Source organism: Dipteris shenzhenensis, chromosome 22 (genome assembly GCF_047967505.1).
Source record: "Dipteris shenzhenensis isolate YYH24624 ecotype China chromosome 22, Dip_SZ_1.0, whole genome shotgun sequence".
Taxonomy (NCBI): domain Eukaryota; kingdom Viridiplantae; phylum Streptophyta; class Polypodiopsida; order Gleicheniales; family Dipteridaceae; genus Dipteris; species Dipteris shenzhenensis.
In genome coordinates this window covers 37,298,886-37,370,974 of record NC_141617.1, presented here as the reverse complement: position 1 = coordinate 37,370,974, position 72,089 = coordinate 37,298,886, and the positions used below count along the sequence as shown (strand labels likewise).

At 41.3% G+C, this 72,089-nt stretch overlaps 2 protein-coding genes across 3 annotated transcripts; both read left to right on the top strand.

Moving 5' to 3' along the window:
* Positions 1 to 16,795: 16,795 nt before the first annotated feature.
* Positions 16,796 to 45,908, top strand: LOC147888069 (serine/threonine-protein phosphatase BSL3-like). The gene is made up of 21 exons (XM_087393150.1): positions 16,796 to 17,460; positions 17,623 to 17,683; positions 17,809 to 17,887; positions 17,973 to 18,052; positions 18,143 to 18,237; positions 18,426 to 18,525; positions 18,671 to 18,740; positions 20,847 to 20,948; positions 21,100 to 21,181; positions 21,320 to 21,499; positions 40,258 to 40,537; positions 40,634 to 40,874; positions 40,993 to 41,163; positions 41,392 to 41,630; positions 43,318 to 43,402; positions 43,534 to 43,632; positions 43,990 to 44,189; positions 44,365 to 44,440; positions 44,539 to 44,674; positions 44,794 to 44,933; positions 45,045 to 45,908. The coding sequence occupies exons 1-21, from the start codon at positions 17,007 to 17,009 to the stop codon at positions 45,126 to 45,128; spliced, it is 3,054 nt and encodes a 1,017-aa protein (XP_087249276.1). The 5' UTR covers positions 16,796 to 17,006; the 3' UTR covers positions 45,129 to 45,908.
* Positions 45,909 to 51,762: 5,854 nt separating this feature from the next.
* Positions 51,763 to 56,102, top strand: LOC147888068 (pentatricopeptide repeat-containing protein At3g09040, mitochondrial-like). 2 transcript variants are annotated; one of them, XM_087393687.1, is made up of 4 exons: positions 51,763 to 51,839; positions 51,928 to 52,094; positions 52,351 to 52,772; positions 53,051 to 56,102. In XM_087393687.1, the coding sequence occupies exon 4, from the start codon at positions 53,344 to 53,346 to the stop codon at positions 55,612 to 55,614; it is 2,271 nt and encodes a 756-aa protein (XP_087249813.1). In that variant the 5' UTR covers positions 51,763 to 51,839; positions 51,928 to 52,094; positions 52,351 to 52,772; positions 53,051 to 53,343; the 3' UTR covers positions 55,615 to 56,102. The 2 variants fall into 2 exon arrangements, with proteins under 2 accessions (XP_087249813.1, XP_087249814.1); XM_087393688.1 differs by lacking the exons at positions 51,763 to 51,839; positions 51,928 to 52,094; positions 52,351 to 52,772 and having other exon boundaries at positions 52,972 to 53,105; positions 53,240 to 56,102.
* The last annotated feature ends 15,987 nt before the right edge of the window (positions 56,103 to 72,089 follow it).

Sequence of the window (72,089 nt, the reverse complement as noted above, 5' to 3'; positions counted from 1 at the left end):
TTTCACCATAACCTAGCAAGATGCATTTCCTAGATTTAGGATCTAGCTTCTTTCGAAGCTCTTTTGGCACATGCGCATATTCCTCACACACAAATGAGAGTAAGAGGGCTTTTTGCTACTCCATGCCTCTTCAGGAGGAATACCAGCATCCAAGCTCTTATTAGGTGAACTATTGATCACATGCACTACAATCTTCATTACCTCAGCCCAAAAACCACCAGAAAGGCTTGCAATGGAAAGCATACATTGCAACCTTTCTTGAATGGTGCAGTTTATCTTTTTTGCAACTGGATTTTACTCTAGAGTACGAGGGGACGTGAGCTCCCTCTTTATCCCACATGTATCACATAAATTCTGAAAGTCATGAGAGAGATGCTCTCTACCATTGTTAGTCCATAGGCATTTAATCATTCTACCTGATTGATTTTCAACCAAAGCCAACCATTTCTAAAATACATGAAACACATCACTCTTACGAGCTATAGCATAAGGCCACACTTTCCTAGTTGCATCATCAACGAATGTCACATAGTATTCAACCCCACCTAATGATCGTGTAGACATGGGACCACATACGTATGAATGCACCAAATCAAGCTTTTCAAGCTCTTTCTTTCCCCTTCTTTTATGGGCTGATTTAGTGTATGTACTTCCCATAGATACAATGCTCACAAAATTCAAAGTCAGAAAAACTCAAATGCGGTACATATCCCAAGCGACTTAAGAGTTTCATTCCATTCTAGCTCATGTGCCCCAACTGGCAATGCCACAACGAAATACTTGGCTGCTCGGTTATTACAACTACATGATCAGCCACCCCTGATACATGTAAGGGATACAATGTCCCACACTTGGCACCTCTTGCAAAAACCATAGAGCCCTTTTGAATTTTCAAACTCTAAAAGCCAAAGGTGTCTGAAAGCCAGCATCATTTGGCTGACCTGCTGAAATGAGACTCTTGGTCAGCATAGGCACATGTCTCATATTTTTTAAAACAAAAGTGGACCCATTTGCAAAAGAAATCTTTATGTCACCTGCTCTAACTATGTCACATGCATAGACGCACACAACCTGTCTTTCCATTGTCATAAGTGGAGAACCATTCCCTATGGGGAGTAACATGGAATGAAGCAATCCTGGGAATATGCATCATCTGAAGTGGTAAGCAACTATGCAGGTAGACTAGACATGAAGAGAATGTCATTGTCACTATCATCAGTGACTGCATTGATCTCCTCAATCTTTACTTTTCCTTTGTCCTCCCTCGAACTCTCTTCTATCTTACTTGCACCGCAATCTGCATTCTTTTCCTTATCCTTCTGCTCTCTTTTAAGCTTGTAGCAATCCTTTTCCATGTGGCCCTTCTTGCCACAATGGTAAGAATGGAGGTTGGAGGGGTGGCTGTCCCTGAGTTTGTGCTAGCTACTGAGTTTGTGGTAGGGGGTTTGGCTCTTGGGAATCTTAAGTTTGTACTATTCTCCCCTAGGACGATGGGTCTTTTCGACCTTTGCTACTGTTGCCTATGTTCAAGTGCTTTGGTTTCCTTTTTTCGTTCCTCTTCTACCTGGAGCCTTTCAAGTTATGCTTGCTGCGCCTGAGGAGTGCTTGCTATTCTTTCTCTGCCACCTCTCTTTGATGTCGGGCTTCCTCTTCTTCTTAGATCTTGCAAGTTGTCTCCTCTTCTTGAAGTCTTTTGGTTGCCACTTCTTGTTGGGCCTTTTGAGTTTGTTCCTCTTTTCTCCTCTTTGTGGGTGTAAACTTGGTGGAGGAGGCCGAGAGTAAACCGATGTCCCTATCTGCATCACCATAACCTTTTAGGATGGGGTCACTGAAGAGGTGATGGATGATGGGATCAAGAACATCAGATTCCTTGTCTTCTCATCATGAGAGTAGATGCCAATTATTTCCTGATAGAAAAAATCTGCCTAGTTTGTAGGCTCAAGCTTGTGGAGACATATCAGGAAGTTAGGGAGGATGACCGAGTGTGATACTCAGTTAGCTGAACGTGTGCTAGCAACGTGACTACTTGGGCTACCTTGGCCAGTTCCTAATTCTTGATCAAATTAATGGGTACCCCTCCGTGGTGGATCTTGGAGTTGTAAGGGACCGCTATTGTTGCGAGCCGCTTTTCCATCACTCATAGTTTCTAAAACGGTTGGGAGATCGAGGACAGGTTGACCACCCACTGGATTGTCTCTACCATAAACTGGCAGAAGTGGTACTCTCCATCTGCATGCATCCAGCTTGTTGTGCTCGTTGCCCTATTGTAATTGGCAACAAATTCAATAGCCTGTCGAAGGTTGCGATGGCAAGGGAATTTGCCACTACTCTCTGCAATCCAATTGATTTGATATAGGGCACCACCTTGGGGTCTTGAAGTGCTTAGTATGTCACCACATTGTGATAGTACAGTATGTAATCCTTGATACTGCACCTGAACTACAAGTGCAGCACCATGCCTTGAAGATGTTCAAGACACTCTTGGCCAAGAGGGGAGAACTTCGTGACCTGTATTGCATGCTTGGAGAAGTTAAGGACCTCTGTTGTGTCCTAGATTCTATGGTTGTGGAGGGTGCATCTAGTGGATTGCTGTGATGAGGACTCTAGCTCATGGAACTATTCCTGCTCCATTTGATTGGGTAATGGTATGGAGATGGTACGGGATGTGGAAGGGGTACCAAAATGATGAAGGGCAAAGGAAAATTCCCTAGTGAGCTCCTACATTGAGAAGAGGTTGTGCGCTGAGACAGAGTGTGAAGAGTTAGTGGACATGTGATAGCGAAAGCTTTGGGAGGTTGTGGAAATTTAAATGAGTTGCGAGGCCCGTTTGGAGCCCCAGATGATCCCAAATGGCTCTAGGCCGAATGGAGACCATAGGTTAGTTGTTCTATTTTGCGCCCCGGTTTTGCGCCCCGGTTCTATCATGTGGTCAATGGCCTATTTCAGGACTAACCTCTAGTCAGCCGTTTTGGGTGGACTGGGTTGGTCACCAAATTGGGTCTAACTGACTACGACTGGTGGCTATATATTAGCAAGCTCGTGAAGCCCATCATCATCACTGGCTACAGCAACCCTGATTCCTTAGCATCCAGCCTCTGTCCTCTACTATTTCCAGCATGCGAGCGAAGCTTCTCACACAGGAGTGCACGGCTGGGAGGCAGCACCATCTATTGTATCAGTTTTACAGTAATCAAATTTTTGATTCTCCATACTATCTACTTTTCTCTCTTGTATACGAGATCCTATTATCTGTTGAGCACAGACGTATTGTTTTCTTACATTAACATCTTTGAGAGGCCTCATGGGCCTATGGGACAAAGTACAATATAGAATAACTCATACAAGCCACCATGGGCTGAAGCAAAGGGCTCACTAAGGCCCTTGTTGAGCGCTACGTTGAGCTAATGATCTCAAAAACTCAAATGTAAAAAAAAAACACTCACTTAGGCTCTCAAGAGACTCTAGTAGGTAGTATAAAAGCTCCAAGGATAAATTTGAGAGTCATGGTATCCCTTGATAGGATGCAAAGATGTCACGTATTTGTAGTAGCTGTCAAGCTACCGAGATGCCTCTCATCATGGAGGGGGGTGTGTTCTTTAGGATCTCTACATATGGTGAGTGACATCAAGGGTGACACCCACGTCTCCTCTGAGTAGAGTAGTGAATGGCTTGACCTCTATTGTGCATGTTCTGACCACCATCCTCCGTGGTGCTTACTATGCTACTCTGCATCATCTCTGCCCGCTGATTCATACTACCCTCATTTATCTAGTTGTCCTCTATTCTGATGTAAAATGGAGTTGACTCAAAAGCACAAAAATAAGTGCTGTGCCTATGTGCCCAATCTGTTCCCTATGGTATTGTCCCCTCATGCTATCTGATCTGGTGTAACAGAGTCTTCATGTGTCACTGCACCTCCATCAAAAAGAGGCCAGCACACACTTGGTCATGAAAGTGGATCAGACAGGAGAGCCGACTGAATCCATGTCCCTCCCAAAAGAAGCGGTGGTAGCATCCTTGGATCTCATAATAAGCAGGGTAAACACATAAGAAGTGCTCCTCTATCTCCATTGCTACTAGTGTACATAGTCTGTAAGTCCGCTGTGTGGGGGTTAAAGGCAACTGTGCCTTTAACCCCGACTATGTACAATACTCAAACACATATATGTTTGGATGACATAGAAGATTAGGGTACTTTTCACCCACCAAAACTTGTGTGGTTCTCTTTTGGCTCTCTCTCTCTCTCTCACCCTCTTCAGTTCTGCTTCTGTTGTTGAGATCTCTCAACTAGTATCAGAGCTTGGGTGGTCCATATGATGCTTGTGGATGGTCTAGCTGAGCCTGTATGTGTGCTTGGAGCCTAGAGTCTACTGATGCAGCTCTATGGGAGGATGGAGCAAGCTATGGGTGCTTGTTTGAGCTACCTAGGTGATATTGGAACCTTATAGAAGCTTGCAAGTGGTGCCTGGAATTCTTTAAGTGATTTTTCCAAGCCTGCAAGTGGTTTTGGAGCAAAAAAATGATTTTTGATGATTTCCCTTTCCTTTCGACAACTGAGAGTCTAGAATGACATACAGAGGCAACCATTGCTTGCTTTTGGTGTCCATTACACTTTGGGAGTTAGAAAACCCCTTTATTCTTGAATATGGGATCATTTTTACTCATTGTCTCTGCTTCAATTTTTTTTTGCTAGTGTGTTGGAACTCAAGTTTGAAGTAACCATTTGAAAATCCCTCAGTTGTAGTGGACTCAGGCAGTCTTAAAACATTTGTATTGCTCATCATTCGCACTCTAATGGTGTTTACAAATAGATTTGTTTGCAAAAATGTTTTTTGGTCCACGAGTTGGACTCGCCAATTGGGACCACGATTTCCAAAACCATATTTGGTGTGATTCTTTCTTGTAGGCACTAGCATTTGGGATTTTGCTTTATTTGCATCAAGCATCCTCTTCCATGTCTGAAAAGGAGTTTTTCACCATTAAAAAGTTTGATGGGACAAACTTTTCCTTGTGGAAAGAACAAATAAGAGATGTGCTTATTCAAAAGAAGTAGATTAAATCCTTGGAAGGGATTGCAGAGCTATGTCTGCAGCTATGTCTTTTTCAACATGCAATGGAATTTCGTACATCAAGCGCATACAAGTCTGTGGAAGGATATCGAGATCTCATGCAGCAAGATAGGGATTTTAATATGAAAGAGATGGCATTCATGCAATCCATCATTGCCCTCACAACCACAAAATGTTCTCCATCAGCACCAAGATACATTTTGATGCCAGTACCTGGGGGTATTACAAACCACATGCAAGCTCTAGCAAATAGAGGCTACCCCTGAGAAGGAGTAGGCCGCTCACCTTATGGTAGAAGCCACTTGGCTTCAAACAATGGAGATAGCCAAAAAGTTGGAACGGGAGCTGTTGCAGATGTAAAAGGCCCTTGCCACTGAACGATCTTGCATGGACACCCTCCAGGCGAATTTGGAGGCATTGTAATGACAAGCTACCATAGATCAACGACAACATGCTCGAGTCATGGAAGAGAAACATGCCCTTGAACACCAAGTATAGCAATAGACTACACTAATTCAGCAATTACATGCAGCTACTGCTGCAAATCAATGAGAGCAGCAAATACTAGCACTCCAAATGGACCTGCAGGTGGCCGAAACATCTTCCCCTCTAGCAAAAGAACTAATATTTCTCCATGAGAGGCTGCAAGAAGCGTCGTCCCGTGCTTCCACACTCTAGTTCACAGAATGCACTATCCATGACACCTACACATATTTTTTGCACACATTCGCCACTGCACTTCTTCCCCACAACATCCTTTTTGAAAATACTCTAACACTGCACGACCTTAATGAGGCCTTCTGCCACACCATAGTCCAAGCACATTTGCCTTACTTCCATGAAAATCTAGTTTTGGAAGAGGACATGGATATCCTAACACTTTATTACCACCCATTGTATATTATTTCATGGCGTGGGGTAGAGTGATTCAAGACTCCGCCAATTCCTTATGACTGCAATGAATTTCCTTAGCCTTTTATTCTAGAAGCTTTCCATACTTTTGTGTAGCCTCTAGCGATGACTCACATGTCATGGGGATCTTGCAGGAATGTCGATGAAGTACTCCTCCAAACTACTCTAGGTTGAGATCAGTGCATGCAAATGCCATGCACTAGTGTCACTCTAGCGACTTCTCACTTGTTGCGATCATGAATCCATAAGCAAATGAAGAGGAAAGGGAGGACCAGAAGAAGGGGAGAGGAGAAGAGAACATGGCATTCACAAAAGGCACTATAAGGGAACAAGAGAACTCCAAAGAGGAGGTGAGCTTGTATTCCAATGTGTGCAACCAACAAGTGAAGACCAAAGTCAACCATTTGGCCTTTTATACATGCCACCTTTTGAAGGGAGGGCCGACTCTAATCTCTTTATACCACTCTCTTTCCTCATTCTTTACTATCAACTTGGGCCCATTTGGCTCCGAGGCACAATCCTAGCTCTAGGACTTGCCACTATCCATCAAATGACATTGCTAACTAATGTGGTTGACAACTTAAAAAACCCTAAATTATATTAATAAGTGATACCATGCACCTTGACTTTAGTTTAAGATAAATTTTGTACTTGGCAGGCCTCCTTATAGAGGTCTATCTTGCATATTCAGTCATTTAATAGTTTGATGGAGAATCAAAGCTTTGCCATATCTTTGTTTAAGCTTGCATTATACTTTTGTCTGTGCCACTTGGTGAGGTTCCTATTTCTTGCATCACTAGTTATTTATAGCTCTATGGAGACTCACAAATTTTCCATGTCTTTGTCCTCCTCCTCTTGTTCAACTTTATTATGTTCATCACTACCTTAGATAGCATGAATGGAAGCATTGGGGAGGTTAGAAACACAAGGGAGATGTATAGACCTTGAATAAAGAATCATGCAAAAAGTGAATGGAGAGGATGTAGAAAAAACATCCTTAGCACCACCTAATTTCTCAGTAGCTTGCAATCCACCTAGCCTCTATTTGGATGATAAGGGTGTACATTCACCTAGCCTCAATTCAGAATAGCTCATCCAAGTAGGATTCATCTATGAAATTGGATCACAATGATTGGTTATGATAGTGTCTTTAAAAAAAGTCAAGCTCCTTGTTTGTGTAGATTAGGAAGCTGACCAACTAAATACTACCAAATCCTTTCCCAATTCCTTTCATGGATGATGGACTACTTGATCAAGTTGCAAGTCACAAGATGTATTTGTTTATGGATGGTGACAATGGATACAATCATATCTCTATAGCACATGAGGATTAGCCTAAAAATGCTTTCATAGTAGAGTGGGGTGCATATGCCACTAAGGTCTATGAAATGCACCATCTACTTTTTAGAGATTGATGGTTGAAACATTTTGGGAATATCTGAACAAGTTCATTGCCATTTATTTGGATGATTTTTGTGTCTCTTTCTTGCATGAAAAATCATATTCTTGTAGAACTACCAACAATTTGGCCAACCGTGGGATTTGGTAATTGAAGAACCTGCTTTGCAAGACCATTGCTAGAGATTATAATGAAGGACTTTCTAGCCACATAATGCTTAAATTTCTCAGTGTAGAACACCAAATACAAGGCATGCTTGTCAGCCTCATAACAGCATCATTCAGTTTCGAGCAATTGTCAAGAAGCAAATCAAATAGTATACATGAACCGATCCTCCCTTGCTAGAGAAGAATACCCGCCAGAGTGTGCTCACCAAACCCAGGATTGATATAGAAAGTCTTTGACCAATCAAGATTGCGTAGAATGGGTTATGAAGCCAGAGCACTCTTGATTTGTACAAACCCATGATCACAATCCTCATCCCAAGAGAAATCAACCCCATCTTTTAATAGCGTAGTCATGGGTCGCGTCAAAGTAGCATATTGATTGGTCTATTGAGTGGGTTCATTTCCATTTATTTGGATGGTTTTTGTGTCTACTCTGCTATTTCCTTGCATTTAATTTGCCTTTAGAAGGTGTTTCCCAAATGTAAATAGACTAGAATCCCACAAATCCATTTTTTGTGTACAAGTTAGTGTCTTACTCCATCATGTGATTTCCAAAGAGGGACTTTGGACTGAGTTGAATAATGATCCAAGCCATTAAAAAGATGTCGATACTATAGAATTTGATACTATTGAGGTCCTTTGTTGGATTCATCAGCTCTAAAGATGATGTCTAAAGGATTTTGCCAAAATCGCATGGTCACTATATGAAATGACTAACAAAGATAGTAAGTTCCAATGGACTAAGGAATTGTATGTAGTATTTCTTGAACTAAAGGAATGGGTATTTGAGGCACCTATACTTTACCAACCAAGAGGGATGTCATCTTTCGTGTTCATGTAGATGCGGAATTGGTACTAAATTTGTAAAACTAGATGGAAATTTGGATTATCTAGTGTACTATGCAACTTAATGGCTCCTCCCGAGTGTAATTATAGCATGTCCGAGCATGAAGCTCTTGGGATGGTATATAATGTGCATAATTTTGGAATTATTTACTCAAAAATCCATCCATCTTTTATGTTGATCATCAAGCTTTACTCTACCTCAATTATTCCAAGGAAGGTTGGCTCAATGGATGTTGTTATTGTAGAAGTTAATTTTAAATTTATTCATAAACTAGGAACATACCATGCAAGAGCAGATTGTTGTCCCGGTGATAGCCCTAGATGATGCTAAAGGAGTGACTATTGAGCTACTAGATGCTCACTTGTTTGCTGTGGAATTTTCAAAAGCTGAGCATGATGAGACGTTACACAATCTATCACAAAGAATTTTGAATTTTCCCCAATCATATGCCCAAAGATAAGCACACTGGCTTTGAGATCCCCGAAGTATAGTTTGATCAGTGGCTAATTGTACCACCAAGGTTTAGATGGAGTACATGATGGTGGGTATTACCATATGAACGTGCCATTGTCCTTATTGAGGTATGCACTGGGCCAATTGCAGGTCACTTTAATAGAGAGCTCACTACTTGAAAGGTTTTCCAGGTAGGGTTATGGTGGTGGAGCACTCTACTTGGTGTGTGGAATGTAATGTCTATCAAAGAACATGTAGATTTCTTCCACATAATCACATGCCATTGCAACCAAGTGAACCATGGTAACCATTCAAGCATTGGGGATTAGATTACATGGGTCTTTTCAAGAAGACAAATAAGGATACATAGAATAAGTATATTTTGGCGACCACTGATTCTACTACTAAGTGGGATGAAGCTAAATCCTATAGAGATAACTCAGCTTGAAGGGCATCCAGGTTTCTCTTTGAAAATATAATTTGCAAATATGGCTATCCAATTGAGTTTATCAATGATTAAGGAACCCATTTCATGAATGAAGTTTTTAATTATTTACTAAAGAGCTCATGGTCATGCATCGAGTTGCCTCGGTGTAATGGATAGGCCAAGTCAACCAATAAAACTCTCAAGTTGATACTCATAAAGATAGTGAGCACACATCGTAGAAATTGGGATACAAAGTTGGATGTTGCATTGTGGGCTTATTGCACAGCATACAAGGTAACCATTCATTTGATGCCTTTCCAAATGGATTTTGGATTGTTTCGAGTCTCCAGCTGGCTCTAGAACATTAGCTATGGGAACTAGATGCAATAAGCAGATAATTGCATCAGCTAGTAGAGTTGGATGAGTTATGCATTCGAGCAACATGGCCATAGTAGGTGATTCAGAGAAGAATAAAAGCTTGGTACAACTGGCACATTGTGAAAAATAATCTTAAGAAGGACATGTTGGTTTTGCTAGGAAATGCTAAGTTTGGTCCATTGAAAACGAAAGTGAAGCTGAGATAGGATGGGTCTATAGGGAAGACCAACCTCCTACTAGATAGCTTCAGGGACAAAATAAAGAGACAGACTTGAGTGACTCAAGCACTGGACAAGGAAGGCACCACAAATGAAGGGGAGAGCACTAAGGAAAATGTGCAAAAGGAGTAGAACAACGAGGATTATCACAAGCATGATGAGGACCAGTCCCTCTCAAAGGACACAAACCAAATTTCTGTAGACACAAAGAGATGGGCATCGGTCAACTATGTGACCCTGTAGCATGGGTGAATGAAGATGAAGCCCGAGTTACTGTCAACACACTAGACCTAAAGGGTAAAGCCACTGCAAAGAATCTTCCAGTCTAAGTTTTCCACTAGAGATACCAGGGGGATGAGCAACGTTAGTTCTCCTTGAGACAATAATTGTAAGACTTTCAGGCACATGACCGGTTGACCCAACCATAGCAATGGCTATGCCAAATCTTTATCAACCGAATCTTTTGAGTGCAGGGAATAATTCAACAAAGGGAAGCAGTCACCTAAGGAGCATAAGCATCTCCTCGACCATCCACAACAAGTGCCCTTACTTTCACCTCTCAGGCATGTCTTACCAACAAAAGAGGGGACCCCTTATTTTATTTTGATGATACCATGTCTCAGGATATTATTTCTATGAGTTAGAATAGCTATGAGAGACAACAATGGATGCTACACGTACAATGCAGCATGTAATGACTTACTGGGTCCCTCCTCAAGTGCTACTACATGAGAAGCATGAGCATAATAGGGTAATTTGGGCACCTGTGATTTTTATTATGAGCTAGTTGAGCTAGTGGATGAATGGCAACAGTAGACGAAGGCTGAGCTCAAGGATTTAAAGGTGTCCTATGTTGAATTGCAAGCTAAGCACAAGGCATTACCACTCTAGTATGAAGAGGCCATGGCCATGCTTAGAACTTCCGAGCTCACTATAGATTCTCAATGTCGAGCGATAATGCAACTGGAATACATTTATCAACTCTGCTACTAATGAGCTTCAATAAGTTCGTTAGGAAAATGCCACCTTGCACATCAAAGTGACCATGTTCAAACAGATCCAGGCCTTGTTGCAACAGCTAGACAACTTCGGAGCACTTGAGTACTCTTCCTAACCACCCAGGACCAGACGAGGATGAAGGTGCCTCTGGGTTTAGGTGGCCAGATCCCCGCAAACGAGCAAGGATACTCCTACGCAGACATTTGGTATAGAGACTTCTGCTGAGGGGCAAGCCCATACAAGCTTTTGTAGTAGAGTGAAGTAATAGTAGATAAGCATGTGAGATTGCCTCGACCAAGAATGGCTAACCTCCCCACCTATTCTTCACAACAACTACAGCTTATAGAGTGGTTACTTGGCTTTTGCATACTGAGGCTACCACCATGTACAAACATGCCTATAGAGTGGTTGCTCAGCTCTATCGTGACATTGGCTAGGTAGCAAGGGAATGGATCAAGGAACGGTGTAAGAACCCGGAGCGAGAGCTAATAGACATTAGTGGACTCTACTCATGGCCACTAGTGTCACCCTCCATGCAGCTTGAGCATGAGGTTCAAGCAGTGCTAGTCAACACTTCAGAAGCTCTTCACACTTCCATTGCTCCAACCCTCATTAGGTAATTCCCATTCACCCTAAAGTGATAGAGGGTGCTCCAAAGCAAAGGAAAATCAACTCTATGCCTTGCTGGTGGAAACCTTCTAGCAAATAGCATGCCTCATTGACCAATGGACCCTGTACGCAATGCTTGGTGTGGATGCTTAATGTTGAACACAAAGATGCCCTCTCTTATACTCCTCAGGTTGTTGGATAAGTGTTGCCTAAACCCTTCTCAAGATGAAGAATTAGACATCAAGAAAGAACTAAAGCAAGGATTTGTGCTACGTGGGTTAAACCATATGAAGATGAGTGGATGAGCATGCACAAATGAAGACAAGAGGTTCCACACTCTCTATGAGTAGCAAGTTTCTAGCCTATGCAGATCCTAACAAGATGAAACAAGAGGACCTGAAGTGAGCGAGTGAGCCCATCCTAACTCAAACTCATCCTCTAGGTACCTATAGAGTTAGGCGGTTGAGATGTACCACCTTCCTAATCTAGGCCTCAAAATTTGCTGGGCCACTACTATGGATTGGCCTCTTTGTGTGGCCTTTGCTACCTTTTCATGTTAACTTGGGGGGGATGCACAGCTTCAACTGTCATTGTTTGCTCAACTCCATCCGAATGCTCTCAATCTGAGCTAATTATAGTTATCTTACATGCATGGTTTCCACTCTTCGCAAACAAGCTAACTCGAGATTAACATTTCACCTTAGCTTCACTGTTGTGTCCTCATAGCTATCGTGGCTCACAAATGAGCCGTTGAAACCAATACCCAATTGGGTATGTCTCAAGGTGTTTAAACTTGCTCATTTATTGGGAAATCATAAGCTAGCCAAATTGCTGAAAAATTTGAGGTAGAACCCTCGAATATGCATGTCATAGCAAATGAGGACACCAAATTCTATTGGCAATCTTTGCAAGGATGGATGGAGAGTTTCTTCCTATGACATCCAAAATTATTGCCAGTTATTGTTGTTCGCCATCAATTGGGATATTTTGTCAAAGTGATAAATTCATGGTGTGTAAGGATCTCATGAGCATTATGAAGGAGCCCTATTGCTCTTATGCATTACTAAGGGGCCCTATTGCTCATATGAGCATTTTGCTAGTATTTGGAACAACGAATTCGACAACACAGAGATACCCAATATATACAACTTGTGTAAATTTGAAGGCCTACCATGATATGCTTGAAAGGCATATATAAATACACACATGCTAAATAAAGCTCTTAAAGTAATCAAAGAACCATCAACGTTTAAGGAGCATCGATTAACTATGTCTTTGGTGTGTTTTGTAGCTAGAGCGATGAAAGATCTACAAACACATTAAAAAATGCAAGCAAAAGTGAGGCAAAATATGGCAAAGCATAGGAAGAATATGCCATGAGAGCATGATGATAGATATATGAACGATATCATTGATGATATGAACCAAAAGAAGACCAATCTCCCACATTTCAAATATGTTCCAAGATACCTAAAAGACGAGTATATCATACAATACCATGTGATTTGTTTGCATGGTACACACAACTTGTGCCAAAGGTATATGTGACCACTCCAAGTCTAAGAAATGATTTAAATCTCTTAGAAAGAATAAAAAATGATATTTTGTAAAAGCATGCAACCTATTTCATATGTGCAACTAGACAATACAACTAGAGAGGTAAAAAATCAAGTGGTGTTGACTTAGAGAAGGGCACATTTAAAAATGTTAAGCTTGAATCCTTATAGTTTCATCATACACACAAGCTTGTTGATCAAATATTTAGCAAATTCTTTATCAAATTGTGACGAAAGAAGGATTGTGATGGTGTTCCTCTTGAAGAAATTATGAGATCAGCCGATATCCCAAACCATGTGTTTCAAAACTTCATGATATAGTTGAATTTGAGTGGTTTATATTTCATGCTAGAAAGATGAGCCTTGCATTGCAAATTTGAATGATCAAAGCTTTCTGTATCAGTTTAGAATAAGGAAGAGTACAATTGGTTAAACTTTGTTATGGGAAAAACTATATTCTTGTAAAGGAAGAGCTTTGGTTCTCGAGGATGTTGACATTGTAGTGTATGCCTTTAACTTGATCAAATATAGAAAATTAAAGCACAAGATATCATTTCTCAAAAGTTGTCACTTCTTTGTGGGGCCCTTGCATGGAGGATAATAGGAGAAGAGGGTCATCCAAAAGGAGCCTAAGGTTTTCCTTTGCAGAAGTAGATTCTAATAGTGTAGATGTCAATAGCATAGAAGAGGAGGGGTTAACCACATATACACCAAACATCACTTGAAGCGAGCATATCATGGGTGTTGTTTCCTTGAAAGAGGAGGTAGATCTGTATTAGTGAACAATGGGTTGATGATTTATTGAATTTTAAGCTTTTGAAGAAGTTGATAGTACAAGTTTGTTATAATTATGAATTTTGGGGCCTTTCATAATATTCTTTGTTGTACAAAGTGTCAAGTTTCTCATGCAATTTTTGGACTATTGTATGAGAAAAAACAATGTGTCTCTTAAATTTAAGTGTTTTTTGGAGACTTTCCACACAAAAAAATGAACATTTTGTAAGGAATCTTTTGAGAAGATTCATTTATTGTTTCCATGCAAGTTGCTAGTCCATATGCAACACTATTATCCTATTTGTTGCTAGCTTCTTATGTGTGTGTATATAGCTTATGTCTTGTAGCTATTCTTCATTACTCATGGATTCTTTTATCATCCCAATGCAATGTGTTTTGCATCACTTCCATAGAGCTAAGTCAATTTTGGCTATGTGATCAGTCGTGAGGTGCAATTGTCTAGCTTCATTTTAGATGCATTTTTTGCTTTGATGCATTCTTAGATTGATCTAATACATACCACATTCAGTATGATGTGATGCTATGTATCGTTGCTCTTCTATAACTCTCAAAAAACACCTTGTTGCACATATTTATAAGGTCCTCCACACTTGCCCTTCTTAGCTCTTGGTGTTATAAGCTAATGTTGTTGATAACAACTATGTCATGCTATTAATGCTGACAACTTTGTTGATAAATTGTTGTGCCCTTCCAATGTCCACATCAATATGCTACTCATGTGATGATGATTGTAATTGTGCTATTGGTACTAGTTTTGGTGTTGTTAGATTGTGGACTACTGAACTAGCTTTTGTGCAAACTAATTGTGTGAGTATAATAAGGGGGGATTGTTGCCTTGATATAGTCAAGATTGGGCCTAGGATTTTTGTTTATGGTAAGCTAGGCTTGAGTGAAATGAAGGAGGGAAGCTCTGTCTCTCTCTCTCTCTCTCTCTTTCTCTCTCATGTACGCATGCACGTGTGCGTGCACACGTACACACACACGAAATTTTAGATATCATTTTGGACAATTAATTTGCAAAATATCCAATCCTAGCTTATGGTTGCTATGGAGTTTCTCTACCAGTGTATCTATATGTTTAGTTCTTTTACATGCTCCTTACATATCGATAAGAAAAGGCTTTAAAGACACAAATTATGTACATAATTAAATTGGAAACTTGTACTTCATATTTTATTCAATTCCAACTCCCTTGGATTTCAATATTCCCATTTGTACTCAACTTTGATACATAGGTGATGTGTGTTACAAATTTTCAAAATCTAAAGTCCTATTTGAAAAAAGTAATCCAATGTCCCATTATAAGACATACTAGTGCTACTAGAATTGAGCATGTATAGATCAAACTTATTACCAAGAATGTTGGGAGGGTCTAGACAAAGCTTTTCCTAGGGCATCCTCATGCTCATCATCAATTTCATTGAATTCTTCTACACATTTGCACGTGCATTGGCTAGTGATTGCAAGAACGTTCTTAGTTGACGAGCACATTGATGACCTTTTGGTCCTTACAAAATATGGACAATTCTATCAATGAGAGGTCAAATTTCAACAAGTCAACAACAAATAGGTTTTTTAGACGCTCCAAGTATTAGGCGAGCAAGGACGGGTAATTATGTCTATTAAGATGAATAATTGTGAGAAATATTAGTGTTTCATGAAATCAACAATAAATAGGCTCCTAGAATAGAATCTTCAATTTATGAGGTGAAAGGGAAGGGAGAAGAGGAGACCGTTATTTCGATCATTTTAGATTCACACACCTCGTGACATACAAACTCTATTTGTGTGTGTGTAGGCATGCGTATGCGTGTGCATGCGTGCGTAGATACATGTGTGTGCCTATGTACGTGTGTACGTGCATGCACACACACATCCACATAGGTCCCCCCTTTCTTTGCCTTTGCCATTTATCAAAGTACATGTCATGTGCCGAAGCTCCCCTGCATGAGACCACGTTGGATGGAATAGTGGTGCTCTGATTTTGTTGGCAGATTGGTTAGTGTAATTGTCTTAAAAAATAAACTTCGTGGTGAGGTTTCACTTGCAATTTGTATTTTTGAAGAGCAGGTAAAGTCCATTGTTTGAATTAGTTATTCACTAAGGTGGTATGCAATAGCTGGAGCATTATAGTTTAATATAGTTGTAAAGTGTAAAATGTATTAAGTATTTAGATGCCAATCTCATTATTTTGGAATGGAGGTCGAATATGAGGTTTCAAAAAGGAAGGGAATCTATGGATGTAGCCCTTTTGAGAGAGAGAGAGAGAGAGAGAGAGAGAGAGAGAGAGAGAGAGGCTTAATATAGCCTTCACAAGACGTAGCTTTTTATCTTAGAACTTACCCAAAGAATGGGGTATATACATATGGAGAGAGAGAGAGAGAGAGAGAGAGAGAGAGAGAGAGAGAGAGGGTCAGCATAGTCTTTACAAGACGTACATCCTTAGAACTTGCCAAAAGAGAGAGAGAGAAAGAGAGAGAGAGAGAGAGAGAGTTAAAGTCAAGACTCAAGGCTGAGTATAGTAGCATGGAGGGTTGACCTAGGTGAGTTATGGGAAGAGGAAGGTGTGAACATGAGGGACAAGAGAGAAGGGGGGGGGGGGGGGGATGAAGAAGATTCGCTATTCCGACAGACGAGAAAGGGGGGATATCTAGTCCCCAAAGTTCAAAACCAACCCCTCACCCCAAAAAAAAAAAAAAGAAAACCTTACGAACTGGGTACCCCTAGTACAAACCCATAATAATACGCAAATGATGAGACGGCGGACACGTGGCGGGGGTAGGGAGGGCACGCTGGGTAACCAGGGCAGGGGGGATGGTTAAAGAAAAGTAGAAAGGAGGAGGGGGGAGGGGTAAAAAGGTAGGTTAAGGTAAAGTTAAAGGCCGGGTCAATCTCGGATCCTACGACGAAGGGTCTTTCTCTGTTTTCGTCGTCTTCTTCATTTTCTTCTTCTTCTTCGTTTTTGGTTGTTTCTTCTTGTTCTTCTTCTTCTTCTCAAAATTGCCATTTTTCTGCTTCCTGCTCTGTTTCTGTGCCCTGCTCCTTCCGCCATAGCCATCCTCCCAAGCTTCCAGCCCTAATTCCCAGCTCATGTAGCTCCCAATTCCCTCCCTCCCATGGACCTCCCCCCCCCATGGCCTCCTGCCCCCCCCCCCCCTTCCTAGCTCCCCCCCCGCCATGGACGTCGACTCCTCCGTCCTCCCCCCAGGATCGCCCCTCCCCCCCCCTCCCCCCTCCCACTCCCTCCCCCACATGGCCCTCTCGCAGCCCCAACCTCAGCCGCCGCAGCAGCATCAGCATCAGCAGCAGCAGCCGCAGCAACACCAGCAGCAGCAGCCGCCGCCGCAGCAGCCGCAGCAATCGCATCCGCAGCATTCCGTCACTCACCCCTCCCTTTCCGCCGGGCCCAAGCCTGCCCCTGCCTACCGCTTCGTCTCTCCCGTGATCGAGAAGAAGGACGATGGCCCCGGTCCTCGTTGTGGACACACCTTGACTGCCATCGCCGCCGTTCAGGAGGAAGGTGCGCCGGGATACGTTGGTCCTCGGCTCATTCTTTTCGGCGGTGCCACGGCTTTGGAAGGCAGCTCCGCTCAAGCCGGCCCTCAGAGCCCTAGCGGGAATGCTGGCATCAGTAAGGGTTTTTATTGACTTCAGCGATCTCTCTGCTTTTCGCATTATTAAGAATTGTAAACGTTCGAAATTCGAGTGCAGTTGAAATCGAGTAAGCATCCATCTCTTGAACTGGAATTGGCTTTACTCATCATAGCCGAATTTAAAATATTTTGTCTTCCAGGGTTGGCGGGAGCTACTGCTGACGTACATTGCTACGACATTCTGACCAACAGATGGACGAGGTAAGACTCGTGATGCATCCTTCAAGCGCAGTCTTTTTTGCAAAGCAATATGCGGCACTCAAACACCTTTTAATCCTAGAGGGTCAAATGAACTTGCTTTGAATTGCCCGAGCCAATGTGTGCAGACTACATCCAGTTGGGGATCCTCCATCTCCCCGTGCTGCTCATGCTGCTACAGCCGTTGGTACAATGGTCGTTATTCAAGTAAGTGCGTCTTCCTCTCAGGGTATAGCAATTCTCATTTGATTTGGATTTTTTTTGGACTTAGCAAAACTTTGTTAACTTTCAGGGGGGGATTGGTCCTGCTGGGCTATCTACAGAAGACCTTCACGTCCTAGATCTGACACAGCCAAGAGCAAGGTGGCATAGGTATTCTAGAAAACTCAACATTACCTCTTTGTATTTAGAGATTAATGGCATCTTTAAGCATGCTCACAAGCCTAAACCTTGGCTTCTCAGGGTAGTTGTTCAAGGACGAGGACCTGGACCTCGATACGGTCATGTGATGGCCCTGGTGGGACAACGCTTCCTTCTAGCTGTGGGGGGAAATGATGGTTGGTCATCAATTACTGCTATATAATTTGTCTTTTTTTCTTGTTACTAGACGTGAGAAATGACAGGTAGTGAGCCCAGACTTTTCCTCATTTTTTAAGAGTTTTGTAGCAAGTATGATAGCTTTCTTTTTTTGGGGGGTTTCACACATCTCATAAGCATGCACTAATATGGAAATTACATCCTGCAGGAAAATCCCCCCTGGCAGATGTGTGGGCCTTGGACACAACAGCAAAACCATATGAATGGAAGAAGTTGGAGCCAGAGGGAGAGGGCCCACCTCCTTGCATGTATGATAATATGATTAGATCTGAGGTTTTATAAACCCTATTTTCTCATTATTTCAAGGCACCTTGGCTCATCTAGTTTAAAGTGAAAAAGTCTTTTTAGGAAAATAAATGATCAAGGTGTGTCTTGACATGAATTCGTGTCCAGGTATGCAACTGCAAGTGCGCGTGGAGATGGCCTGCTGCTGCTTTGCGGTGGTAGAGATGCAGCCAGTGTGGTATGTGCTGTAATTTCCAGTTATGACATTATGTTGAATGTGAGCAAAAATACGGCTGTGACTATCTTCTGGAAATTACACATTAAGGAGGTTTATTTTATGGGGGGATGATTCAATGTTTGTGTGAAGTGAAAGTTATGAAGATACAACCACCCCAAAAGTTCCCGACATAGCTTCTCCCTTAAATTCATAGAGTACCCTTCATCTCTTCAGCTTTAAAGGCTTTCTAATAAATTGTTGCTAATTGTGCTGGCTCATCATTTTGACTACTTTTTTTTGGTGAGGGGGTCTCTAAAGGATGAGTCCGGCATCTTCCTCATCTAAACACATGGATCTTATTCTTCCATCAGTACATCACCTTGCTGCCAAAAAGCATGCACCATCTTCTGGAGTAGCCAACTGGACTATTTGTGAACTACTACGTCAAAGGGGTAATTGAATTGCTGGAAAAAGGCCTTAGAAATTCTGAAGATAGCTTATCTTAGGGAAAATTTAGGGATGGATTTATTGTTAGACAAAGCTTGTTGTCATGAGGTTAAAACTACACTATCTGTGTATTCTTAGAGAAGAGTTTCTGGATTCATCTAGATGTATGTCTTCTGCCATATTAGTGGAGATGCACATTTCACCCTGTGAAGCTCTATTTCAAGTTGTGGTCTGCTGACATTGCTATAGCTCTTTCTATATGTGGTGATGTGCTGCTGTACACAAGCAGTTGTAGCTCTGATGTAGAGAACATGGACTACTTTTTGATTAGCATTCTGCTTTATTGCTTGCCTTTGTCATGGCTGAGTCTGTCCTTCACTTCAGGAGGGAGACATTTGTGTAAATAGGTGCTCCGAAACTGAGTAGGAAGGCCTTTTTGCTTGTAAGTGTGTGGATGTGTGCATATGTGCGAGAGCGTATGTTTATACTATGGTCTACACCCACCATTGGGCGCAGATGATGTCGGTGGGGATGTTGTAGTAGCTGTTTCTTGCTATGTGCAATGGTGGTATTTACCTTGTAGGTGATTGTCATGAGGTCAAAACTGCACATTTTTTTAGGTTCAGAGGATGAGTTCGGGCAGGTTCCTGGATTCATATAGATGCATGCCAGCAAAGCATGGTATAGGTACAGAAGTGGCTTTTCGTAGACCTGCTTTTGGGTGGTATATGTCTGAATTGCCACTGTCCCATAGATCTTGATGGGTTTGTTCTGTAGAGCATGTTCTTTCTCTTGGTGTATGTGTGTGCATGCATTCGTGCATATGAATGTGTGCAGGTGCAGAATTAGTTCTTCTAGAGCTGCTTTTGGATCATTATTTCTGTATTATGATGTCCCATAAACCTTGATGGATCCTTTGGTGAAGGCTTTTAGACATTTCATCTCTCTCTGGTGTTTGCATGTGCATTTGTCCATGCTTGTGAGCATTTCCGTGAGCTTTTGTGATGCTAGTAGCAAGAGCTATTTCAGAGAGATACTTTCATCAGGGTTTGCTTTGTTATCGGCTTCAACTTCTTAAAACAATAGTTAAATCATCCTGCCTTACCATGTTGAAGAATCACTGCTGCACCTAATCATGGCAACTTTGCATAGGGTTGAAGTTTTGAAACAGCACCTAGTCGTGGCAACTGTGCATAATGTTGAAGTTTTGAAACAGTACCGATGTAATACTCTACTTTTCATGTTGGCTTTTTGCCTCCTTTCAAAGGAACTGAGATGGATGCAATAATTGACTGTGATTATATTTATGTGTGTGTGTGTGTGTGTGTGTATACATATATATATGTGTGTGTGTGTGTGTGTGTGTGTGTGTGTGTGGATTGACCTCGTTGTAATTTTGCAGGTTTCAAAAGTACTGGGCAGTCTACTTTAGCCCTTTGTAGTTGTCTATACTAGTTCCATATTTTTATTCGGATGTATGGCATGCTTCGAGCACTTTAGTAAATGCAGGAAATATAATGTTGCACAACAAGTGGCTGAGCAGAGTTAAAGAGTTTGAGAACTGAAGAGCTGCATGTTTTTTTAATATTGAATTGAGATTCTTTTAAAGAAATTGTGGGGGCCAATCAAAAGTGTTGATTATGTGGTTTCTGATAAATGAAGTTATTGTGCTCATTGTAGCCGCTTGCCAGTGCTTATGGCCTTGCAAAGCATCGAGATGGCAGATGGGAATGGGCTGTTGCGCCTGGCATTTCTCCTTCTCCTCGCTATCAACATGCTGCTGTAGGTTCTCTCATATTTTTCTTTTTTAATGTCTACATAGGAACACACTTGTGTTTGTTTTGGAGAATGCTTAAGAGTAATTAGGGATAGCTGCCAGATGGGGTGAATATATTTCTGCAGCTAACCTCACGGTTCTTTCTTTCTTTCACAGGTTTTTGTGAATGCCAGGTTGTATGTTTCTGGTGGAGCTCTTGGAGGTGGCCGGATGGTTGAAGATGGCTCCAGTGTGGCAGGTTAGTCCAAAGAAACCCTGTTTCATTGTTATTGCATGGAAGCTTATATTGAAGTTCACAAGCTTGACTAGACTGGAGGTCTGAGGATGATTTTATGATGCTATATTAATTAGAGTTGTGACTGCCTTTTGACTGTAGTGCTGGACACGGCTGCTGGAGTTTGGTTGGATCGAAAAGGAGTTGTCACAACCCCACGAACAGGAAGATACAGTGCGGATGCGGCTGGAGGAGAGGCTTCTGTGGAAATGACTCGACGCTGCCGTCATGCTGCTGCATCGGTTGGCAATCATGTTTACGTTTATGGTGGACTAAGAGGAGGTCAGTGGGTTATGGAAGTTGTGGGCCACATTATTTTTTGTTTGTGTTGTAGACTACAGCCTCTTAGATGATGTGATCATGGCTCAGAGGGGTCACCTATAGAAACCACCCATACCAGGGCTAATTAAACCCCTTACATATGGTGTTTCAAATATACGAGAAAGTTTGAATCTTTCCTAAATGGGAATATAAAACTTGAGCATGCTCATGATCCTCAAGGAAGTCTCGAGTGGGGACATCACGAGAGGAGGATGCTCTGGTACCATGGTGGGGTGGTATATTATGAGCTGTAGTTTTAGCTCTCGACGGAGTTGGCTTGGTGCAATCTGTTCAAGGCCGTGCCACCAGATCTAATTGTGGGCCCCCATGGTATCCGAGGTCTCCCAACTTGGCTAGCATGGGGTTTGTGTAGATGGACTTTGTAGTCCCTGAGAAGAATAATCGCTCAGTGAAGTCGGCATGCCTGGCCACAAGGTTTTACAAGAATTGTGTATTTGAAGTAGAGGTGGAACCAATGAGATCTTATATGCAAAGTGCACAAGACATGGACAATGAATGATGAGGCCTGTATGTGATATTTCCATCAAAGTAGGGGATAGGGAGAAGTGTTTGCAGAAAAACAAAAGAGCAATAAGGCAATCAAGTATCTCCAGAGAACCCAGGTTGAGTGCTCTTGAGATTGAAACGAAAGTTGAGAAATCGCATGACCAAGGGAAGGAAAATGTTGTTAGAAAAACCTAGACCCTTGGCTAGTTCCTCCATGCAGTGGAAATGGAAAAGTGTGCAACCGAAGAATCTGTAGAGAGGAGAAGGGAATGTTTTAATTTGAAGCTTCAACTTTCTATGTGCACAAGAGATAAAAGCACCAAATTCAGGAGAGCCAACAGTAGAACCGTCCAAAATGTTTTGTGCAAAATCTGAGCCAAACCCTCTCCTTACAGAAAGCTTCACCAGAGATTACAAAACACTTAGCAATCCGCTGCCTAGATGCTCTATGGTGATCACAAATACTGCTCTTATTTCTGTCCTTGCAGTCCTCAGGTTGTGTGCTGTCACATGCACCCCTGCACTTCGGTGCAAGGCGACAACTGGCCTCATCGACAAAGTGCAAATAGATCCTATTATAGGTTATTTTGTCGTATACCGTGACCCTATTGTGAGCCCTTGTCCAAGGACAGTAAGGCACGAGCTACGTAGGCCAGTCTGTGTCCTTGTTCACTAGTACCCACTGGAGAACAGTAGGTTAGTGTTTCCGTTCATAGGGTTTTAGCTAGGTTTAGGTCTCAGCCTAGGGCCAAGGATTGGGACAGAAGCAGCCAAGGAAGGAGCCTTAGAAGGGCCCTTGAGGCAGCTCTCCATCAAGGGAAAAAGGGCTGGGGAAGGCTGCCTTGTGCCCCTTCCTAGGCAGCAAAGGTGTGGGGAAGTGAGCCCAACCAGCCAGCCAACCAGCTGACTGGCTAGTCGGTCCATTTCAGGCTGGTTGGCTCAGCCTACCAGGCCCCACAGCCCCCTATGTAAAGGGGGGCTTGCTGCCCTCATTCCTCACTCAGCTCCCCTCAGTTCAGCGTTCTTCCTCCAACCTGGTGCAGTCCTCAGCCCTTCCAAACATGCCCTGCAAGACAGCATCATTTCAGCAGTCCCTAAGAGTGATCCGGGAAGGTGTCCACGCAGCACCATAGCCCGGCTCGGAGTAGAGGTTTAGGGTTCTCGTTTCAGCAGTTTCCTTTTCCAGTTTTGAGCTCTTTCACAGTTGTGTCTTCAGCTCCCTTTAGCTCTGTAACAAACCCTCGCCAAGTCTAGTTAACCCTATACCCTGGTTAGGTATACTGGACCCGCTCCATAACCAGAACCCTAAACTGAACTAAGCCTGCAGACAACCGATCCGGGTCAGGGCATCTGCCCCCGTCCCATAAGGGTTGATGCTAACAGCTCACCTCCCAGCCGTAGGCTCATCCGAGCCACCCCCAAGCTAGAAGTCTAAACCACCTGAAGAGAGCCAGCCAGCCTCAGGCTCTAGACTTGTGTCCCATACCACAAGCCCTTCACCCTACCTGCTGCCCTCTGGCCAGCAGGTCCTGGTCTCTGAGGATCGCATCCTCAGGACTCCATGAGCTGAGCCCCTGGCCTATACTTATAGGCTAGGCATCCTGCTTTATGTGGCTTTAGCCATCTATAGCCAGCAACTCCTACTTTAGGGCTACCTAGGCTATATTTGGCTCTGCCCTAGCTTGGGGATCACTCCACCCAAGCTCAGCCACACCTGAAGCTAGGCCAGCTCTTCTAGACCCCTTCTGCTAGTTAGGTCTTAGCCCTAGGTTAGTCCTAATGCTTCCCAGATCTTTGTCTTCCCTTCATCTCTCTCACTCACGCAGCTCGTCTGCATGCCCGGGGACAGCACAAGCCTCTTCAATAGCCTTGCACAGTGGTCCACATCTTCCATGTGGGCAGTGTTGGTCTTGGTTGAGATTAGGCATTCATGGGTCAGCTCTTAGGGTTGAAGGGTCATCCTCAGAGAGTGCAGCTTGTGCTCTCTGAAGGAGTGTTATTATATATTTCGTAGTTCTCCAAGCATAAAGCAAATTCTTCCCTATTAGGGAAGGGGGCTAACAGTGGGTACAGGGACCCAATCTGATGTCGTCTACATTCTCTCTCTAAACCCTAATCTCTCTCTTCCTTTTTATGATGCATACACATATGCCTTGCACAAGTGTTAAAGAAGGTCTCGCTGTGATTACACGATCATTAACCGTTGCATGTTACATGTGCTCCTCAGTGAGCTTCAGTGACCATCTGTAGTGTGAGTTCCTTAGGCAGCACCGTCCTGCATACATATGCTCTCCAGGCACCAAATGATGCTCCTCAATGAGTGAGTGATGCCCCCAGCAGTCTGAACTACTTAATGTGCCCTCAAATAGGCCTATTTATAGAGGGATCCAGGCCCCCTAGAGTGGTCGACCCAGTTTGTAGATCCAGCCAACCAGCCTGTGTGCAGGCTACTGGCTCCTGCTCCAGGCCTGCCATATGCTGACGTAGTCTGCTTGTCCTTTCTTGCCCCAATACAGCCCAGAGCCCACAACAGTACTGCACAGTCCTTCAGAGCAGCCACCATGGCATCTTTACAATAGATCTTCTGCCAATCTTGATGCTCCAGGAAGCCCTGCAATTGCTGCCAGACTGCTTGTACCTGCTGCTGTACCAAATGTCCTGTTCTGGCTTCTGTACGTGCTGCTGCACCTTCAGTACTTGCTCCATATGCTGCTCACAGGTTTACCAAGGCAAGTCAAACTGATATTGAAGAAGAGATTACGGAGCATGAAGGCAGTCGTAGCAATGCATATGGGGGGGGCTCCTTGAGGCTTGAAGGCTGTGTTGTTAGAGAGCATGGAAGCAACAGAAGATAGACCCAATGAAAAGAAGTGCTCATAGAATGAAGAACAATGAGAGCCATATCATCGATGACCTCTGACCAAAGGCCACCGAGCTCATCTACTCCCCTAGAATTTAGCCAACATCTAGATGGCATCTACCACCACCTAACAGTGCTTATGGGCACCTAACTGTGCCTCTAGCACTCACACATAGAAACCAAGGTGTGCCTGAGGCATACACCTTGAGATATCCCAACAAACCCCCCCTCAAGGGAATGCCTCAGGCTATGTCAAGGATACAGCTAGCACAAGGTGTCTCATGCCATCTCATGGTGGTCATGGATCTATCAATGGCTAGGATCTCAAGCTAGCAAGGGTTCCCATGGGTGTAAGGTAAACAAAAGGGATACAAAAGACCTTCCAATGGTTATCTCCCTTGCATGTACATGCACACAATGTCTGCAGGAGGTACCATGGAGCAAAACACATACACATGGCCTACATCATAAGGTGACCAGAGGTGTTTACAAAACACACAAAACACAATAGTTTATTTCATTCATTTCGGAGGACTATCCAGGCTGAGTACCTTGACTCAACATAAAAAGAGAGATCTGGAGCATACATAGAGATGATTTAAAAAGCATAATCTTCAAAGGATGCCTCATCTTGTGGAGGCACATCAACTGAAAGTAGATTGGCATTTTCTGTCTTTGAAGTTGCTTCCTTTTTGGCAACCATTATCTTGGCAATCTTCAACAAGGAAGCCATGTTGGCATTCTCTTCCTTTGTAGCATAACAAGACATTGCTTTATGTTTTGGCTTTTTACATATTTTGCATAAGCAAGCCATGAGAGCATCTAACCCAAGAATTGGGCAGTGTCTTCTCTCTTACAAGGCTTAGAATAACAACTGAAAAACTTCAGAATATAATCATTTAATGTAGCAAAGTCTTGTGACCAAATTTCAATCAATGATGCTTTCACTTATATGCTTCACAGAGGTGGCTAAATGAAAGCTTTCCAATCAAAACCAGGTATAGCAACTCAAAGCAAAGCTGAAGCCACAGTTGTACTGATGCTATTCTAAACTTCAAAAACTCAAAAATGCTAAAGTAGCATCTAATGTAGCATCACTTTCAAAACCTTGTCAAAACTGTCAAAACAAAGGATTGAACTTGGAGGGCTTGTATCTCACTCTCCAAAGCAAAGAAAAAGGGGGTTTCTGAGGCAAAAGAAAGCTCATATACCACAGAAGGTCCACTGAGGAGAAGGGGCGCAAATCCGCGTCAGAGCGCCATAGCTTGCCTCTTCAATTTCGACTGGTTTTTCTCTGTTTTCACCTTGAATATGCAGTTCTCTGTTTTCACCTTGAATATGCAGCCATTGCTGCTCAGATTTCAGCACAAGATAGCTCAAGGTATGGAGAAGCTCCCTCTGGAAGGGATTAGAGAAATATGAAGCAGTCTTAGAGAAAACACAGGAAAGAGAGTCGCCGATTTTCATGCAATGTCGTTGAGCAGCGGCGATGATACTTCAATTCGTTGCAGGCAGAGGTTCGCCCCTTCGAGATGTATCTCCAGCAGGAAGGGCTTGGAGAATGGCAGAGAAACGGAGGAGAACGGGCTTTAGCAAGATTTGGGAAGAAGGGGAAGAGATGGTGAAGAAGAAGATGGAGAAGAAGAAGATGATGTGGCAGAAATGGGATCAAGGGGGATCAAAGGGCTCTGATACCATGTTTTTATTTTTCAAATATTGGCTTTTTGCTAAATTTAAGGCATAAATCATCTCTTTAGATTGTAGGGACTTAGAAACTGACTAATCTATTCGAGAAACAATATTTCATCTTTGGATCCAGTGGACAATATTTCTCCAATCATCGTCCCAAACCTCTCCTTAATCAAGAAAAGAGATGGTTGAATCTCCCAGAGCTAATGATGTATCCATAGGCTTGAGTGGACAATTCTTGGCAAAATGACCAAACCTCTTGCAAACATAACAAGCGTTCGAAAAAGGATTGAATCTAACCTGAAGAGTGAAGCTTGCACCATTCGGGAATCTAATGCTGATGAAGTCTGGTATCTCCTGTGTTCTATCCTAGAGTATCCACACTCTCTTTTTTCCTTTCAGGAGCCACAAAGCCGGGAGAATCTGTAGAATTCTCCCAAGCAAAGCAATCAATTTTCCAATCTTATTACCAAGCCACGACAGGAGCCCTGGAAACTCAATCCACATCAGACAGTCATGCGGGAGGAAGTAGTCGATGCTGAATCAGGACACCATGCAAGGACAAGCATTGATGCAGTAGAGAACTAAAACATGCGCCCCACCAATTCCCTAATCGACGATTCAGAAGCACATTGAACTAGAATGAAACCTATGCCCTGAAGTGGGCCGTGTAGTAGCTCCCCAGCAATTCGCTCTCAAACACCATGAACGATACACTTGGTGAAGAAGAAGTAGAGACCCCACCTCTAGCAAGCTTCTCCAACTCTAGATGAATCTCCTCCACTTCCAACTCACATATAGTACCATGTGCCTTTTCGGACTCAAACCATGGCCTACGTTCAACCTCCTTAGCATGCCTAGAAGCTTCAGCTTGGATGATTTTTTGGATCTCCTCCTCGAGCGGTGGGGTATAGCCACTCTAGATCTTATTTGTATGCACCTCGATGTATGATGGTGCTTCATCATTCCCGTTATTTGTTCCCTCGAACTCCTCGTGCACAGACCCAAAAACATCTTTCACAACAAGACAAAGCACCCATAGACGCGCGCACAGACGCGTTTACTGAACTAAATAAAAAACTTACGGGCGCGTCTATTTGCGCGACTATTTTCACGTCTGGAGACCCGCGTCTAATTGCACGTCTATATATCAGACACGTGCGTATAGACGCGCACTTAGATGCATAAATAGACGCGCTTATAAACGCGTTTATAGATGCAAATATAGACGCAAGTCGAACAGACAGACGCGTATATAAACGTGTTTTTAAACACACTGATAGACGCGCTTTATTTTTTATTTTTTAAATTTTAACTAGAGGAGATGAAAGGTATTGAAAACCCCAAATTTGCCGATGTCCTGCAAAACCCCCAAGACTGGTTCATAGCCAATGCCAATACAGATACGAAACCTGAAAACAGCTTCGCACGTGCAAATTGTACGGAGATCTCGAAACAAGTACGAGATGTACGGACATTTGTTCTGTACGAAACATGTACGGTGTAGTTGTACGGATGTACGGAGCAGGTCCATTGTACGGTGTACGCATAATCGTACGGACTTGGTACAATGTACAGATGCAAGTACAGTGCACGGATGCATGCACGTTGTACGGATGTACGGTATAGTGTATGGTTGTACAGGGACGCAGGTACGGAGCTGTACGGTGGTTGTACGGAACATAGCTGGTAGAAGGTGTACGAGATCTAACGCAGGATCTGTAGGTATCTGTACGGACGTCTGTATAGTCGTACAGACTGTACGGAAGAGAGGTGCAGGGAGCAATGAAGGTCCAGGGAGCTGGGCGCTTGGATCTGCAGCACAAAAAATGGCGACTGATGGCCACGGGTGGTGAAGGAGACTTCGAAAAAGCTGCAGCAGGGACGACTAGCAAAGGAGCAGATTTGCAATGAGCAATGGAGGGCTCAAGGGGCTGAGGAGAGCTGTGAGACAAGTGTAGACCTTGGCTCTGATACCACTGTAGGATCATTAAACGAAAGAGAGAGTGCAAGGTACAAAGAGTCGATAGATAGCAGCCGTCACGTCAACTAGTGTAGTGTAAAGAAAAGTATATAGTACTTGTACCTAGACCCTAGGACTAAGTGTCCTAGGTGTCACATAGGACTAAGTGTCCTATGTGGCATAAAAGGCACAAAATAAACTAAGTGCCTATACCTATGCCTACAAGGCACATACCAGGGCCCATAGGGCATCACTAGAACTGGGAGAAGATGGCCTACAATATCGTATTTAGTGAGAGCTCTCGAGTACTGCACGTGCACATTTGCAAGAGTATTATCCTATATACATGTATGCTTACAATCCGCTCACTCTAAAAATACCTTGAATATGTATTGGTCAGTCAAGAGACAACTAGTTTCGAGTGAATACTCACATATGAATAGCAGCCACGTTTGTGTACACATTAAAGGCGTCCACCATGTTTGTTCCAGGCTTCAAACACCGTAGAAGAATCTCCCTATTCCAGATTCCGTTCTTCCTATTCCAAATCTGCAGCAACCCCTTCATCAGTTTGCTGTCTCAGATTTGGTTCAGTTCCAACTTGTGGAGCTAGTGCAGAAGTCCACTACAGTTGTCAGGACTGAAGTTTGTTTCCTCCAGAGCTTCTCTTCACTTGTACTAAGTTCTGTTTGTGATATATATATATCTTCTTCAGCCATTGATTGTCTTCAGTATTGTTTTATTTGTCTCCAAGTATTTTCTTTATATGGTATCAGAGCCAGGTGTGCCAATCGACACCTGAGCCTTGATCTGGAAAGCTTGGAAGATAAATCATCACCTGAAGATGTCTTCTCCCTCTTCTCCGAAGCGATCTCAGCCTGAATCAACCTCTATTCAACCATCACCTTCGACATATGTCGAGAGAGAGTCTGCTAGGATTGAAGGTGATGAATACCTCTCCAAACTCTTTAAAGAATTTGCTGAATTTCAGAAATGGAAGGAACTTGAAGCAGGTACCCGCACACCTCGTGCCTCTACCTCTCCACGGTTCTCTCCAATACGTCAACAAGGACCTCTATTCAACTCAGAAGAAGTTGAGCAACATCTCAAGTTCGGTGCCAACGAAGAACAAGTATCCCCTGACGAAAGAGGACAGGCCGGCATGAGAACATTGGATTATTCGACAGTGCCTATTCCACAAGAATCAGTGCAAGGTATGATGCCCTATTCCCTTAGTGCAACTCCTTCTGTTATGCAAGGCATAGGAACAAGTAATCACGAGGACACAGATCCATACATGCATGTGAACACTCGCAGACGAGAAGGGAGAAATGCGTCTGACAATGAGTTTGCTTTCGGTTCACATCCCTCCCTCCCTCCCTTCCCTCTCATCTCTTCCGTTGCCATCTTTCCTCCAGTGGTTTCTCATCCTCCTCCTTCTCCCATGCCACTGGATTTCTATAGTTTATTTCCCTCTATCTCTCCCGCTGCCTCTTTTTCACCTCTCATGTCTTATCCCGCCTCTCATATTCATCCCTCCCCCTCAGGACCTTTTTCAAATTCCTTTAGTCCTCCGGTGATGCCACCTCTCCCTTCTTCTCACTCTGCTACTATTCCCAATGCTCTTCTGCCTCCACCGGTTGCTTCTCCCTATCATTCTATTTCTTCCCCTCACCTTGTCTCTGCAACAGCCAAACATGCTTTCATCGATATGACTCGTTTTAACGGGTCTAATTATACCACATGGTCAAATCTTATGCGCCATGTGCTTGATTCTCAAGACCTATGGGAACTCGTTCAAGGTACCGAATCGCCACCTGATCCTCATGTTTATCCTCCTCAGGTAGTTCGTTCGTGGCGACATCGTAATGCCACTGCCATTGTTGAAATTATGCAAGGTCTTTTACCTGAATTTCACTCTCAATTACAGCATTTTGATCTTGCCTCTGAGCGATGGGCACATCTCACTGACCGCTATGCAGCTCGAGATCGTACTCGTCGTATCAATCTTGACCATGATCTCCAACAATTCCAGATTCTTGCTGACGATGATCTCAAGGTTAAACTAGCCGATTACCGGCGGTTAGTTGCTGAATTTGCCACAACTGGTCCTCCCAAATCCGAGGATGACCAAGCTACTTTCTTTTTAAATAAACTTCCGCCCAAGTATTTCAGTTTTATGCAACAAATCATTTCTCAACCTTCTCTTCCTACTTTTTATGAGTTTGAATGTCAACTTTTGCGTTATGCTCGTCTTTACTCTCAGGTCCACCAAAAACATAGCATTCCTGCTTCAGAGGGGGCTCTTCTCTCCGGGATTCCAAAAGATCAACCTAGCTCCGGAAAGCCCTCTCCTACTCCTAACCCCTCTAGTAGTAAACCCGCCTGGCAGTCCCTTCCCAAAAAGAATAGGTTTTGTCAGCATTGCCAGAGAGTTGGGCATATTGACGATGAATGTCGCTCCAAAGCCAAAGGCCTTCTTCCTCAGCCTCCCACCATGACTCCTCAACCACCCCGTTGGACTCCAGTTCCCTCCGACAATTCTCCACCCGAAATTCCTTCCTCTCCTCCCGAAACATCTCTCCCCCCACCCATTGCTTCTCCTCACGACCCACTGCCACGCTGGTATCGTCAAACTATGAAGGATTCCGGGATTATTCCTGTCGAACTTCCTCCTTCTGGTCCTCGTCGCTCTACTCGAATAACTTCTTCTACTGCCACTGCCTCTTTTTTTACCACGGCCTATATCATACATTCTGAACCTGCCACTTGGCAGGAAGCAGTTAAAAATCCTGCGTGGCATCGTGCTATGGAACAGGAGCTTGAAAGTATTGATCGCAATCAGACCTGGATCTTGGTCAATCGACCCACTCACAAAAAGGTCATCGGAACCAAGTGGATCTTCCGAACAAAACTCAAAGCCGATGGCACCCTGGACAAATACAAAGCCCGCTTAGTAGTAAGGATTCCGCCAAAAACATGGTATCGATTATGAGGAATCCTTTGCCCCTACTGCTCGGTTAACTTCTTTTCGTCTTCTTCTTGCCTTAGCTGCTCATCACCACTGGACTATCTATCAAATGGATGTCAAGAGTGCCTTTCTCAATGGCTACCTTGATGAAGAAGTGTATGTGACTCCCCCACCAGGTTTTTCTCCTCCTGGCTATGAAAATAAGGTTTTCCGTCTCCGCAAAGCTCTTTATGGTCTCAAACAAGCACCCCGATCATGGTTCCACCGGATAGACACCTTCCTCAAAACTAATGGTTTTCATTCTACTCCCTTTGATCCAAATTTATATATCCATCATTCGTCAGAGGGGGTCTGCTTTATTTTACTCTATGTCGATGATCTTTTGCTTTTAGGCTCCACTCCCACTACACTTCAGTACATGAAAACTCAACTCAGCATCACTTTTGAAATGACTGATCTTGGTCGGCTCTTCTATTTCTTAGGCATGGAAGTTGTACAACATTCTGGTGGTACTTTTGTTTCTCAACAGAAATATGCTCTTCAACTCCTTGATCAAATCATTCCTCATGAGCCTAAGCTGGCTGCCACTCCCTTAGATCCCACCGTAAAGCTCTCAAAAGACTTGGAGTCTCCTCCCTTTGATGAACATCTCTATCGCCAGGTTGTTGGCAAACTCCTCTGGCTCCTTCACACTCGTACTGACTGAGAATAGAGACGGAGTAAGCAAGATCAGGACGAGTGTGAAGGAGCCAGAGGAGTTTGCCAACAACCTGGCGATAGAGATGTTCATCAAAGGGAGGAGACTCCAAGTCTTTTGAGAGCTTTACGGTGGGATCTAAGGGAGTGGCAGCCAGCTTAGGCTCATGAGGAATGATTTGATCAAGGAGTTGAAGAGCATATTTCTGTTGAGAAGCAAAAGTACCACCAGAATGTTGTACAACTTCCATGCCTAAGAAATAGGAGAGCCGACCAAGATCAGTCATTTCAAAAGTGATGCTGAGTTGAGTTTTAATGTACTGAAGTGTAGTGGGAGTGGAGCCTAAAAGCAAAAGATCATCGACATAGAGTAAAATAAAGCAGACCCCCTCTGACGAATGATGGATATATAAATTTGGATCAAAGGGAGTAGAATGAAAACCATTAGTTTTGAGGAAGGTGTCTATCCGGTGGAACCATGATCGGGGTGCTTGTTTGAGACCATAAAGAGCTTTGCGGAGACGGAAAACCTTATTTTCATGGCCAGGAGGAGAAAAACCTGGTGGGGGAGTCACATAGACTTCTTCATCAAGGTAGCCATTGAGAAAGGCACTCTTGACATCCATTTGATAGATAGTCCAGTGGTGATGAGCAGCTAAGGCAAGAAGAAGACGAAAAGAAGTTAACCGAGCAGTAGGGGCAAAGGTTTCCTCATAATCGATACCATGTTTTTGGCGGAATCCTTGCACTACTAAGCGAGCTTTGTATTTGTCCAGGGTGCCATCGGCTTTGAGTTTTGTTCGGAAGATCCACTTGGTTCCGATGACCTTTTTGTGAGTGGGTCGATTGACCAAGATCCAGGTCTGATTGCGATCAATACTTCCAAGCTCCTGTTCCATAGCACGATGCCACGCAGGATTTTTAACTGCTTCCTGCCAAGTGGCAGGTTCAGAATGTATGATATAGGCCGTGGTAAAAAAAGAGGCAGTGGCAGTAGAAGAAGTTATTCGAGTAGAGCGGCGAGGACCAGAAGGAGGAAGTTCGACAGGAATAATCCCGGAATCCTTCATAGTTTGACGATACCATCGTGGCAGTGGGTCGTGAGGAGAAGCAATGGGTGGGGGGAGAGATGTTTCGGGAGGAGAGGAAGGAATTTCGGGTGGAGAATTGTCGGAGGGAACTGGAGTGGAGACGTCATCAGTAGAGAGAATAGAGGAATTTTTAAGCACTGCTCTTTCATCGAAGACCACATCTCGGCGAACCAAAACTTTGTTTGTACGAGGATCAAATAATCGATAAGCTTTGGCTTCTGCCGAGTAGCCAACTAGAAGAAAAAGTTCAGCACAAGGTTCAAGTTTACCGCGAGTATCATTGGGAGTATGAGTGTACGCGCGGCAACCAAAGATTCGAAGATGAGAAATAGAAGGACGATAGCCATAAAAGGCCTCAAAAGGCGTCATGTTCAGGATGGGTTGAGTAGGACAGCGACTAAGGATATAGACAGAAGTATTGACGGCTTCGGGCCAAAGACGTTCAGGCAACTCGGCATGGAACGGGCCATGTTCATGACAGAACGTTGTCGCCGTTCGACACGAGCATTTTGGGAAGGCGAATTTGGAGATGTAAGATGGCGTTGGATGCCATGCTCTTGAAGGAACTGAGTGAATTCATGGGAAATGAATTCACCACCATTATCACTACGAGCAATCCCAATAGACTTGCCTGTTTGGTTCATAACCAAGCGAGCCCAAGTAGCAAAGAAAGAAAAAGTGTCGGATTTCTCTTTCATGAAAAACACCCATTGATAGCGAGAGTAATCATCCACAATTAAGAAGAAATAATGTGAACCATTGAGGGAAGGAACAGGAGATTTGCCACTAATATCGAGATGAATTAGACGCAAAATCTCACTGGCTCGAGAAGTGGAGTGAGAAGGAAAAGGAGTGCGGCTTTGTTTACCTAATTGACAAGGATGACAAATATCTTTAGCGCGCGATAATTTAGGTAAGCCATCAACTAGATGATCCCGAGATATTTCATATAAAGAGTCATAGGACAAATGTCCCAGACGATAATGCCATAATCGTTCTATGTCAGTTGGATCTCTTAGGGTAGCATTACCGTAAAGCCGATGAAACTCAGAACCGCAAGGGGAGGGAGTCGCAAGAAATTGATTTATAAAGTACAGACCATTAGGTTGAGCATCACCTCGAGCTAGAAGGAGTCCCGAGGACTCATCTATGATGCCAACATGCATCTTTGTAAATAGCATTGTGCGACCAAGGAGGCAAAGTTGATGAACAGAAAGAAGATTGACCCCTAATTGGGGCACATAAAACACTTGATCCAATTGAGCAAGTTTGGGACCTTTGTCAGTATCAAAAGTTATTGAACCAACACCATGAATAGTAGCAACAGAGTTATTGCCACAACGAACTCCCCCTGTTGCCGGTTGGCGAGAAATGAAGAGATCAGGATGAGGGGTCATATGATGAGTGGCTCCACTATCCACAATCCAAGAAGATTTAGAGTCACATGAAAGAGTATGAAAAGCTGACCCAGATAAGGAAGAGGAGGAGTCAAGCTCGGTGATATGGATCAAGGCTTGAGAAGTGAAGCCTAGAGAATCTCCGGTGGACCAGTCAGACAGACCTTCAGGAGTTATAAAGGGAGGAGAAGGAGTGAAGTGATTAGTGACATGGCCCTGGGGTCTCCAGAGACCAGTGTTCGAAGGAGGAGGAGGAGGACCACCCCTAGGACGCCAACGAGGTGGCTGAGGAGTCGTGGGAGGGGGCTGTGGAGTCCAACGGGGTGGTTGAGGAGTCGTGGTAGGGAGCTGAGGAGTCCAACGGGGTGGTTGAGGAGTCATGGTGGGAGGCTGAGGAAGAAGGCCTTTGGCTTTGGAGCGACATTCATCGTCAATATGCCCAACTCTCTGGCAATGCTGACAAAACCTATTCGTTTTGGGAAGGGAGTGCCAGGCGGGTTTACTACTAGAGGGGTTAGGAGTAGGAGAGGGCTTTCCGGAGCTAGGTTGATCTTTTGGAATCCCGGAGAGAAGAGCCCCCTCTGAAGCAGGAATGCTATGTTTTTGGTGGACCTGAGAGTAAAGACGAGCATAACGCAAAAGTTGACATTCAAACTCATAAAAAGTAGGAAGAGAAGGTTGAGAAATGATTTGTTGCATAAAACTGAAATACTTGGGCGGAAGTTTATTTAAAAAGAAAGTAACTTGGTCATCCTCGGATTTGGGAGGACCAGTTGTGGCAAATTCAGCAACTAACCGCCGGTAATCGGCTAGTTTAACCTTGAGATCATCGTCAGCAAGAATCTGGAATTGTTGGAGATCATGGTCAAGATTGATACGACGAGTACGATCTCGAGCTGCATAGCGGTCAGTGAGATGTGCCCATCGCTCAGAGGCAAGATCAAAATGCTGTAATTGAGAGTGAAATTCAGGTAAAAGACCTTGCATAATTTCAACAATGGCAGTGGCATTACGATGTCGCCACGAACGAACTACGTGAGGAGGATAAACATGAGGATCAGGTGGCGATTCGGTACCTTGAACGAGTTCCCATAGGTCTTGAGAATCAAGCACATGGCGCATAAGATTTGACCATGTGGTATAATTAGACCCGTTAAAACGAGTCATATCAGTGAAAGCATGTTTGGCTGTTGCAGAGACAAGGTGAGGGGAAGAAATAGAATGATAGGGAGAAGCAACCGGTGGAGGCAGAAGAGCATTGGGAATAGTAGCAGAGTGAGAAGAAGGGAGAGGTGGCATCACCGGAGGACTAAAGGAATTTGAAAAAGGTCCTGAGGGGGAGGGATGAATATGAGAGGCGGGATAAGACATGAGAGGTGAAAAAGAGGCAGCGGGAGAGATAGAGGGAAATAAACTATAGAAATCCAGTGGCATGGGAGAAGGAGGAGGATGAGAAACCACTGGAGGAAAGATGGCAGCGGAAGAGATGAGAGGGAAGGGAGGGAGGGAGGGATGTGAACCGAAAGCAAACTCATTGTCAGACGCATTTCTCCCTTCTCGTCTGCGAGTGTTCACATGCATGTATGGATCTGTGTCCTCGTGATTACTTGTTCCTATGCCTTGCATAACAGAAGGAGTTGCACTAAGGGAATAGGGCATCATACCTTGCACTGATTCTTGCGGAATAGGCACTGTCGAATAATCCAATGTTCTCATGCCGGCCTGTCCTCTTTCGTCAGGGGATACTTGTTCTTCGTTGGCACCGAACTTGAGATGTTGCTCAACTTCTTCTGAGTTGAATAGAGGTCCTTGTTGACGTATTGGAGAGAACCGTGGAGAGGTAGAGGCACGAGGTGTGCGGGTACCTACTTCAAGTTCCTTCCATTTCTGGAATTCAGCAAATTCTTTAAAGAGTTTGGAGAGGTATTCATCACCTTCAATCCTAGCAGACTCTCTCTCGACATATGTCGAAGGTGATGGTTGAATAGAGGTTGATTCAGGCTGAGATCGCTTCGGAGAAGAGGGAGAAGACATCTTCAGGTGATGATTTATCTTCCAAGCTTTCCAGATCAAGGCTCAGGTGTCGATTGGCACACCTGGCTCTGATACCATATAAAGAAAATACTTGGAGACAAATAAAACAATACTGAAGACAATCAATGGCTGAAGAAGATATATATATATCACAAACGGAACTTAGTACAAGTGAAGAGAAGCTCTGGAGGAAACAAACTTCAGTCCTGACAACTGTAGTGGACTTCTGCACTAGCTCCACAAGTTGGAACTGAACCAAATCTGAGACAGCAAACTGATGAAGGGGTTGCTGCAGATTTGGAATAGGAAGAACGGAATTTGGAGCGGAAGTTGGAGGTAGATCTGGAGCAGAAGTTGAGGGCAGATCTTGGAGCAGAAGTTGGAACTGATCTGATGCAGAAAGGAGAGCAGAACTGAAGCAGAAAGGAAGGCTGTTCTGGAGCAGAAAAGAGGGCAGATCTGGAGCTGAAAAGGGGACAGATCTGGAGCAGAAAGGAGGACAGATCTGAGCAGAAAGGAGGGGCAGATCTGGGGCAGAAAAGAGGGCAGATCTGGAGCTGTAAAAGGGGACAGATCTGGAGCAGAAAGGAGGACAGATCTGAGCAGAAAGAAGAGGCAGATCTGGGGCAGAAAAGAGGGCAGCAGAGGAGGCAGTCAGGAGGCAGAAGTTGAGGCAGCAGAGGAGGCAGCCAGGAGGCAGAAATGGCTCAGGGTGTGCAGGAACCTCTGGAGCTGGAGGAGAGCTGATGTGTGAATACCTAGCCCCCCCCCCTTTAAATAGGAAGGGGCAGAAAAAGTCGGTCAACCAGCAGGTTGACCGACCTGGTCAGTTTTGACCGACCAGGTCAATCTGGTCAGCCAGATCTGGTCGGCCAGATCTGGTCAGACCAGAAAAAAAACATTTTTTTAAATAATTTTTTATTTTGTTTCTCCTCTGCACCGGGGCTTTTGACATTTCTTTGGTTGTGGTTTTTGCCTCCGATTCGAGGTTTCTTTGACAGGATTTGGAGAGGCACCAGTGGTGTTTGTACCTGTTTATCTAGTCCTGGAGAATTGGAGATTGCCTGGCTTAACATTGGTCAGTCAAGAGACAACTACTTTCGAGTGAATACTCACATATGAATAGCAGCCACGTTTGTGTACACATTAAAGGCGTCCACCATGTTTGTTCCAGGCTTCAAACACCGTAGAAGAATCTCCCAATATCCGCTCTCTGATGGAGTGAGGCAGGGAAACTCAACTGAGCCGTTATGAGTGATTGGTCTAGATGTTGCCCTCCAAGTGATTTGGCATGTCTCTATGGAAGTCTTAAGTTAGAAACTCTAACCGTTCTTGTGAGCAATGTTCACGTTCGGATCCTAATTCTTCCAATGTATACTTGCCACTTGTGGCAATCTCATCTTTGATACGGAGTCTACTTCGTGAATCCTGCAACTGGATCTCTTTGTTACATCTTCTTTGACAATCAATCTTGTTAGCTTTGTCTCGAAGAAGTCCATGTTGCTAACTTTCCTAATTGTCAAGGCATGAGGCGCTGCATGCCTCTTGATTGAAGTTGTTCCCTCTAGCTATATGGTAGATCTTCAAATTTCTTTCCACGCTGATATCTCTATGTGAACTATAGACTCCAAGGCATCTTACTAAATTCAAGACATATCTTGGATGAATATCCTCATGATGTCGCTTGCTATTGCAGCAAGTGCAGCACAGCTCCTGAGGGCCATGCTCTTGTGACTCTGACCATGCAATAGTCCTGGTCATGCTGTTCCTGAAGTCTCCATTGAGTGTGTATATTTGTATCTTCTTGGTTTTTTCCTCCTCAGTGTCTACAGCCTCTTCCTCAATCTGTGAATCTGAACATCCCATGTCTTCCTCTACATTTGCAAATAATTGAAATTGGTGCACCGACACTCACATGTTTGACATCCTTCTAGTCACCTCACTATGTGTAAATGCTGTCTCGGGAATGCTTGGGGCAACCACAATAAACAACTCCTTTTTCTCCATATTGGCTGGTGGGTCTTCCTTTTGGGTCTGGTCCTCCTTGTGATCATCGTTCTTCAATATGTAATCCTTTGCTATGTGTCCACGCTTGTCATAGGAGAAGCATTCCCTTTGTTTCTTTTTTCTCACACTCCGTAGGAGTCCCCTGTCTCTTTTTGGAGAGTCACCGTCAGTCTTCGTCTTGCCTTGAAGTTTGCTTAGCTTGAAACAAGAAAGGCTTTGTCCTCCGTCTTGTTGTTCCCGCATTTCTTTTTCTTGGCGTCCTTTTGCATGAGCATCAGGCCCATCTCCTGAAAAGCGAATGGCTTGAATCACCAATCCCCTCAAGCTCTTCAACCTTCTACCCATGGCTGCTTGGTAATTCCTGATAGCCTTGACATTAATCAAATGCTCACTTACCAGCTCTCCTTTGTTATTTGTCTCATACAAGTCTTTGAGCCTCCTCCGATATATTTGCCAACTAGATGTGCGGATTCACTCCATTTGTTGTTCCTGGGTCCAAACAAAAAGTTGTGAGATACTCTTCAACCACCTATTTATCCTCTCAGTCTAGCCATGGCACTTTTTGCTATACTTGGGGTAAGCTTAACCCCTGGCTGAATGGATTTCTCTTGTAAGAATCCCCTTAAATTTTACGTTCTTGTCACTTCCAAATGCCACATATATATATACATCTTTGTCAGCCTGTCGATAAGCATGGACATGCTGCTCCTTGGCCTTAGCATTGTAGTTAGCCTGCAACAATAACCTTGCTAATGTTTGTCCGCCTCTCATCTGAAATTGGTAAAGGCTATAGCAAACAGGCTGGCAACAATTTCCAACTATGCATCGACCACACTCCTTGAGAAAGCTTATACATCTTTTCACAAACCCTTTCAATAAGAGCATATTGTGACCTTGTAATAGATTATAGTTTATTCAAGCTCACACGACCAGCCATGGGTGAATGTGCATTTCAAGTACGATATATCTTGGAAGAGTCTGAATTCAGGGTGACTCCAGCCATGGGTGAATGTGCATTTTAAGTACTATTTATCTAGGAAGAGTCTGAATTCAAGGTCAACTCCAGAGTCCAATGAGTGAACCGCACCCCCTATTTATAGTATTGTTAGGGGCAGTCCTGAGATAATGTTCATAGGGACGTACACCTTGCCAGCATACTAGAGCTTCATCACTAAAATTTTGTATGTCTCATAATGCCAACATCTAAATTATATAAATGAAGAGGCTACCTTTTTCTATTTTTTCACTCCTATTCAGATATGAAGTTGGCTCATGTTGCAATATCCAAAATTTCATATGGAGGGTGGCATTCATGTATTCTATGAGTCATATTAATATAAATTATCTCAGATAAACTTACAGTTTTCGGCTATAAACTGGATATTTTAAAATAAAGCTGTGTTTCACCTGGTTATAGTTTCAGAAGGATTTCTGTAGAGGCAGGAGCAGATGCACTGCATGAATGCTTTCTTCTTTCATTTGATTGGACGTTACCACTTTGCAGGTGTCCTCCTAGATGATTTGTTGGTGGCAGAAGACCTGGCAGCTTCTGAAACAACTTCAGCTGCGTCACATGCTGCTGCAGTATCAAGTGCAAATGGGCAGATAAGCAATCATGCTCTGTCAGGCTCAAATGGAAGAACAATTTATGCGGATGGTCGATTGAGATCAGAACCCTCATCCCCTGGGGCTGTTGTGGTTGGAAGTCCTGTTGCCTCCTCTATGAATGGGGATGTATCAATGGATATAAACACAGAAAATGCTTTGTCACAGGGGCATCACAGGTAATCTATGATACCAAAATCTTTTGACCCAGGTCTATTTGCCTTGCAAGTACAAATTCAAACTCTCATGTTCTTAATGTGAACATGAATTATCAGAAGACCAAGCAAGGGTGTTGAATCTTTAGTAGAAGCGTCAGCAGCAGAAGCGGAGGCCATTAGTGCAGCCTTAGCAGCTGCAAAGGCTCGTCAGAGTAATGGAAAAGTTGACTATACAGAGCATAATGATGCAGAAGCCACACCAACGGGTAAGCCGCTGCTTGTGTCTGCTAACAAGGCTCATCCAGCTCCCATCGAGAATCTCTCCCCCCCACAAGATGTCCGCTTGCATCATAGAGCGGTAAGAACAGCTTGGCATTCCTGCTTTTATGATTTCCAGTGTTATTATCCTATTGATTCAGCCTAAATCTATACCGACAGTTGGCTCTGTAACGAGTTTCAACTTCTGGAAATGGCAGGTGGTTGTGGCTGCTGAATCTGGAGGAGCATTGGGTGGTTTAGTAAGGCAGCTGTCTATTGACCAATTCGAGAACGAAGGACGCCGTGTCAGTTATGGAACTCCAGAGAGTGCCAGTGCAGCAAGGAAACTATTAGATAGACAAATGTCTGTTAACAGTGTACCCAAGAAGGTGATGCATTTAGCTGGCTTTCAGCCACTGACATACTGCTTAACTTGCGATGTGTGCCTATATATGAACACAAATGGTTTAACACAAATGCCTTAAAGTAATGGGTATGATGTGGTAAATTTGAATCTTTAGTGAGCAGAACGTATAGTCAAGTCTGCTTATTTTTAACCGATTTTGGTTGTTGGTATATGACTATACACTGACTGTTTTCTACCTGCATATTTGTAGGTCATCGCGCAGCTGCTAAAGCCACGTGGTTGGAAGCCTCCAGTACGAAGACAGTTTGTTTTGGATTGTAGCGAGATTTTAGAGCTGTGTGAGAGTGCAGAGAGAATTTTTGCTCAAGAATCCAGTGTTCTTCAAATAAGAGCGCCAGTCAAGATATTTGGTGATCTGCATGGCCAATTTGGTGATCTTATGCGTCTCTTTGATGAATATGGGTCCCCCTCAACTGCTGGAGATATAACGTGAGTCTTGTACTAGTTGAAAATCTGAAACTCTCATTGTTTGGAACTATACCGAGTTGTCTCTTTTTGAAGTTTGGTTGTTTTTGCTCAGAGTGTCACAATTATGCTAGATGCTTTGGTAGACTATGCAAAACTATTTAACTCTTGGGCAATAAAATATTTACAGTACTTTGGATATGAGGGAGAATAGGCCAATACTGCCGTGGAGTGTGGACACGTTCCAATTCGTAAAATGTGTGGATCAGCAAAAGGCTGCATCAGTCGTCATTATTAAACGGTTGTACATTGAACCACTACAGAACGTAATGCCAGCTAGGCTTTAGAGCCAGAACTAACCGTACATTGAACCACTACAGAACGTAAAGCCAGCTAGGCTTTAGAGCCAGAACTTACGACTCAATGGCATGCCATTTTTGTGGTTAGTGTCCAATGCGGCCATTTTTTCAAGATCGTGGGCACCTTATTCAACTCTCCTACCAAATTCAATTAATTAATTATTTTTGGTGCATGGAGGCTTAATTAAGCTACGTTTATCTATGGCTTAATTTATTTATATTTTAATTAACCTATGTCTCTCCATAGCTTAACTTATTTTATGCATAGACTATGTCCAAGGGGGGCTTGCCCAAACGGTCAAGAAACCAAAACCAAGATTTGAACCCAAAACCTTCTTTTTCCCAAGCGTGAGCTCTACCACTAGGCTATTAAGTAAATATTATATGCCTCTTTCCTTGTAATAGTATTATAAATCCTCCCTCATCCCCGTGATGTCCTTTCCTCTTTAATGCCCTTCATAAGTGGTCCCCCCCTCGCCAATCTCACACATCCCTCCCTCTTTAATGCCCCCCCCTCTTTATTTAATTCAAGCTCTCTCCCTCCCCCACGTGAGACTAATTATTGCCCCCCCTCCCCCCTTTATGCCTAAATATTTTGCCATCATATACCACTCCCCTCTCCCCTCCTCCCCCAACTAATTAATTAATATGATCTTTTGAATGTTAGGGACACCTATTTAGAAAACAAGGTGAATGATAATAAATCATTCATAAGGCCTGCCCGAGATCCAAATAGTGAAAGAGGGCGGAGATGATGAATTGAAAGCGATGAGAGAGAGAGAGAGAGAGAGAGAGAGAGAGAGAGAGAGAGAGAGAAGGGAGGGGGCTAAAAAATATGGAGGAAAAAATAGCAAGTGTATCAATAACAAGTTGAATGATTATAAATAATTCATAAGGCTTGCCCTAGATTCAAAATAGTGAGGAAGATGTGCAGTGCGGAAAAGAGGGCGGAGATGATGAATTGAAAGCTCATGAGAGAGAGAGAGAGAGAGAGAGAGAGAGAGAGAGAGAGAGGGGGGGGGGGGCTAAAAATGTGGAGGATTTCTAGAGGGAAAAAAAGCATGTGGAGAGGGAACAATACCAAGTGGATCGTAAAATTATTAAGATTTTTGAAAATTGAATGGCTATTTTCGCTTTGTTGTGAATCGCCCTCACTTAGTCCTTCCTTTCGGCAGGCCAAAAGATATAGATTTTTTGAAAAATAAAAATGGTGATTTTCGCTTCTTGTTGAATTGCCTTCACTTAGACCTACCTATGGCAGGCATCTGCAGATCGATATTGTTAATAGTCGTGGCTGGCTGAGCTAGTGATCTTTCTTTAGTAAAGGTCTGTTTTCTTGCTGTTTGTTCCAGGTATATTGATTATCTCTTTCTAGGTGATTATGTTGATCGAGGACAACATAGTCTTGAAACGATCTCCCTACTTCTCGCTCTCAAGGTGATATTTATCAGTCAACTTGGGCTTCAGTTCAAGTACTAAGGTGTATTGGACCACTTTAAAAAGGCACAAGGAAGACACACAAATGGTCTTGGTATAGCTGACTGACAGAGGAAGTTGTTTTTGTCAAGGTTGAATATCCCCGTAATGTACACCTGATAAGAGGAAACCATGAGGCTGCGGACATCAATGCTTTATTTGGTTTTCGAATAGAGTGTATTGAACGCATGGTAAGCTTTTCGTTATGGAAAACTTTGTCGAGATGCTCTGCTTGCAGAATAGTAATTATGAATCTCTCTCTTGGTTTATTAATTTGTCATATTGGTCTACTTTTACACACAATCATGAGAAATTGGGAAGGAAAATAATACATTTCATGAAGGTTTGTTCCGAAGCACTCTTGTGAATGCCAACATTAAACAGTGGGTTTCCTTTCATGTATGTTTGCATGCATGCTCGGTAAGTTGCCCAACAAGTTGATCCTTTGGAGAATTTGGAGCACTACATGACCCTTTGTCTTTGTTTCCCCGGCATTACTGCTTTGGGCATATTTGACGTGATCTGACTATGGCTTGTTGGATTGACAGGGTGAAAGGGATGGGATGTGGGTCTGGCGGCGTATCAATCAGCTGTTTGACTGGCTCCCGTTAGCTGCTCTTATTGAAAAAAAAATCATATGTATGCATGGTGGAATAGGTCGATCTATAAACCATGTGGAGCAGATAGAGAATTTGCAGCGGCCGATAACTATGGAAACAGGGTCTGTGGTACTAATGGATCTTTTGTGGTATGCTAGACCCTTTTGCTTTGCCCTGCTTTTGTAAATGCACTTTGTGGTCTGCTTCAGCCTTCTTTACTAAGATTTGTGCTGGGAAAGTACGGCATTGCACTTTTGAAGGCTGAAAGTTTCCTTTTGGACTTGGACCTCAGCTTTGTAAGGTTCCCTTGATTTTTGTATGTAGGTCTGATCCAACAGAAAATGACAGTGTTGAAGGCTTGCGTCCTAATGCACGAGGCCCAGGCTTGGTCACTTTTGGGGTGAGTATACTTGTACTTTGAGACTTCTTGTGGAGTGAATTTGGAGGATCGAAATGTGTTGGCACATTCCTAAGCTTTTACTACATTTCATACAACAGCCTGATCGAGTTATGGAGTTCTGCAAGAACAACGACTTACAGCTGATCGTGAGAGCACATGAATGTGTTATGGATGGTTTTGAACGGTTTGCACAAGGACACCTCATCACTTTGTTCTCGGCTACTAATTATTGTGGTATGTTCTGGCTTGGGTGCTTGGACCATGATCACTGTTGCGTGATTCTGTATTTCAGTTTATTATGCCTGCATATTTGCGAATGTTAAAACCACTCACCATTGATGGTTAATTTGCAGGCACTGCAAACAATGCAGGCGCAATTTTAGTGCTAGGTAGGGATCTGATTGTTGTACCAAAATTGATTCATCCTTTACCTCCTGCAATCACATCACCAGAGACTTCACCAGACCACCACTTAGAAGACACATGGATGCAGGTAAAGGTTTCCCTCTTTGTCCTGAAGTGCTTAAAGGTATTGTAATTTTTGAATTTAGACTAACTCCTCAAAGGGACTTGCTCTTTTAACACATTTTTATGCAATTTGCAGGAATTGAATACCCAACGGCCTCCAACTCCAACACGCGGCCGTCCGCAACCAGCAAATGATCGTGGTTCACTTGCTTGGATTTAACATATGGGATTTTGGCCATCTTTAGAGGCTCACATTTGCTGATGCTCAATGATGTTGTAGGTTTGTAACTATATGCTAGTTTTACAACCCGATGAGTGTAAAGCTCACATGAATAGGGCTTGCTTGCACCGCTTCAAAGGCAAGGTGCATGTTCGTGTGATTGTAATGTGCACCTTAATATTAAGCTGGTGGGAAATAGTCCAGTGCACATGGTGCACTGATGGTGTGTCTATAGCAATTCCAAATCTGGTGCATGAGGGCTGTCGGAATTGAAATAAGAAAGGCCAGGGCACACCAGGGTTGCAGGATTGACGCAGTGGTGCTACACTCAGCTATGTTGTATCAATTATGTGCTATATGTGGAAAGCTCCTAATGCTTTTCTATGGTTTCAATGAGGCTTCATCACCTTAATGAGCAGAGATGCTTTGTAACTTTTGAGGGTTTTCAGATTTCCAAGCTAGATGTAAAGATTTGCAAAAACCGCATTGATCTCCAATCATCTGTATCACCTTTTGCAAGGAAATGGCTTGGATGTCGGTATTGAGTTTATGGTAGTATCAAAAGTTACAATTGCATGTACGTTTGAGTCAAGTGTTCAGGATGAAAACCCAATGAGCTGTGATGAGCTATAGTCATTTGCCAGAGCTGGGAGTCACATTGTTTAGAAGAAGTTTGAAGAGGCTATATTTTTTGAATGAATCTCTTTTCTCCTGTGTTCGTTCCGTGGAGTCTCAAGACTAAGTGGAATGTTTGGCATGCTTTATCAGCAAATGTTCTGCCCTCAATCAACGAGCACTTCGGAACTTTGGAAAGAATAATCTCGAATTTATGATTTCTTTTTTCCTTAAAAGGAAGGACATATGCACGGATGACATTGGTGTAGATGTTACAAATCATTGCTGTAGATGATGGAAATTACGGTTTTCTCCTCTTGTTGTGATTAACGACATCAAACTTACATTCTGGAGGATGAGTTTGGACATGTTTCTGGATTCATGTAGGCCTGCAGGTAACTATTATGAGAATTTTCCCAAAGCTTTAAGCTTGTTATAATAATGGACATTGTGATGTGATGATTGCATGATATCTTGTAATTGCAAGTCCTCTAAAAATTGTGCTTGGGAATTCACCACAAAGGGTGAATATCTAGTGCTAGGTTTTTCTAGTGAGATGCAAATTGATAGTTGAATCAAATTTTGGTAGGCTTTGAGAGAGAGAGAGAGAGAGAGAGAGAGAGAGAGATTCATTCCATTTTGTAACCATTATCAATGGCAAGCCGGAGTTTGAAGATATTTGAATTCTAGAAAGTCAATAAGGTATGATGTCAATTGGTTCTTGGGTTCAAAGAAATGTGGTTGGGTAGATTGATATCCATGGCTAGAGGACATTATATTTCTTCAATAGCTTTTGGGAGGTCCCCTAAAATTGGCCTTCCAAAAGATCTTCGACTTAGGACTGCTTTCCTAATCACTCATTTTGGGCTGGATATTTTTAAATCTCAAAAGGAGGTGGTCATACAAATATACAACAATGGAACACGATCACCCTTTTGGACACCTACATGATCTTAGCTAAGGTGTTGAGTTTGTGGTTGTGCCCCCCACCTCCCCAACATGATCCATGGCACATAATACGACAACATCTTCAATTATTTGGAGGCAGTGAAATAGGCATGTGAGCAAGCATATGATAGGGTGGAGTGGGCTTTTTTTGAAGTACCATGTGTTGTAAATGGAGTGAAGGGGGGAGACACTCAAGAGAAAGCTTAAGTCAACTACTCAAACATGGGAGAGGAGAGAGATCTTATCCAAGTACATTGTTAGACCTCATTCTCTATCAAACACTTCAAATGTGTGTATATTTATACAAATGCTTGGGGTCCTTATTCCTCATCCTCTTTGGATTTCATTCCACATTTCATGCTTAACCAAACCCACATACCCATGCACTTATGACTTGCTCCTATTACATGCAATACCATGTAGAGAATGGGTTTGGATTCGAGGGTTGTCTGGTTCGTGTATAGGGAGCTCCAATCCGATGCTCATCAGAGGAGATACAGTAATTCCTTTTTTTTGGTTGCTTAGTGTACCTCTAGCCTTGTTCTTTTTCTTCGTTGCGATAGAGGCTCTAGGCTATTTCCTTCACTCTCACGCTTGCGTCTCACAGGTTATACCTTTCCATCCGATAGAATGCACACCTCACAGGTTGTATCGCTCCATCCAACGAGTTACTCGCAGATGATTATACTTTTTTTGTGGAGGCGTTGGTGAGGGAAGTTCAATATGCCCTTGGGGTGTATTGCCTAGCATTTGGGGCCAAGATCAAGTAGAGCAAATCTGTTGGTTTCATCATGGCGACTCAGGAGATGTAGATTGGGGGGTCCCTCTCGACTTCAATTGAATTCCTTGAGGCTAGACAATGCCATACTTGGGCTGTCGGGTGGCCATTTACATATCAACATAGCAAGAGATTGCCCAGGTGCTAGAGAGCTTGCGGTCGAAGCTTCTTAATTGGAGCTTGGCCAAACTCTCTTTAGCAGGGTGAGCCCTCATGGCCAACCGGATCCTATAGCCATAGTACAATCTACATGTTGGGATGTAAAGGCTTCCTATAAATGGCAAACTAAGTTTGATGTCGTTAGTTGTCTGATACATAGTGAACCACTTTGCCAATTATGTTGTTAATATGCCAGCACTCGTTGGCTAGTAGTCACCACGTAAAAAAAGATTGATGAATCTAGTGAAATCATTGCATGATGCATGAGTAATGGCTTTCGTAGGGCCATAGTGTGTTGGGACAAATTAGCCACATTGGTGCAACTATGCAAAAGCTGGATAGACAACTAAGGCAAATACCATAAGAAGTTCCTTCGATAGTTGATGATGGGGAAGCTACAAGTTTCTTGTGAAGGGGAGGCTAAGACATAACCCTTGATCAATTGAACGTGAATGAGGAGTAGAGATCTAGAACTAATAGAGGTAGATAGAACCAACTCTAAAAACAAAAAAAATAGGTGTAGAAGTAATAGAGGTAGATAGCCTCTCAAGGACAGCCTCGCATGAGAGGACAATAGTAACAAACTCATCGTTGCATCTTCTCAGAGGCATCCTTGCAGAGAAGGGGTCATTGTTGATGAGGAGCTTACATATGGTGTGGCAGCATTTGGTTGGTGCAACTCACAATATCGAGAGGAGTTTGAGCACCAATCCTACAATCTTATCTGGAGGTTCAAGATTGAGAGGTATGTATGCTAGGGCAACGTGTACGCATCAGGTGTGCATTGGGACAATAGCTAGACTAGATCCTTTAGAACATGGATCTGGATTCTCCAAGAGATTTAGGCACAAACAAGCCCTCTTGCACCTAAGAGGCAAAGTACGAGGATGTTGGAGATCGAAGCCGTCATCCCAGAGCTCTGGAGAGATGTTTTACACATAGCCTTGAATCCCCCAAGTTGGTATGCACACAAATAGAGTGAGGTAGGGTCCTACTCCCTAAGTCTCTCTATGGAGGCCAGGTTCAATCTCAATGCTCTCTCTTGCTTGTAAAGACTCTTGTCAATGAAGGCACTGGTGGCTGTCATCACTACTCCTTTGAATAGCATGTGCTAACGATCTGGGTACAAAGATAGAAAATGGGTTGTATTCCCTTAGGCGGTTCTACAAACACCTAGATTAATATGTGTAAGTAAGCATGCATTTAAAATACAACTATATCTAAAATTTACATTTTTAAGCACAATTGTTTACCCTAGCCATAAGTACATAGGTTCCGGTTTTGAATTTAGATGTCCCTTGCATACATACACATACATTAATCACATATGTACAATATATATGTCTTGTACATTCCCAATTTTAAACATCATTTATGCGTGATTGCACTGAGTGTATTCCTCATACATTCATGGCAAATTTTTTGTACAGTGCTATAATATCTTATGGTTCTTAGATTGGCATTGGACAAATGCATGCGATTGAACATAACCTTTGTTAGTGCTTGGACATAGCTGCTACATCCTTCGATATTATTGACAATCCACAAATAGGCTTTATTCAAGAGACAACATCTACACCTTTTGGGAGGCCACTCATTGGGCACGATATCCTTCTCTTGTATTTTGAGAAGGCAACCAACAAGATGGATTGATCATCGGACCTTCTTAAAAGGAGCCATGTAGAGATTCAACTATTAGCAAATGGTATGTCATGATGCTCTTCAAGATTTACTTTAAAGATTTTCATTTAAACATATACAATTAGTATGCTACTTTACGTTTGTGATGAAACTTTTTTCTAGTCTCAAGGTACTTATATTCTTTGATTTCAACTCAATACGTGGTGGTTCTCCTCTAATAACATAAATGACCCTAAATGAGAATTTAGAATGCTCTTTGCCCATAGCTATGAGATGCATCAAGACATAATGTAATTCCTCTAATAAAACCCTTGGAGGCAATTTTCAAGAGTTTTGGAGTGCCCAATAAAGAAGGAAAAAAACTCAAGAGACCCAACCCTCTAAAAGAAAATATTGGAGAGAAAACATGCTCTTTTTTGAGGAAGAAAAGGAAAGAAATTCCACTTAGCACCCCAAAAAGATTGCATGAAGTATAGGCCAACACATGACAAAGAGAAATCTTTAAAAAAAAAAGGTCAAGCTATGGAAGAAAGAAGTACCTCATATAAATAACATATTTTGGTGGAAGAGAAGAAGATCCTTGAAAAGATGGAGGAATGGTGGAAGAGAATAAGCTATCTAAAAGAAAAAACATCTTGTGGTTCAAAGGAGAAACAATGGACAAGACAAATTACTCACATTAGCCCTTAAATCTCCTTCTTTTAAATAAAAGTTTAGTTTTGAAGTGTTCTTTTTGAAAGATATTGTGAAATATTTACAAAGCGTTGGTCCAAAAATTTCTTGCTACTTTACTATTTTGAAGATAAGATTTTATGGCAAAAGATTCTTACAGTTCATGTCTACCTTATTTGAGGATAATACCTACAATAAAGTCTTGATAGAGAATATCAAAATAAGTAGGAGTAGAAGTCCTTATATTTATGTTACAAGTATCCTTTAGAAAGAGGATTGGTATTCTTTGACTTTCCAAAATCCTTGAAACAATGGATTTCACTCATCCTTTTCAAAGAAGTCTTAATGTGAAGGACAACTAAGAGTCAAAAGATATCTTATGTAATCATAAAGGTGAAATTGTAGAAAAAAGAAACATAACATATTTTTCAAAATGGTATCATGTATTGAGAAAGACTTGAAAATCTCAAAATTGAGATTTTGAACAATCTTTTTTTGGAATTGTGGAGGTGCTTGTTTACTAGTTTTTACATGCTTTGAAGTCAAAGAGAGAAGTTCATTGTGTGGGCTTGCTCTGTTTTTAAAGGAGAATAGTAGGCCTTGTGAGGAGCTAAATTTGTTCAAAAGAGTGTGCAAAAGGAGAAATTGCAAAAGCTGACACTAATAAAGATCATCTGAATCATAAAGCAATTGTAGATTAGTTTATTTATAGGGAGTATTTAATGCTTGAACATACCATTTGCCAACTTGAATTTGGAAGGAACTTGGCACATAACTAGCCCTATTCTCACACATTTCAAATGCTACTTGGCCGTAGGCAATTCTTCTCAATAAATTTTCCATAATAAAAGGGATAGCTTTTGAGTTGAGAGCTTTAATAATGACAAATCCAACCAAAGGAGTAGATATAGGAATTGTGTATCTATAAGTACTAGCTAGGAAAAAAAGGCCACAATATGAGACAAGCAAGCATAAATCATATCTTTATTAGCACTAACTTTTGTGAATTTCCATATGTGACTTTTAAGAAAATGAATTAAGACAAATTGCCATTGATGGAGATAACTTTGGATTGATTCTATAATAATGTGACATCATGGGATGTACTAGTATCCAACTACTTAGCGAAAAATGCAAATACTATGTCTCCCTACATTTGCTAATTGATTTTATGAATTCGTGGGGGGCTATGAGAGTAGTTTCCAAAGGTCCAAAAGATTAATATGACTATTACTTTTTGGGTTCAATCACAAAATTATTATGATTACTACTTTTTGGGTCTTGGGTTGGCCGAAGGCTAACAAACCAAAAGTGTTCTCATGACCTCTCACCCCACCATCCTCTCCTCCCCCAGCTCATACTGTGACTAGCAATTCGACAAATATCGTATATCGCATTTGTTGTTCTCTGCTCTGTCAATCCAAATAAGTTTCAAACCGTAGTGTATGTCTATCAATACAAATAAATTTCAAACCCTAGTGTGTTTGCTTGGGGTGATATTTCAATCCAAATTAAAAGAGAACCAAATGGAAGCAATAAAAATACAAATGACAACAAATAAATTTTTGTTTTTGTTTTTTAATTTAAAAAAAAAAGGACTCACTTGACATGAGTAATTTCACATGACTAATTTGTAATTTTTGTTTTTTTAGTTTTTTCCAAGTGGAGAAAAACTTCAGAGAATTACTTAAACTTGAAAGTTCAGTTCTTAAGTGTTTGCGTTGATTGTTGTTGCTTCATCATCATCAACAATCAAAATGGTAAGATGTCTCTCTTTTGCGTGTTCCATATTCTTTCATTTGTTTCCATGGATTTCTATTTCTGTTTTCCACGTCACTGGTCTCTCGACCCGTGTCACAGAGAAGGATCCAGAGGAACACTTTTCACGTGAGGGGAAGGTAATAGTGGTTTACCTCTGAGGGCTAGATTTTGTTGACATAGAGCCAAATTTTAGTCAATAAAGAGTAACGTCGTCCTCGCTGACAGGTGACTGAGTGTAGGCTGGTGGTAGATCCTCGCACCCGTGAATCCAGGGGTTTTGGATTTGTTACAATGCAAACTCTTGAGGATGCTGAACGTTGTATCAAATACTTGAACCGTTCGACATTGGAGGGTCGAGTCATCACTGTGGAAAAGATGATTCTGAAATTTTGGTGACCTGAAAAATTTCGAAGCTATGGTGTCACCGGAATTTTACTGTGGAAAAGGTGACTTAGAAATTTCGTGCCCTGCAATCATATCTAGTTCGTCGTGACCTCATGTGCAGGTCTTTTTAGCGGGCCAAAAGCTACCTCGTTTAGATCAAGTAGGATATAGGATGCGGTTTGGAGTAAGTATGTTTCTTGCAGTTTCTAATTTTGATTGCTTCAGTATTTGGAACGGTTGATCGTTCAGAGAATAAGGTGTCAGGGCCCTCCCCTGCAGCGTTGGTACCCAAAATTTAGTGTCTACATCGGCTCATAAAGAACCGACAAGAAATTCAATATTGTTCATTGTTCTATGGGATGCTGACTTTTATGGAGCGATCCTTTACTTCACAATACACCTTTCGAATCACTGAAGTTAAAAAAGTGTTCGTGCGGGGCTCTGCATCAGCTTTTTTCTTTGTCAACAACAACTCCGGCTGATTTGTAGCTCTAAACCTTCATATTATTCCAAGTTCGCATTGAAGGCAATGCTGATGCTGCCAAACCTATAGATGGTACCAAAGCAATAGCATTGCTACTTCAGGCTCAATGCTGCAGCAGCCAGCGCAGCTGAAATCGAGTGCCCTCCCCCATTAACAATACCCTCAACAATGCAAGTTTCTCAGTGCGAATGATGAATGGTTGGTAAGGTTGCTACAGAAATCTAGTGTTAGCTGTATAGTTGCTGGGAGGGATGACCATCTGGCTGCTTTTTGAAAATGGAAACCTCCTCACCTGCATCCTTCCTTATACAGGTTGTATGATTGATGTCATTTGAAGAAAATTTGCTAGAATTTTTTCCTGATGGTAATGGAGTGTCTGAAAAGTGAGGAGAAATGTTATAACCTTGATCTCTTCAGAGATCATCACGTAAGAAAGTTGGCTTTAGAGTCCACTCATGTTATTGTGCTCCCTTGATACAGGCAAAGCAAAAGAGGGCAAGGACACCTACGCCTGGTGCATACCTTGGCGTGCGAGGCACACAACTAGAACTTGGCAATCTGAGTTTCCTGGCAATCAAAAGTTTAACTTCATTTTAATTTGAAGCAGGGTGGTGTCTTATCAATAGTTTCACTTCTCTAAATAATTGTTGTTTGGACTGGGCTTTACAGCTGCCTTACGTCGTAACTCACCTCTGAAGAACCTGGCTTGGTCGAGGAGTAATGAGTCTGGAAGCAAGTGCAAGGCCAGCTTAAAGTCTGGTGTTAGTGTGGAGATGCTGAGCTTACTCAGCTCCTTGGAACGAATTTTCCAGCTCCCCTCGCTTGAGAACCTTATATGGATCTTGCAGAAGTGCAGAGAAAAGAAAAATCTTGTGTATGCTAAGCGCTTGCTTGCCTACATGTGCAAAAGTGGGCTGGACGCCCATAGCTCTCTTGGCAACTACCTTGTCCCAATGTTGGTGGATTGTGGAAGCATTTATGATGCTCAGCAGGTTTTTAATAGGTTGGTAGATCGGAATGAGTATTCTTGGACTTCTCTCATCATGGGATTTATTGAATTTGGCAATCCACAACTTGCCCTTAACCTGTACCAGAAAATGCAAGAGAACTCTGTACATCCTAGCAAATACACGTTTGTGGCTGTACTCAAGGCTTGTGCTAGGCTGAAAGATTTAGAAACAGGCCAAGAGATACACATAACGATTTCCAGGCAGGAATTGGACAGAGCTCCTTTTGTTGGCAACACATTGGTTGACATGTATGCCAAATGTGGCTCACTTGCAAAAGCATGGAAAGTCTTTGATAAGCTGGCAGTTCGAGATGTAGTCTCATGGAACATACTGATTGGAGGATATGCTGAACATGGTCCTGGCGAGGAAGCACTGAACTGTTTTGAACAGATGCAACTGGAGGGTGTCTCTCCTGATGCTTGCACGTTTGTGTGCAGTTTGAAAGCTTGTAGCAGCATAGGAGCCCTTGCCAAAGGCCTAGCAATACACGCTGCGATTGCCAGACAGGAGCTTGAAAGAGGTCTATTTGTTGGCAGTACCTTAGTTGACATGTATGTCAAATGTGGCTCGATGGCAAAAGCACAGGAAGTGTTTGACAAGCTGCCAGTACGAAATGCAGTTTCATGGACTGCATTAATTGGAGGATATGCTGAACATGGTCTAGGTGAAGAAGCTTTGAATGGTTTTGAACAGATGCAACTGGAGGGTCTCTCTCCAAGTTCTCTCACGTTTGTTTGCAGCCTTAAAGCTTGTGGCAGCATAGGAGCCATAGACAAGGGCCAGGAAATACATGGGGCGATTGTCAGACAGGAATTGGAAAGAGATCTTTTTGTTGGCAGCACTTTAGTCGACATGTATGCCAAATGTGGCGCTCTTTCAAAAGCACGGGAAGTGTTTGTTAAGCTGCCCGTCCGAAATGTAGTCTCCTGGACTGCGCTTATTGGAGGATATGCTGAACATGGTCTTGGTGAAGAAGCATTGGATTGTTTCGAACAGATGCAACTGGAGGGTGCCTCTCCGAATGCTTTCACGTTTGTCTGGAGCCTTAAAGCTTGTGGCAGCATAGGAGCTATAGACGAAGGCTCAAAATTACATGCTGAGATTGTTAGAAAGGATTTGGAAAGTGATCTTTTTGTTGGCAGCACCCTAGTCGACATGTATGCCAAATGTGGCTTGCTTGCAAATGCATGGGAAGTGTTTGACCAGCTGCCGATTCGAGATGTAATCTTGTGGACTGCACTTATTGCAGGATATGCTGAACATGGTCTTGGTGAAGAAGCTCTGAACTGTTTTGAACAGATGCAATTGGAAGGTGTCTGTCCAAATGCTTTCACGTTTGCTTCCAGCTTGAAAGCTTGTGGCAGCATAGGAGCCATGGACAAAGGCCAAGAAATACATGCTGAAATTGCTAGACATGAGTTTGAAAAGGATCCTTTTGTCAGCAATACCTTGATTGACATGTATATTAAATGCGGCTTGCTTGCAAAAGCACAGGAAGTGTTTGACAAGCTGCAAATTCGAAATGTAATCTCATGGAATACACTCATTGCAGGATATGCGCTTCTAGGGAAAAGTAAAATCGTTTTCCATATGCTTAAGAGAATGAGAGGAGATGGCATAAAGCCTGATGGGACCACGTTCCTCAGTGTTCTTACTGTATGCAGTTATGCGGGTCGAGTGGATAAGGGCCACAAGTACTTCGAGGCCATGAGCAGAATCTATGGTATCACTCCAACTATCGAGCACCATGCTTGCCTGGTTGATGTCCTTGGCCGTGCAGGCCAATTAGACACGGCAGCAGCGATTGTGGAGAATATGCCTTTCCAACCTGATATTGTGGTGTGGACTACGTTGTTGGGTTCATGTCAAAAGTGGGGTAATGTGGAGCTTGGAATGCAAGCCTTTGAATGTGCAGTGCAATTGGATGAGAAGGATGCTGCAGCTTATGTTTTAATATCTAACATCTATGCGGGTGCGCTCATGCAGGAGAAACTGAAGAAAATTGAGGCAATTGATGCGAAAGAACAAGTATGAAGGAGTTGAACTTGGGTTGGTGGAAGTGTACATAGATTTTTGAGGGGGGAAACATGACCATCCCAAGGCAAAACTATGTATAACAAGCTAGAAGCTCGTCCCTCAAAATAGAAAGGAAGAGTGTGTTTTCGATTTGGATTGCGTCACAGGAGCATCCGATGAAGCATAGAAAGAGTTTTATGGTTGTGGACTCAGGTTGGTGGAAGTGTACATAGATTTTTTAGGGGGGAAACATGACAATCCCAAGGCAAAACTATGTATAACAAGCTAGAAGCTCGTCCCTCAAAATAGAGAGAAAGAGTGTGTTTTTGATTTGGATTGCATCATAGATTTTTGAGGGGGGAAACATGACAATCCCAAGGCAAAACTGTGTATAACAAGCTAGAAGCTCGCCCCTCAAACTAGAGAGGAAGATTGTGTTTTCGATTTGGATTGCATCACAGGAGCATTCGATGAAGAATAGAAAGATAGTTTTATGGAGAAGCTGGCTATGGCATGTGCCTAATTTTCTGTCATAGACCTCTACAGCCCTGGTCATCTAGGGCTCCCTCATAAGTGCTGGAGCACAGCACCAATAGCAGTCCACCCTATAAATGCCTTGCAGGTAGTCCACTTGGAATAGCAGCAACAGTTCTCATGAGACCAGCAGGGCCTATTTATAGGCAGTAGGGACAGGCTTGCTCATCCATAGACAAAGTCGGCCGGATTTGTGACTGACTAAAGTCTGTCGAGAAAGAATAGGTTTAAAGACAAGGAGGTTTATAGACTAACTCAGCCTGTGCAGATCAGAAGGGGGTAGCAGCCTTAACCCCTCATTTTAGCATCACCCTCCAGCAGTAGTCTAGCCTTTAAGAGCAGTTTCAGCCTTCTCCATTAGGTCTTTCATCATCAGCAGGCTTCCTCCATCGTCTATTATAGATTGTGTGAATGAAGAGATTGAAGGACAAACCAGGTTGTTAATAGATTGACTCAATATGTATAAAGTAGAAGAGGTGATATCTTACAAAGGTAGCCGTTGCCTCCTCATTTGAGCATCAACATCCAACATCATTAGAAACTTAGCGTTGTGATTTAGTTTGTATAGATTAAGACAGGGCACATGCTGATAAAAGCAACATGGACCCCCTCATTTGAGTAACATTCTTGAGTAACATCTTGGCCTTCAATAAGAGCTTAGCCTTTTCTAGTAGCCTCAAGTCTTTAGTCGATCTCCCTCACAGCCTAGTCCTTGTAAAATTAGTAGGGGGGAAGGACTTAAGCCCTTTATGCTCTACTAGCTAATCATCTTTAAGTCGTATAATTGGCCATATTTGCTTATCAAGTATCTCCCTTGCATATACCTTCATTAGAGTCCCGAAATAGGTGCTTATAAGGAAATCATGGCCTAAGATGCATGATAATGAGGAAAGACTCATACTAAGTTATGATAGCAATGCCTCTTATTTGATAAAAGGGATGAAGAGAAGGATACATAGTCAAATTTCAATAAGCGAAGTGGACCTATCTCACGCATCACATGTTACCTTTTTAAAAACCCTAATTCGTTCTTCCTCATTGATCTTCACATGAGAATCTGCGCACTAAAAGAATTAGTAGATTACATGTCATACGTACATGTCCCAAGTAGACCAAGTGGAACTAAAGGAAGCAATCCTTATTATCCACATACTTGTATATAATGTTATATAGTGTGTAGTAGCATGATACATGTACTAACATTTTTTAATTTTTGGTTTCTCAAAATTTCAATCCATTCTAGGTTGAGAGAACAGTTCCTAATTCCAATTATTGGTTCATACACATTGTTTTGCTACCTCCATGTACTATACAATTAGGTAACATGTGTGTGTCCTCTTTCTCGTGTACTCACCTTTCCCCCCCACTCTCTCCCTCTCCCTTTACAACTAGTTGACAGTTGTGTGGTCTTCTTTTTCTCTTGTGCATCTAGCTGTCTCACACTCTTCATCTCTCTTTCATCAACATAATCACCATCCTCCTTTGAGCACATCTCACCTGTTTGCATCATTTTAGTGAAATATTTCAAATAAGAGATGCAATTAGAGAGTCGCCCACCACAAACACACTTTCCTTCCTTTATTATTTGCACATCTATGACAATCTAAGCTAATATTTTCTCATAAGCCTATCCATGCTGTTTGCCAAAGTGCAAAAGTATGATGAATGGTTGACATAAGTGAGAGCTTTAAGTGCATGCACCAAACTAAGAATCCTAACAATTGTGTTATTGTTTACGGTCCTAGCAATCACCACGTGCACAAAGATGAATGATTCTAAATGAAGCCTCTATACAATAGGAAGCAAAATTAGTTCCTTCTTACAAGCAAGGAGGTCCCTAGAAAGTCATGATCAAGCCACTAAAGAAGATAAGTTACAATCATTGGGTTTCTTTGAGCATTTTCTTGCTAAGACTTGTAGCCATGTCCCTAATTCCCTTCTCTTTTTAGTTGCACAAAGCATGGAAGAGGTTTAGGGGGTCTTATTTAGTACCATCGGATTGGAACCTCAAATAGAAGTTCTCTTGAATTGTGTATCAAGGTCAATTTTGTCCTTTGCTTTAATGTCCATAAACTTGCCACTCATGTAGAGAATCCTTATTTTGTATGCATCCCTATTATATTGTAGACTTTGGAGGAAGTGTTGGAAATATCTAGGAGGATCCTTTGTTCCAGAGAACTTGGATACTAATTTGGCTATTGCTACTACCTTGGAGGCCCTATTCCCTTGTTTGAACTCCCTAGACTATTGTATCACCCATTTTTTCATAACTTCTTTCATGCAATGGTGGATTGTAATCATAATCTCATTCGTTGTACATGTTATCACTAGCTTGTCCATGTTCTCCCATTTCCTCTTCCTTGTCCTTAGTAGATTATAATTCAAAGACTTCTATCTAGAAAATTGGCGATGATTGGATGGTTCCCTTTAGAATATATTGTGGAGAAATAGGATCCTGGTGCTGTGTGGACTGATATAAGTTCAAATATAATTATTGGATTCGAAAGCGTTTCTATCAAAGTTGACTAGACGAGAAAGGAGAGAATCTTAAACAAGGGGGCACAATTTGGGTGCCCGAAAGCACTGCCCCATTGACTATGTTCTATAATGTGTTGTGGAAGCTTGGGAGAAAATCTATTAGAATTTGTCGACAAAGGAGGTCTAAACTTAACAAATCCTTTGAGTTAAATTGTATTTTATCAAAGAAGTTGTGCATTTGAAGAAGTACTTCTTTCAAATTGTCTTAAATAAATGCCATTGATAAAACATTTACATTGATGCTCTTATCTATAAGGTTTGCTCATTTAGAGTTTCTCGTAAGATACTTTGTATTTGATTCCAATGAATTTAAAGTTGACTAGCTTGACAAGAAGCTTTTGGCATGCTATCCTTGAAATGGTGGAGTAGTTGTAGTAGATGTTGATGCAAGGCTGAATTGGCTTTTGTTGATGTGAGGCACCTCACGAAGTTGAATTAACTTTTAATGATTATCGGTGCGGTAGTTGGTATTCTACTTGTTGGCTTGCAAACTTGTCTCCAGTATCACCTATCAAGAAGTTGAATGGAAATTGGTTAGTGGAATCGGTAAGCTTGGATCATGATTTGTGAATTTATTTCATGAAAGAAATAACTTTGTGTGTAACTTACTCATTGACATCAAAGCAGTGTTGTATAGGTTCGTATCCCCAGCAAGTGAGGTACATAAAAGATGTTCTGGAGATATTGTAATCTAGAAATCTAGTCAAGTCATGTTCAAGCTTCTAGTTTTTAAGTGTGAAGTTTCCTAGTAGCAAGCTTTTTTGTATTTTTTATCAAAGCATGTGTGATGGCATTTTGTAACATAGTATAACTGCATCGTATAACTGCATCATGATCTGACCAATAGATTGGCATATTGTTGATAATTGATTTTGATAGCGGTGCATTTGTCCATATGTGATCTAAGAGGGATTTGTGAGGTGTTGTTGGTAAGCTATTTACTAGCACTAGGTTATTTGCAGACATTAATGAGTGAAACATTCTTCGCTCTTTATTTCTTGCAAACATATTAATATTGAAGTTAGCAAGGATAAATGTTGGGAAAGCATTGGGAATTGTTTTTATTTTGTTGCCAAGTATTGTTAACAAAGAGTTTGTAGTACTAGATGGTGAATGATAAATTGCTATGATATAAAGGGACGAGCCTATGTTAGTGCCTAATTTTGCTTCAATTATGTCATAATCATTTGTTGTTTGTGTCTTTGGCTATGTCAAATTGCATTTCTTATCATATAGAAGTGTCGTTGCATATCTGCTAGGAGCTGTGATTGATTTATATTTTTCGCTTGAAAAATATGTGGCTAGCTGCTGTGTGTTGACTTCTATCAAACAAATAACATGATTGTATTCTATATAGTAGTGCGTATTTAGGTCATTTGCATGTGTTGGTGGTAAGGAACGAGTGTTTAGTGTCATTATAGTATGGTGGGTTACATGTAAATCTTGTTTTCGTAAGATTGAAAATTGCCATGGGGATTCTGTCAATAGTCGTGTAGATTGTTATTCAACGATGCTATCTACGTGGAAGTTTAAAGTTATCAGACCATGTCTATGAACATTTTTGGGGAAGAAAACTACTTGTTCTAGAGTTAATCCCTGTGAACGATATATTGTTCGAGCTGTAGCACGTTGTATTGGGAATTGTTTTCTTGTTACTTTATTTGTGATGTTGTGCCCTATTTGTACATCTTTTGAGATAGGAAATATGAATGTCCAATTATGTTGTCTTCCATTTGTGTATAAGCTTGCATTTTGAGCTCTTGTTTTTACCCCTACATTTGGTTGGAGAAATTGTATCCAAATTATTAGATTATCAATGTTTATTGTTGTTGTGCAAAAGTAGCCATTTGCTCCATTTACCAATCCATTTGATGTGTCATAATGTCCTGCACAAAGTTCCACTAGCATTGATGACTCCAGCTCAAGTGTTGAATGCTTGCCGGCTGTTTTATTTGGATTATCTGGTAATGTTATGTTTCTTTTGGAACGAGTGCTGCGAAAGTCTTTTGCTTTAAAAACGTAGACTTGCCGGGGTGTTTTTTGGAAAACGATGTTACTGTGTTGATTTGTAGCTTTTTGGGTACAGAATAAGTGTGGTATTGTCAAGTCTTTTAGGGTTTATGAAAACATGCTCAATTTTTGGCATCAATCGCTTGCTGTGTTTGCTTGTTTTTCTGAAAGTTGTTTAGAATGTTTATAAACTCAATATTAGTTTGGCACATAAAGTTGTGAGAGTTCATAGTATTTAAAATTTTATGTCCAGATGTTTGTAGGTAGTATACCTTGCTGTACGAATATCCACTTGTCATGCACGGGGATGCTTGATATAAGTCACCGAAGAAGCAAACATGCAATCCTCCAAATGGTAGATGTTGTACATGTTTGATTGTGTGTAAACGTTTGTCTAGTATTGTGAGCATTCGTGCACCTATCAAGGATATTTCATCTACAACTATTGCTTGTACTTCTTGGAGTATGCTTTTGTGAGTGTATCTAGTCGTTCATCTGGTATTTGTGTTTTTTCTTTTTAGTTTACGAGGACCCATAGAGCAGAGTGTATTGTCATCCCACCTATATAAAATGTAGCTCTACCAGTGTATGCTAGTTTCATGGCTTTCAGTTTCAATGGATCGGCATGTTTATTAGAATTAAAATTTCTTGTTAAGAACTCAACGAGCACCCTCAAGATAGTTGTTTTTCCAATACCAGCCCCCCCCCCCCCCCCCCCCCGTGATGAATGCACATATTTATTATTCTTCTTGGTACGTTAACTTGAATGCAATGTCATAAAAAATTTGACGCTGTTCTAGATTTAGCTAACGTATTTGTCCATAGTATTCATATGAGGATAAAGCAACTCCTTTTGGTGTTTATAAGTGATATGATTGAGTGTTTTGTTTACAATTGTTGTTATTTTCTTCATAAGTCAAGCTATATAGCTCAACATTTGCAGTGTTGGTTAACTAGATGCTATCTTCAAGAAGTCTCGTTGTCGTCGTGCTTATAAAATCCTCGTTGTCTTTTGATAATTGCTCAGCAGTTTCTTTGAAGTTAGCCCAGCTAGATTCATCATTGTTGCAATAAGCATATGTGTATTCTTTTGCAGTATTTATTATATTATCAATGTCGAGATTGTATGCCTCTTCCCATGCCCTTCCCATGTTTCGTATGAAGCTTTTAAGCTTTCTTCATTTTCTCGAAAAGGTACATGTAGTAGGAGCATCTCTCTATGGTAGTTTTCAAGATCAAGGTGTTTATTGTATTTTATTGATCTTATAATTCTATCTTTTCTCCTCTTTCTAAAATTTTCAATGTAGTTATAAGATGCTGCAATCTCGGATAGGCTGAAATCTTCAAAGTGCAAAAGGATGCATTTTGTATTTTTCTATAATGGATGTGCACATTATTACTGTGGAATCGTCACTTAAAGCTTGAAGTTGGTAATTGTGTTTTAGTATGAAAACTCGATTTTGTCGAGGCATTGTGTTGATAAACTGGAATGCTTTAGAGGCATGATGCAATGGTAATGACAATATCAAGAAAACTACTTGTTGCGCATACATTTGTTGCATGTTTAGCAATGCTGACCCAAGTTGTTTAATATGTGTACCGGCATCACTATGCTGGCGCTTACATTTTTCTATAATATTTTTGAATGTTTTTGTTATTGTATTATCACATGTTGTGAGGTATGATGTACAATATGACGCAGCTTCATATGGCTCTAAAATATATTGAGTGTCCATGTTTGATCTCCATAGGTTTATAAGTTGCGGTGTAAAAGGATTAGTGCGTATATTTACCAAACTACATTTTAAAAACACTCTTGGGATGTTCTAATGTTGTGGAAATTGAGTGTTTATATGTTAAGTGTAAAGTGGTCAAAAAATCTTCGAAGGTCTTGATTTTACTCTCTTCAGTGTATGCTTCAAAGAATTGATACATTTCTTCTGCTTTCTCAATATGTTTCGGATCTATATTTTCATTGGGTACTAGAATTATGGTTCTTTCATTAGTGGTTGAGGAAAATTGAATCTACAATTTTTAAAATTTTTTTCCCTACATGTATGTGTGTGAGAATGGGTTTGTATGTTCCTTATTTCCTCATCAATAAGTTCTTCATCACATGAAATGTACTTATCTACAAACTTAATGATTTCATAATTGTTTGTTTGATTGTATGTAGGTGCAAAGTTTATCCATAGTAAACTGTGTTCATGCTCACTCCCACGTGATTGGAATTTTGTCACGAAGAAGAAATCTTTGATTTCATCATATATGTGTATGGAGTGTTTCAAGAGATTTCTAAATGCAGCAGTTTTATGCGAGTAATAATGTGCACATGTGACAGGATCTTCTTTGATCAATTTGCACAAATTAGCTTTGCTAGTATCTTGAGTGCTGTTGTCTTCTGCTAGTATCTGTAAAGCTTGTTTCAACGGTCCTCAATGGCGTTCTCCACTATTGTATGTTACAAAAAAGATAGGCGGTCCAAGTTGGCGTATCATAGTGAACAAAATTTTCCACAGTTGTTCAAGGTAATCTGGTGACATGTGTAACCTTTACAAGTCACGGTAGCCTATGTCTGAATGTAATATCTGATCGAGGTTTGTTTTAGTTTTAACGTCACGTGCACGAAGGATTCTATTTTCGAGTTTTCCTTTCCAAAGCCGTACCCAAGATGATGATGCAATTTGCTAGATCATGCCTTTGACTGCTTTGAAAAATATGTTAGTAATATGTGTAGCAAATCGTTGGTCTTGGTTTGTTGCTTCCCACTGTGCTATTTTTTGGTAGCTAAGTTTTTCTTTTCTAATAGTTTCTCTTTCATTGCTAAATAATAATTTAGGGAAGTTTAATTCTTCACAGTCTTTATCTTTAAAAAATCCAAGTGGATAGCATCCTTGTGAAGGTGCTATTGTTATAACGTTGGTTGCAGTGTTAAAAATTTCACTCGAGTCTGTGAAACTATGTACAAGTGTATCTGTATAAGTATCAACAGCTTCTTCAGCAAAGCTTTCAATAGTATTGTTACCTTGCTGGGGGTCGCTTTCTTGAGTTGGTTGGTCCATCTCATAGTATAAACAAAATTGCAACATCCATATACTGGAGACTTTGACTTTTTACTTTTTATATAGCAATGTCTGCGTAAGTATATGTAAACAATTTATTACATTATATGGTTGAATATATCCACTCGTATAAATTGATTTGTACTCTAGTTTACGATTTATTGCTATAACTATTGTCATCTTATCATCTAGTGTCCGTGGAAGTACGGTTTGTATGGCATTGGTATTTGCAAGTACATTGATAATACTTCCTTTTAATAAGTATTGCCCATAGTTTAAAAATTCATGTATTTGAGCAAATGTATTTTGAGGAGTAACTAGTCGTTCTTCTAGCTTGGCCAACATTAAAATTTTTGGCACTTTTGTTTGCATTTGAATAAAATCTGGTGATGTGAATTTTGGTATATTTTAATTTTTTATATGCTTGTAGCATTCATTGCAAACTCTTGCATTTTGTTTTTCACTACATGTTATTCCCATTTCTAATTCCTGCTCAAGAAAGTTTATTTCTTTTGAACAATGCACTTTTAGTTGGAAAGAGAAGAACAATCATTTACAATAAAAGTAAGCATGTATAGGAGTTTCGAAAATCTTCTTTAGGTAGATTACAATGGCATGTTCATCAACATCACAACAAGCGTTAAGAGAAGGCTCAATTTTCTTGGGACACTGTTGGTGCATGTTGTTTTGTTCTAGAGTTTGAGTTTTGCCTTTTCTAAGTATGTAGTGTAAGTGTTGAATTACAGAATAGGGTGATATATTTAAGTATGGGTGGTTATTAAAAAACAATGAGCATACATGCAACTTAGATAATTGTTGATTTTGTTGCGTTAAAGAAATTAATTCATTGTCAAGGTCATTGGTCCATGGTACACATGTCTGTTTATGCTAAGTTTGTTTTCCACTATTCTTTGATGCAGTAGGTGGCTTGGTTCTTTCCTCAGGAATTTTAAGACCATGGTATTCTTGTATGGTGTCTAGTTGGATGATAGGTTCATAGTGACCGTTATTTTGGACGACGTCGTAATATACAAGATTGCATGTATAGTTGTTTTAAGAGTATTTGTACTCCAAAAATGATCGGGTGGTTGAGTTTGACCAAACAACAATATTTATATCAAGTGCTTGTGCAATCTAGCATAATATTATAGAGTCACCCCATAGTCCTCTTTTAGTAGCATTTGTAGCTATGTCGAACAAATATTGTTTAATAGTATCAATGTTGTGTACTGTTCTCAAGTAATCATGTGTCAAGTGTGCTTGCATAGTTTCTAATGCAAGCGGTGTGTTTTGAATGAGCTCTTCCTTTAATCTTAATGTAGCTTTATTTCGTATTTCCTGGCTTGTGTATTGGAATTTTAATACGTAAGAGATACTATTAAAAAGACAATCTCCTATGCGCTATACGTGTAATTTAGTACTCTAATTAATTTTCTTTCATATAATATGCTATCTAATTTTGAAATATTTGTATCTATATTCTGGAATGATGTTATATTGTCATAGTTTTGTGGAGCTTTGTTTTTAGATTGTGCTTTTTTACTCTTTCCAGGGTCAAAACTTTCTAATTGCTCTCCTTTTTTTGTGTGCAATTATTGGTTCATAGTATCTGTTATTGTATTGTATGTCATAGTAAGCTAAATGCATTTCCTCCACATAATTTCCTATATTGGTTTTAAGAAATGGTTCGCCTGTTTTACGTGACCAAAGTATTATGTTTTTTTAAACCCACACGACTATCCAATGTAATATAAGAAAATCACCTTTCAGACCACCATCTGCGATGCTTTTACGCATATTAACTCAGTATTCTTCTATGGTATAGATGTTATGTGGCTTAAAGATAAGCCCTTGATTAAAATAGGATTGTGTGATTTGTAACATGGTTGCATGCGAATATTGGTTCGCATACTGTAGCCTCTCTATGGCTTTGAGACGTACTTCTTGAGAAGTAATGTGTTCCCTAAGCAAATAAGAAATACAATCAAAAAGAGAATTTATGTGTGTGTAATCGCAACCCTACATTCTTTGTAGATTGTGTTTGATTAATTCTATGTCTAGTTGTGTTGTGCTTTGATGTTCAATTATTGCTTGTATAGGATGTCTCGGGCTTGTTAGTAATGGTTCAAAATTCCCTACATGTTCTGGTTGGTCATCATATAAAATATGGAAAGAATGTGTATGGGATTTATCAACATATGTGATGTATGGTATTATACAAGTTGAAGATCAAAGTGTAATTGAACAATTAAAGCATGTTGCCAACCAATAAATGCAAAAATGGTCACCCCATAGCCCATTTGCTGAAGTTGGTAATCGTATACGATGAAAGTATTCTTCTCTTGTATATATTCCATGTATAGTTGGGAGTATCTCTGATGCTAAAAAAATGCGACAGCAAGTTTTTGCATCATGGTTTTTGTTTTTAAGGTCACTCAAAAAACTATCAATTATGATCTCACGTATATTTAGAGAAGAGTACTTAAAATCCATGAGGAAGCTGAAACTATCAAATAAACAATCACCAGGAACATATTTGAAGTTTGGGGATCATTGAAAACCATGCACGTTTAAGGTTTTATCTATTACATCCATGGCTTGTATGTGTACCTTCACTTAGAACCTGTAAACAATGCAAAAGCAATAGAAAGCACAATGCAATTAAAATCCCTTTTTTGCATGATTTATTTCTTCTAAATATAAAATAACAAGTAAATGTATCTGGTTTTGTAAAAATTACATGGCCATGGATGATAATCAAAGAGTACTTAAAACCAAGACACCATTATCATAAATATTAGATGCTACATTAAGAGTAATTAAGTAATCTGTTCAAATGAGAAAAAACATTTATTGCTAATTCAATCAAAGTCAACAAATATGGGATGCTGTTACAAGCTCAATTTTAGGTGGAGGCTGAATCCATGTTAGGTTGTGGTATATTTGTGTCCATTTTCTCGAGACTTATGAGGTGCAAATCCAAAATGTATATTGCTACATATCCTTTGGCAACAACAAAAGGTCAAAGTAGGTTCTCTTTTCACCCATGGATATCATCCGGAGTCATGAATGTTATATCATCAAAATGATTTGACTTTAATTATGAATAGCTCCATGTTAGAGATTGTTTGGTGCTCTGTGATAGAGATTAACCCATCTCTTTGTCAAGAGTGTACTTATAAGAACACCGTGAGATGCCACTATAGGGCTTATGGTCTGAGTTGCTATACTATGGGTCTTATCTAAACCTATCAATATGTAATACTTTCTCTCAAAGAAAAGTGTTTTGTGGTCATTTTTTTTCGGGGGAAAAAAGTCTTTTGTGGCCTAGGAAATGGGTGAGCCAAGTCATGATGGAAGACTTGTGTGTCAAAGATAGTAAAATGATGACAACAGTGTGTCAAAAAAACCAAGAGGTTGTACAAGGTTGATGTGTGTGTGCGAGAATCAATGCCAAAAAATAGTCAATAAATGTGACTTTATAGCATGTGTAAGCATGTGTGGAATTGTCTTAAATCCAAGAGAGAGATTAGTTTGTTAAGTGTATCATTGATGTCATGAATTGCCCAACCATTGTGAAAGTAGTGAGCTGATGACGGATGTATGAATGATGAGAGAATCGAATGGAATGACATCAGTGGGTGGGAACTAATTGGGTGATTTAGGTAAATATTGATGATATAAATAGAATGGATTGACAGGGTGGGAACTAATCGGATGGTTCAAGCAATGGATCATTCGACTTGTTGGAGCTGTATCTCCTCTAAGGTTGTGTGCTATTCTACACCTAGACTACACGTTGATATGCATCAAAAGATTTTATCTTCATTGATTTTATGTGTTGGTTTGAAGAGGCTACAAGGAATCAAGATGTGGTCTCGATGAAGGAAAAATCAAACTTAAGTTTTATGTGCTCAACACATAGAGCATGATTTGTTGAGCATTTTTGCATTGTAAAATTCCTTAAGGATCAAAAGCTACGGCCATTTAAAAATTCCTTAAGGATCAAAAGTTAAAATTTACCAAACTTTGTCTAAGGAGGTGGTAAAAAATGATGATGTGGCATTGTGTGTCTACATGTTGCTTACAAAAGTGTGCATGTATGGCACATGATAACATGGTTCGATGATATGGTAGATAATGTGGCTACTGGTGATGTGGCACTACCATGTGTATTATTGATTTGGCACTTGGTGATTGTATAGTGTTGATGTGGCACTAACCTAACCTAACTCTATCCAGACCTATCTGCCATGTAGCATTGCTATGTGGCCCTAAGTCTATGAAGAAGGTTTGCAGGAATGGAGAAGGTTGTCCATGTTGGGTGGTGGTTGTAAGATGAAGTTGATAATGAAAATGCCAGCTTTAAGGTCATGTTGATTGAGGCCATCTTTCATGGATGTTGGTCACTTGTGTTTGTTGAGCTTGTTGCCGTTGAAGCTTCTACATACATGCATACATACATACATAGATACATACATACACACATACATATACATATACACATACATATACATATACATATACATATACATATACATATACATATACATATACATATACATATACATATACATATGTTGTTGGCAGATACTTTGCTTTGTGTTTGTTCTTTGCTTCTTTGAGATCTCGAATGCCATTGTATTATTAATTATAGTGTCTGTGCTGTTAGCATTTTTTGTCTCTACTTGCCATAGTGTAGTAGTTGGTCTTTAGTTGCTATGGTGTCCAGTCCTTTCTTGTAGCTTGTTTCTTGGGTATCGCTTTGAAAGGCCTCGTGTGGTCATGCATGTGTCATGTTGTTATTCTTGCATATAAGACTTGTTTGTTTCGCATAGAGCCATCCTTGTCTACCACTACTGTGTTAACATTGCTTGTGCTTGTGTTGTAAATGTCGCATCCTAGTTGGGTGATATTTTTGACGTGCCTTTGCTTTGAATTCTCTTACTTTTTTCCTCATTGTATTCCATGCTGTCTTGAGTCTATTTGAAATGTGGTTGGGTTCGATCTAACTCTTGCTAGCAGAGTGTTGTCTATCAAAGTCTTCATTGAGAGTCTCATGGCTACTATTGTTTGTGGCCTTTTTTTTGGTTTGCCGTTGCTTGCTGGTTGAAGCCTTTTGCACCTTATTATTGTGCTCTTAACCTCCATGCCTTGTATGTTCAAAGGCCGTGACTCAATTTTGAGATGTGTCAAAGTAGCATATGATTAGCCATTGTTATAGAGTAGACTTTGCTTTTGAATGTTGTTGGTTACAATAGTGCTTCTCTACACTTGTCTTGCTTGCTATCTAGATTGAGAATGCTTGTAGCTTTATTGCAAGTCTTATAGATGCTAGTAAGTAGTTTAGGTAGATGCTCAAGGTCATTGGAGCAAAAGGAGGATATCCTTCTCAACAATAATTCACATAAAAGACTAATACATCTATGAAAATGACCTTAATAGAGAGTAAACACTCAAATTTATAACTTCTCCCTCATAATCAATTCGTCTCAAAGCACACAAGGGCTCAATAGACCATAACTTAGCACATTACACCCTTGGACTATTGGCTCAACTCCTATGTTACTTCATGTAGTCTGCTCATAACCCACTGGTTCCTTTGGTGAATCTTCAAAAATTCTATTACTGTGAAGGCAAGTCCTCTTCCCTGCACGTTTTGATGGCAAAGGTGACAAAACTCCTTTTAGTAGTTCTACAAAGTGACCTTCTTGGTTGTCTCAATCTTCTTAGGAGAAGGTACAGATTCTGTGTCCTCCACTCGTGTGATGTTCAAGTACTCAATATTTGGACTTATCAATCTAAGCTTGTTTAGTCGCATCACAATGTTCGTCTGCCCACCTCTTAGCTATAGTAACCTTGGGGGTGCCTAACACAGTTGCAAAGTTGCTGTCACCAATGTTGGGGGTTCTCTATTGATTTCCATCATCATGTTTGACCATAGCCACATCCTAGTCATCCTCCTCACCCATCATCTCCAAATTTTCATGCAAAAAGTTCATGAAAAAATAATTGGCAACGTCCTATCAAGTTATGTTAAGAGGATGGTGCACACAACACGCATGCTATACCTGGCTCAAATGGATCCAAAATTTAAAGGAAGAAGATAATACCTTTCAAAACGTAATGCTAAATGATAAAAGAGCGACTTGCTATGAAGCTGTGCGACTCAAATGTTTTGTCTACTACTATAATGAGCAATTTGTATGACCTAAAACAACAACATACATAAGATTGAGCTAAAATCTACACAGATTACTTTGATGAGTCAAAGCCAACAATAATATGTTGAGATAACAACCGGCTCAAGCACACATATAGAGGCATATTCATGAGCATACATGCAGAGGCATATTTAAAACTTACAAAGATAAATGAAATCAATGTAGCATGGGCATAATATGTCTCTATTTTTTGGCTCTTATTTGAAATAAATTTTTATGCCTAATGCCTCTTTATTTTCTCTTGAGCTATGTGATACCATGACAAGGTTGAAATTCATTGCCATGAATAATGATCAATTTTCCCTCTCAAGACCATTATGATCAAAGAAAACAAATTTATCATGAGGTTCATGAGGGTTCATGATCAAGTTTTTGGATGATACACAAGGTTCATGAGGTCCATGATCAAGTCCATGAGGGTTCCTAAGGGTCACCATCTAAATGTTATAATGAAAGACAAGAAACAAAAACGAATGACACTGGGTATCGTAAAGATTGCAAGAGGGAGGGAGAAGACTCGCTTGTAGATTTCTTTACAATAGACCAAGGGGAAGGACACAAGATGTGAAGGCTAAAGCCTATCTTCACTTACTTGAAAGTAGCACATAGCAACAATACATGAGAGGAAGGGTATATCCTATATTGCTAACCCTAAAACACATGGTCCATAGTCTGAACCCAAACCGTGACATACGTGGCAAAATCTAACTATGCTATGACTAGAAACCAACCATGTTGATGACATAGATGACAATCACCAAGGCGATACATCAAGGGTTGAGCTTGATATTTAGGCCTATGCTGTAGGCACATTTCTACATTCATTTGTATTGTCTTTCCACACAAACATGGGGTTATCTTAATTCTGAAGGAGTGGTACTTTATAAAGACCAGAGTTTTGATTCTATGGTTATACCTAAATTAAGCACTCATTGCGATATTTGTAGCAAGGCCTTGGGGAAAGCGTTACACCCAACCCTGACAAAATATGAAGAGGGGAGAGGAGAAGAGTGGAGATGAGGAGAGAGGGCAGAACTAGAAAGCACACCACAAATGACTAACTGTACACTAGATTTAGTGAAAATGTAGAATATAAACAAACCCTTTTAGGGTTAGGGATAGGGATAGGGCATCTAACCCTTTCCTTTATAGCACTCTATTGGATTAGTGCTATTCACACGAAGTTGAGATGGTTCCTCAACAAATTCAGCTCGTGATTCAGTGAGAGAGCCTTTCAATGCAAGCTTGATGCAAGCACGAGATTCTAGATATTTTGATGGAGTGATATTTGTCACGTGCGAGTCATTGCATCTATGGCTAGGATCAAATAGAACTCTAGCCGCAATAACTCAAGTAATTCTTTTAGACCCTTCTTGCGTTCATTCACTTATATGTCTTTTGATGCAAAGATGGGGTTCTCTAAATGTTGATAGAGGGGTTTTTGATACATGCCACAGTTCTAAATATGTGGTTATGGAGATTAAAATACTTTGCAGTATATGTTTTGGCCCATCCCATCTCATTTTTTTAGAGAGTCTTTCCACACTAGATTCTTGAAATGTTGATCACGTGATATTTGTCCTAGGCTAGAGTTTTGTATTTATGGCTGTGCTCGAATAGAAATCTGGTCACAGTATCTTTAGCAAGGCTTTTTAGCCCGTGCTATAAAGAAAACATTTACACATTCATCTAGAGAGTCTTTTGATGCAAAAATGGGATTCTCAAAATGTCAATCGACTAGTAGTTGATACATGCCAAAGTTTTGCATCCACACCTATGGCCATTAAACTCTAGACATTATATTTTTAGCAAGGCTTTTGGACCCACATTGACCAAACCCATCTTTTCGTTCATCTAGAGAATTTTTTCAAAAAAAAAAAACATGGGATTCTCTAAATATTGATCGAGTGGTATTTGATCCATGCTAGAGTTCTACATCCGTAGCTACACCCAAATAAAACTTTGATTGCAATATTATTAGCAAGGCTTTTGTGCATGTGTTGCATGCAAAACAGTTTCATGTAGGGAGTCTTTCAATGCAAACATGGTATTTCTCTAGATTTTGAGCAAGTGAGGCCCAACCTTTGCATTTGTTGTTAATATGCTCAAATCAAACCTAGCCATC

What these genes read in the sequence shown, in the direction of transcription:
- LOC147888068 (XM_087393687.1), top strand. Translation starts at nt 53,344, where the DNA reads ATGCTGAGCTTACTCAGCTCCTTGGAACGAATTTTCCAGCTCCCCTCG.
- LOC147888069 (XM_087393150.1), top strand. Translation starts at nt 17,007, where the DNA reads ATGGACGTCGACTCCTCCGTCCTCCCCCCAGGATCGCCCCTCCCCCCC. An exon ending in CTGACCAACAGATGGACGAG is followed by an intron (nt 17,684 to 17,808) that starts GTAAGACTCGTG and finishes CAATGTGTGCAG; the next exon opens with ACTACATCCAGTTGGGGATC. An exon ending in GTACTAATGGATCTTTTGTG is followed by an intron (nt 44,190 to 44,364) that starts GTATGCTAGACC and finishes TTTTGTATGTAG; the next exon opens with GTCTGATCCAACAGAAAATG.